The following is a 72,089-nucleotide window of genomic DNA, read 5'->3' as shown; positions in this document are numbered from 1 at the left end:
TTCAAGAACATATATTCCAGTGTTGAAATATTTCTGAATGCGGGTTGTGACCTGACCTCTGAACAACCTTTTTGATTCCATGAGCGCAGGTCAGCTTCTTAGATGCATGACTCTTGTATATTTCGATATGTATCCTTTTTGTCCCCTCCAGGTTGGCCTAGGTTGCGTGTGATAAAGTCACCAACCAGAATAACTTCGGGGCCTGGGTGGTAGCAAAGGAGCACCCATACCCAAACGCAGATGTCCAAAACTACCTTTTTTAACCTTACTTTTATGGATTGATATAAAAATACATGAGTATAATAGGTGTGGATTATCCCTTCATTTTTAGGCCTAATAGTTCAAGCACCTACAGATCATAGTTGAGAAATTGTACCTCCCTAATTTTTAATTGGAGATCAAGTTTTATAAAGATAGAGAGACTGCCGGTGGGCTCCCCAAAAAGATTCTTCTGCTGTGCAAGCATGTGAATTGCGAGATAGCCTGGAATTGATGTGGGTACGCTGGTCCAGGTTTATGCAGGCACAGAACATCCCCTGTGCTCAGATGGTCAAGGGCATCTTTTTTCTTCAGCAGAATGTTCAATCCTGCGACATTCCAGCTGATAACCTTCATGCTGTGTCTGGCCTTCTTTTTAGTTACTTCCATTGTATTAAGAACTCTGCTAATCTTTAGTTACCAAGGCAACCATTTACCATCCCCAGCTGGATTGGTTGTTGTGGGGGTGTTGACAGTTGTGGCACTGCTTAGTGTTTTCCCCATGCTTGCTTGGCAGTTTCACTGTAATTTTCTCCACCTATGCTTGAGCTGTTGATTGCTTAGTTACTCTCAGTATACTACCGGCCCCTTTAGGCACATAAGAGGTGCATTGCATTTAAATTAACACATGGGGATATTTTTCCATCACAGGCTCATTAATAAATATGCCCCATTCCTCGAATCACTTGGTTTCCTTTATGAGGTTTTTAATGTCAGCAGTGTCCATCTACTAAGTTTTTTTCTTAAAACAATTTTTATAACATTTTTCAGAAAGTCATACAACAATTACACTGTTCAGGCAGTGTGGATTACATGACCCAATCTTTGACAGATAGAGACAAAGAAAAAATTAGCCACATACAGCAGTAGTAGTTCCATAATCATTAACTGTGAAACAACAATACAGGCTCATGCAACAGAAACATTCTGATAATCCCGATCCACAGGACTGGCCGGTTAATCCAGTAATCACATCAGCATATGATATGGTCAGTAAGCTCCGGGTGCGATAATAAATAGGAACGGAGTGGCTGCCAAATGTTTTTGGGGCGGGACGCAAGCGGTATTAAGGATGCATAGACATCACTAGTTGTGTTGCAGTCCATCATGTCTTGGAGCTAGGCCCCCACCAGAGGCCGCGAGATCCCACCCCAGTTCAGGGAAACCTGCCTCTTAGCCAGCATTAACACAATTGCAGTGGAACGCCTGATCCCCCGACTCAACCAAAGCACATATCCCAACAGGGCCAACAAGGGTGTATGTGGGAGCTCAGTCTCAACCGTTTACTCAAGATGCACAAATACAGCCTCCCAATAGGCCAGCACAGCAGGACAAGACCATGCCAAATGAATGAAGTCAGCATGCACCATCGCACATCTCTGGCAGCAAACTGGCTTTGCACAGTCCATCCTTGCTAGCAGCACAGGCGTAACATAGAGTCTATGTAGGAACTTCAAGTGCAGGAGTTTATATCTATAATTATTTGACACTAGATGTGTCTGCTCGTAACAGTAGGACCACATCTTTTAAGTCATGGGCTGCGCTATGTCTCTCTCCCAGGCAGCGCGGGCTCCACCACCTATTATTGGCCAGAGTGCCTAAGCCTGCCTATACAATTTGAACATCAAGTGCGTGCCATCTGGTGCGGTAACAATTGTTGTTATTGGGGGAAATCTACAAGCTCCCCCTTCTCAGGACGTAATGCATTGATCAGTGCCATTCGCGTTCTATGCACTGAAAATCATGGTTACATCATGATTCCCCGTCAAATCCGCTATCGCGCGTACTTGTCCGTCCCTGAACATACCCCCCAAGTTGTGTATTTGACAGCGGCTAAGTGCCCATTGCGTCAGTGTTTTGGTTGTGGATACTATCCTGGGATTATTTAAAACTGGCAAATATGGAGAGTACAAGTGCTTAGCTCCCAAGTTCCTGCGCAGGTGCCCCAGGCCCAACTCGAGGTTTGCAGGGTATGGATCTCGGCCGGTGTTCTTTTGAGTCCGCGTGGGAGGATAGTAGAAAGTGGATAGGGGCGGGCCTGTGTGTGCCCAGGTTTCAGGAATTGCAAGGGTACATCAGGGTGGTACCAAAAGTAAGCATAATGTGCCTGCGCCACTAGATAGTATAAATAGAAATAGGGCACCCTGTACCCTCCTCTTTTGAAGGGCTGAATAAGTATTTTCCAGCCCACCCGTGCCTGACCTCCTGCCCAAATCAGCCATGTCAGCAGACTCCTGAGGGTATTAAAAAAGGAAACTGGGAGTGGGATGGGAATATTTAAAAACATATAAAAACCTGGGCAGCACAACCATCTTGTTAATCGCAATGCGACCCGCTATTGAGAGGGGCAACACAATCCAGTGATCTAACTGCCCAGTAAGACCTATGGCCTGGCCGTAGTTGAGTCGCACAACTTCCAAGGCCCTACAATGTATGGTCACTTCAAGGTATCTAGGGGGATCATCGCACCATCTAAGTGGGAATTCCAATGTAAAGGGAATGGTGGTGTCGGCACCACCTCTCTCATGAGAGGAGGAAGATTTTGGGCCGGTTCCCGGAGGAACAGAAGAATGCCGTCCGCATATAACGCTGCAAGTAAAGGACCCTGATGGAACCCTATTACCCGCTGAAGATGCCGTTTCTGCAGATTCCGCACCAAAGGGTCCATCGCAATGACAAAAAGTGAATGTGGGCAGCCCTAGCTGGTTCCCCGCAACAACGCAAACCTTGTGGATAATACCCCATTTATACATAATTGTGCGACTGGATTAGTATATAGAAGGCAGACCAAGGACCGGAGGTTTTGAGGGAAGCCAAGTTTGCTTAACGCTGCGTGCAGGAACTCCCACTCGAGGGAATGAAATGATTTCTCCGTGTCTAATAATATTGCTGCAGAAGGGAGCACAGGATTAATCTGATTGATGACTGTAAGCAGTGTCCGTAAATTTACCGAATGCGACTAGTTCGGCATGGATCCCGACTGAAAAAGGGATATAATATGCCCAATTATGAGCAAGATACGCATGGCTAATACTTTAGCAAGTATTTTCTAATCCTGATTTAACAGGGACAGTGGCCTGTAAGAGGCACAGTTGTCGGATAGTTTTCCCGGCTTCAAGAGTAAAGTTACTATCGCCTTGCTTATAGAAAGGGGAAGCTCACCAGACTCTAAAACTTCTGCATAAACTTCTAGTGATTGCGGGACAAGTTGCACCTTATAATCCTTGTAGAATGTGCCTGTGAGGCCATCAATACTGGGGGCCCGTGAGCCATCCTAGCTGTCTATGGCCTCAATAATCTCATCTGCGCCAATGGGCGAAACAAGGAACTCCTGGTGTCCCCTTTCCACCCACCCCATCGCTATTTCTTTTAGATAATCTGTCAGTGCTTCACCCGTCGGTGGTGAGCAAGTTGTGTAGATGTTAGTATAATAGGATAAGAAGCTCAACTGTATAGTGGCGCCATCCCTGACATGAGTGCCGTTCGCAGCCTGGAGCTGCGTGATGTACGCAGCTTGGCAACTGGGGGATGAGCAAAAGGGCCTGCATATGTCCCGGTCTTTCTCCCTCCCCATACACTCGGGCACGGGTGTATTTCCCCAGAAAGGCTGTTTCTCGCTGTGCCAGTTCCTGGAACTCTCCCAGCAGTTTAGCACTTAGATGCAATGGAGAGGGACCATTAATCGTCAATGTCTGCGCATCCAGCTCTCATAGTTCCTACTCAGCAGCATCAAGCTCTCGACATGTCGTGCGGAGCAACCCCACCTGCTTAGAGATACAATACCCCTGATGTATACTTTAAAAGCCTCCCATCAGGTGGCATAGTGAGGCACAGAGCCCGTGTTTGTCTGAAAGTATTCTACTATTGCGTCCTGCACCTCACTTCTGAAAACAGTGTCTAGCAACGCCTCAGTTGGGAAGTGCCAAAACGCAGATGGAGCATTACAGCAGGCAGGGTAAGCGACAACAACACAGGTGAGTAGTCCGACAGAGCGCGTGGTAAATGATCCACCTCCTGTATGTTGAGGAGCAAGTCAGGGGTAACATAACATTGTCTATTCGGGGGCAACTACCATGTGGTGCCGAATAGAAGGAATATCCCGAAGCGGAAGGGTGCCGTTGCCGCTAGGCATCTGCCAGGAGATGCGCACGCCGCAATGCCTGCAGTTCCTTTGTGGAGCATGATTTAGTGTTGAGTCCTGTGCCCGTGGTGTCTGACTCTGGTTGCAGTGTGAGGTTATAGTCCTCCCCCAATATGATCAAGTCCATTGGTATGCAAGCAATGTGAGTTTAGATATTAGCAAAGAAGCCACGAGCATTTACATTAGGAGCATAAACATTTATGAAAAGTAGGCGCTGCGCCACTATGGATCCCGCCACCAGTAGATAGCGACCCTCCGGGTCCTTTATCACAGTCTGTATTGTAGAAGGAAGTGATTTATGGATCAATATACAGACCCCCCTGGAGTAAGTGCTATACCCAGCAAAAAAATGATTACTTTACCAGTTTGCCGCAAATTCATTATCTAGTTTCCTGCAGCAGTGCCACTTGCATCTTTTGTCTAAACAAGTAAGCAAGTACTTGCCGTCCCTTACGTGGGTTTGATAGCCCTCTAACATTCCATGTTATACAGCGCAATTCGAGTCCCCCGGGCCGTCCTCCCACCAACACTACCACGCGATTCTATGCTGTTCAATGTGACACAATGATCGCATTTGGATAGCCAACTGTTGTTATTTTCCAAGGCCTGTAAACAGAAATACAAAACAACATTTTCAACCGGGACTCCCATCACCCCTCCCCCCACCCACATCGGATATCCACCCAACCTATATGGAGTGAATCCCTACACATTTGGACTTAACGAAACAAAGAACCAAAGAAAACAATCTCAAAACCCAATATGAGTAAAAGGAGATCTCCAAGGGGGCAACAGCGCCCTGAGCATACCAAGAGTATCGTAACAATACAACATCATTTCCATGTAGCTGCACTCTTAAAAATGACGATATGATCAGTGTGTCTCTGAAAAAAGGAGACCCCGAGTGTGCAAAAGGGGGGAGAATCTCATCATTAAGTTCTGCGATTGCACCTGAGTTTGTGTTGAGGCCAGCGGCCCACTGAGGGTACAATCCACACCCCAATAGTAAATCCATGATCTCAGCACACAATGCTCTACTTTCTAGGGGAAGCTGCTCTCTCCGATTTGTGGTGCTTCCAGAAGTCAGCTGCCTCCGCAGGTGTGTCGAAAACAATATTTTTACCAGTAAGCTGAACACGGAGGCGCATCGGATACAACATGGAGTAGCAAATGTTCTCGTTCCTTAAGGTCTGTTTGATATCTTGGAACTTACGCCGGTCCTCCCGCACCATTGGCCTTAAGTCTGGGTAGAGCAAAAGAGTCATTCCTTGGTACTGCAGGTTTTCCACCTCCCTAGCCTTTCTCAATGCAACATCCCTATCATGGTAATTCAATAATCGCGCAATGATAAGACGGGGGGTGCTGGGAACAGATCTGTGGACCAGGGATCGATGAGCCCGCTCCACCGCAAATGTATTGGAAAAACAGTCTCTGCCAAAGAGGTCCGACAATAATCACTCCACGTATACCTCCATGGGGCCGTTGTTGGTGGTTTCCGGCGACCACCGCAATTCATAAATTGTTACGGCATGATCGCGCTTCAAGATCCTCTGCCTTTGCCGCTTTTGTTTTCAGGTGGTGCTCTGTACGGTCTAGGCGCTTAACCATAGTGGCCTGCAAGTCCTCGGTGTCAGAGACGAGCTTCTCAGCAGCTTCTAAGTGGACCTCATGCTGCTCCAATCGGCCATGCATGCCATCCATCCGCACCCAGTTTGTCAAATCGAGCATCAATGGCCTTATAGCCAGCATGCAATTCGGCCATGATGGCGGCGGTTCCCTCCAATGCCACACCACCAGTTCCCGGAAGACCAAAGCAATCAGGGGGGTCGCCATGTGGTGCTTTGTCCCCCCTCCTTCCTAGGGGTCTTGGAGGCCTCAAAAGTGAGCTGACATTGCTTAGGGTCGCTCCGACCCATGTTGTACAATCAGGCCCGAGTGTGAAATTATAAAATGTCCCTAGTCAAACAATAGTAGGAAGCACAGTGCACGGGGGGAAGTCACGATCTCCACCACTCCGCCTTTCAAAAAGTCTGGGTGTGGGTCACAAGTACACCGGTCACTTTGCCGCACTGGCCCATCCAATCTTAAGCATGGCCCCTTTTTTACTGCACTGCCCTGCCTCCAGTCATTCTGCTCTTGCAGCAAGAGGGTCGCATGGGTGTACTGCTCACTGGGGGCTCTCCTCAAGTGTCCAACATCCCCTTTAGGAGCATGCAGGCAGCCGGCCCCGGCCGTGATCAATGTGCTACGATCTCCTCACCCAAAAGCGCATTTTCGGTCTATGTGGAAGGAGGGGGAGGCATCCATGCACTGAACTCATGCGCTGAACTCACCACCACAATTCGATGAGTGCTGTTCCCCGATGGCCACGATAGAGTAGGCCGCGGCTCCACAGGCTCGATTAACTCCTGCGGCCGCACACAGCAATAGCAGCCCCACCCTCAGGCTCGCCCGCGACCCCTGGATTTGCGGGCCTCCGAGGGCCGCGTCAGGGCGCCATTGCGGGGGAACGGCCACTTTGGATGTCACGGGGTGCTTTCACCATCCCTGCTGCTCCTCCCGCATTCCTACGAGTCCCAGATCACCGGCGCTGCTCACAGGGAGTGAAGTCGACACGCTAATGCGTCTCTAGGCAGCGTTGTCGGCTTGGTAGCTCGGGAGCTTCTCGGCCAGGCCACCATTTTGGTGCTCGACCAGGCCACTCCCCTTCTATCCACTAAGTTAATGTTGATTCCTCGTAACTGATCCAGGAGATAGTGTGAAATTGCATTGCTTTAAGGAACTCCGAGGTGAGGTATGCTAGCGATGGTATATTTTTTAGGAGAAATAGAATGTTCAACTTGTTTAGGGTGTCCCAAACTCTTCACAAGTTGAATTCTGGTGTGAAAACCAATGTTGCTGCTGCAGATGCAGGGCTGCGTCCTTCCTCCTCCCTGTGGATGGTCAAGCGACCACCTTTAGTACCTGGTTGAGACTCCACCTTCTGTACTATATGACTCACATATTTCTCAGGGACAATTTGGTGCTCTCTCGTTCCACTTCTCTGGCTCTTATAGTTAAGTCTTGTTAATTCCCCTTGATCTCCGCTGGCTGCCACTTTTGGCTATGGTGTTGAATATGGCATATTTTGCATATGGAGTTTTTATGGGTGGTTCTTTAAAAGTGCTTTGTTTGTTATTCTCCTTCGCAGTTGCCTTCAGATGGATGATGGAATAGATATCTATTTTTCCCCAGTTACTATTTTGACTTTGCTCCTCCTCAATTGTTTTTGCATGTGGTCCCAGCAATGTGCTTTTCTTTATTTCCTGAGCGCTGTATATTTGTTTTTTCATTTCTTTTGTTTCTTTTCATGGATTTTCACAAATTTGTATTTTTCTGACGTGATAAAGATTTTTGCGCGTTTTCTGACGCTTGAGGTCGTTCTGAGTATGTTATATCAAATGATTTCTCATTTGCATCAACATTTGTTTTCAATGTGTCTACTCAATTTGTTAAGGAAATTTCACTGTTCTGTTCAGTTCCACCATAACCCTTTGGCTAGTTCTCATTCATAGTATTTGTTATTTTTTTGCATATTTAATGGCCTTGTGGAAGGGATTACTCCATTCTGTTCTTTCTTGTTTTCTCCTTCTTTTAATGGAACCATCTCAGCCTTGACATTTGGGCTGCATTGCTTGCCCATTCTGTGTGTATGGAGCTCCTTGGGATGCCAGCAATAAGGTAATTACCTGCATGTTCCAGGACCTGTTCTTTTGTATGGAGATATCTGGTCCACATCCAGCACTGATCCCTTTGGCTTTTATGTTGCTCACTAAAGTTGATAGCAGTTCAGTTAGTGTAGATAGTTTGTCTGTTAAGGCCTCTTAGCCCACTATGTCATCGTCCTTTTGTTTTCTTACACAGAAATTTAGTTTCTGGTTGAGCATTTCCAATTTCTTGTCGAGCGTTTACACACTATGGACAAGCATTTAAATAAGTTCTACTTGAGCTTCTAACTTATGAGACTGCCATTTTAAAGCTTTGATAGCCGCTATTAAGAAGGAGTTGATGGAGTTGAGGATTGTATTGGGTGCAATTGTATCTTCCTTCTGTGATCCTAGAGTAGTCTGTAAGGGGCTAACTACTGTAGGTGTAGGCCCCAACTCTCCTCTAGCCAAGCAAGTCGCGGCACGCTCTGTATCTGTAGTATTACCCACTCTGGCTGGTTCAAATATAGATTTCTCAAAGATTCTTGGGCTAAGGGACTGAGAAGCCCCCTTAAGGGTTTGATGATTGGTGTTATAGAATGTACACCTCTTCTCCTCAGAGTTCACTATAGGAGTTGAACATTTCAATTTATTACATCCCATGTCCATGAACCATGATCGCCCATTATCAGGTTGATGGTTAATAGATTGATTAAACTGGGCAACTGATTTGTGTCTTTTCTCAGGCCCATTGGAGACTGTCCTAATTGATTCATCAATTTGATCTGTCTGAGAAAAGTCATATTTTGATGCCTTTAAGGTTGTTTCCCTATAGTTGTTGTTGAAGAGAGTTATATGATTTCAGTGATATTTTTGAGCTCCGACTAGTTTAGCGGTGGATCTGATGCAGTTTTTGTTGTTTGGGTCTTGTGGGTTGCCTGTTGCCTGGATTGATGAAGTCATCTTGGAGGCAAACCTAATTAAGGAAGGGGGTGATGCAAAATTTTCTGTTGCCTGGCAGATGTTACCCATTGGGGAGTTTGGATGGTGTTCTGTGTGCCAGTGGCTGTTTGGCGTGATTTTCCACTAGCTAGGCCGGAGTGAAGGCCCCTTCCCTCCACCTGGCCTGCCTCTTGGGATTTTAGTGACTGCTTTGTCATGGTCTTATTGGATTGGATATAGTACATTCACCAGAGTATGCAGGCAACTGTATCTGGTCACTTGTTCCTCTTTCCATGGTCATTGGTCTCTGCTTGCTCTGCTCTCTTCTGATCTTGGCATGAAATGTGTGTGTCTCAAACAATCTGTGGGAAACTTTTCAATTGGGGGCAAATACCAATGTCCGACCTTGCTGGCACAGCTCCCAATGCTAAGCTATCAACATTGTCGTTGCAATCCGGTCCATAGTTATTTGCGCTGATGATTTCACTACCATTGATGTGGTCTTTTCTGAGTGCTTTTCTGGCGATGGACTCCGTTTAAAATGGAGGGGAGTTGACTGTGGAGCCATACTTGATAGCGTAAAAAATGATCACTTTGAAATAATTAATTCCTGTTCATTATTTGACGGGAACTGTCATAGAATAATCACGGACTTTGGCAAATTGTGCTTGGCAATAAAAACCTCTTTGTCAGCTTCACTACCTAAAAAAGGGAAAGACCCAAGTTGGTTTGACTCTGCTTGTTCGATAGCAAATAGGGAACTACGTAGGGCACTAATTAGTAAGCCAAGGAACCCAGAAGAGGTTCAGTCAGCCAGGAAACATTATAAACTAAAAATAGCTGAGAGGAAGGCTGCACTATTGATGGAACAGTGGGAATTGTTGGTCGCAAGTGCCAACCAGAAGAGCAGTGGCCCATTTTGGTCTGCCGTTGGGAAAATGCGCAATTTGGGCAAACACTTATCTCCAACTAGCTGTAATATAATCAGCAGCACTTGGGAGGCCCACTTTTCCAAAATATATGCCGCCCCGACCGAGGACGTAATTATCCCAGATTTGGGACAGCTGCGTAATTTGCAGATCGACCTTCATGAGGTAGAAACAGCCATTAGAGAGAGCCTTGGCAACAAGGCCCCAGGCCCAGATTGACTTCCCATAGATGTCATAAAGCATAGTCCGGACTTATAGGCATCAATTCTTCTCAACGTTTTTAATAGCCTGTCAAAAGCGCCCATTCCTAAGACGTGGACCTCCAGTATCATTGTCCCAATTTACAAAAAGGGTGATAGATCAGACCCAGTTAACTACCGACCAATCTCGCTCTTGGACAATACTTTAAAAATACTTGGGCGAGTTACTTATAATAGGGTAGTAGAATGGACTGAAGATTCAGATTTACTGGACCCGTGTCAGATAGGATTCAGGAGCAGGGTGGGCACGGTCGAGCAATGTTTGAATTTAAAACTGACAATTGACAAGTATAACGTTGCTCGATCGTCTCCCATTTTCCTTGCTTTCATGGATCTTTCATCTGCTTTTGATTTAGTTAACAGAACCAAATTGTGGACTATGCTTCTTAATTATGGTCTGGATGAGGCCCTCGTACATTTCCTGGCTCACCTTCATACTGATCTTAAAGCACAAGTCAGGATTGGGATGGTCGGCGAGGTATCTGGAGCAATAAAGATTGATAGAGGGGTCAGACAGGGGTGCGTTTTAGCACCCCTGTTGTTTATCATCTATATTAATGGTATAGCAAAAGCCCTAAAACAAGTGACCAAAGATGTGCCAACTATCCAGGGGCATCCCTTGCCAGTCTTACTATACGCAGACGATGCGGTCCTTATGGGCCGCACCCCAAATGCCCTCCGCTTGCTTGTGGAAACTTTTATCCACCATATGGAGGGCTTAGATCTGCGCGTTAATTTTAAAAAATCTTTTATCATGTCATGTGGGCCAGGGAAACGGAAGCTCAATACCATACATATAGGGTCAGATAAACTAGACTCTGTAAATTCTTTTCCATATTTAGGGTTGGTTTTCGCTGCGAACGGCTCATGGAGTGGGCATCTTGCCCATGCCATGGGCAAGTTCTTCAAAGCCACCAATTCAATATTGAGCCTTTCACGCCCAAAGAAATTAGGCGCCACTAGAGCCATTTAAAAAATTTTTAGATTACAGTGCATTCCAGTTTCTACTTATGGGGCAGAGGTCTGGGGTCCAGGTAAAAGTCCCGGTATCCAGCGCGAAGAGAGTCGTTTTTGCAGGAAACTACTGGGCGCCCCAATCTCATCCTCTGAATTTATTTGCGATAAAGAGCTAAACCTCCCTTATGTCTGTGATTTTATTAGATCTAGACCAGCTCTATTCTGGTTGAAGATTTGGAGGAATAATTCAGCCACATTAACACAAGACATAATTAAAGATTGCCTCAAATGTGATCACGGCTTATTAATTCCTTGGCTCGCTGGAGTCCAAAAAACATTGTGTGCCGTGAATAGAGGTGATCTTTTCTCCGACCCACCCAGAATTGAACCTAAAGACAAGGCAGAGGTTAAACAAGCACTCTATGCACTTTTTGATACAGAGAGAATGGAAAGGGAAATTTCCAAACCTACCATTGCTAGATATATGGAGAATGATTTGTGTAAGCAATCATTTCCACTTTACCTTACTCTCCCCATGTCTAATTGGGAAAGGTCCTTGTTCTTCCGATTAAGGGCAGGTTCTGTAAAATTTTTATAGGGTTTTCCGCTGGGCTACCATCACTCAACAGAATATAATCCATGCCCGTGTGATGGTATTAGTACACAGAATGACTTGCACTTCCTATTCTTCTGTAAATTTTATTTTAAATATATTAACTGGTTTTTAACACCCTATTTTAGGAAACAAAGACCCCTTTCATTGGGGGAGTCTCGTTTAATGTTATTCTCCCTCGATACGGATGAACTAATTTTTCGCACTAGCACTTTCTTGAGACTTATAACACGTGAACGTAAAATGATGGAAAATCCCTGAACGACAGCTGTGTTGGTTTTAAATAATTATGAAATTGTATCCTGAAATATTGTGTTAATGAATTGTTCTTATGTGTGTACTTTTATGGATTTTATGAAATTCGAATAAAGGTCTTTTTGATTGATTGATTGATTGAGTGCTTAATGTTGCAAGGTTAATGATGTCTCATCCCTCCCTTCTATCCAAGAAGGTTTGTGAAATGTAGTGAATGGAAATGGGTGTTAATTAAAGTGTTCTTGCTCAGGTGCCTGTAATGCTTGTGTGTTGCGGTTGATAGAACAAACATGTTATAATTCATCTTTTTACAACAATTTTACACAGAAATGGATTGTGGGACTATTTTACATCATAATGACAAAGTGTGTGTTAGGTTCCACATGTCAAGAAACACACACATAAGTTCTTATTTAGATACTACATTGTAAAAACATGCAGAATGTAAGAAGTAGATTTCTGATAACACCTCACAGTCAATAAGTAGGTGTGAAATTTGGCATTTTAGTGGCGTGTTCATATGATTAGATAAAAGGGGCAAATAAACACTAACACAGAAATCTTATACGTGAGAATAAAATTGCTTCATGTGTTAGAAAAAGGGATAATAACACTAGATTGTGTAATGTGAGCACTGACATTGACCAGAAAAATTGATGTTACACAAAGTGATGTTATAATTTATGCTTCGTATAAGTTTATTTCAAATGTTCTTTAAAATCCTAAATGATGTATTAACCTAAAGTGTGCAAAGAAACATGCAGAATTATATGTAAAATAATTGTGAAGTGTAAAAATGTTTATAGGTACCTTATACTTACATAAATGTATTGCAATTCATATTGAGATAATACTAATCTTCCTAAATGAAGAACTAGTGTACTGTTTTGAACAATGTGAGATGCATATTTTAACCCAAGTTCATCCTGCACAAGCTGTGTTTCATGAAGGCCTCAAAATGTGCTTTCTTTCCTAGTATGAACTTAGGAACTGAATAATCTACAGCCTATGGGAACCTTTTGTCAAGTTTCCACATGTGCTCTGACTCTCAATTGATTTCTTTCATGCTTGTAGCTTATTTGACTAGACTAGAACATTATCTTGACTATTCCTAAATGTCACAACCAATCATATGACTAAAGTACAGAGGTCCTCAGGAAAATTCAAGTGATGGATTAGCTTGTTCTTCTGGATTTGTATACTTTTACCTACCACATCATCGCAGCCTATCGAAATTGACCAATGGAACAGAGTGGTTTGACAATTTAGTTATGTCAAGGGGTGTAAACCTGGAATCGATGGAGTATAATTGCCTAAATTTTGAACTAAAGGGGCGGTTCTCCCCTCTACCCATTTTGAGGTACAGAGACTGACGATTGGGATTTCCAGAAACAATGCAAACCGTGACGAAGTACTGCGTTTGCTGTCAGCTGGTATGCTTGCGTAGTGGAACCTTTTCAGCTGAAAGAGTTTGTGTCGGAGCAGCTGTGGCATTGACATTGCAGTACGAACAGGGACAGACAATCTTGTCCAAGAACTGCAACTGGTCATTCATAATTTACTGAAACTTTTATTAATAGGGTTGGTATGAGAGACAACTGATGTTTCTATAAATGTACTACTTTAGAATAAAATCTCCCTCAGCTGAGGAAAATAGCTCCTTTCATACCTGGAATTTCACAAGCTTGCCAATGCCTATTAAATCTTATCTAATTTAAATTTAGGTTGTATGCTCATTCATTTGAAACAATATAAAAAATACAGTTCAAGAGAAAATACTCTCCTGATTCTGCTTCATTATTTGTTGTGGCTAAGAATTGATTTCTTTTAGGATCAACTAACCAAGAGGTAGAAATTACCTGGGAGGTTACATCAACTTACTGAATGTTAACAATTATCTTATTCCAGGTCCTTATATGATAATTGTTCATTCCCTAAGTATTCTTTTTCCTTTCAGCACAGAACAAGATCAATTGGGGGACCTAAGAGATTTGGTATGGTAGCTGAGGTTATTCTCAGATAAGAAAAACTAGATTGAATAAAATAATGTACGAGGTCCAACACATTTAAGCTATAACACGGTTGAGCCCCACAGACAATGGGCAGCGAGTGGGAGATTACTGGGATTTCCCCGCAAGCAGCACCCAGCCATAGCTAGGCCACCTCGGTGGGCCCCCCAGGTTCACACTTGTGGGGACTCACTACAGTCAAACAAGAAATCAAAGCTGTTCCTTAAAGCTGATGAGACGGACCAGGAGAGTATGCAGGTGGCCGATGTGTGTAGCACTTAGTCGGATATAGGAGCCCTCATACAACCGTCTTGGTGCCGTGAATCACGCACCCTTTGGGATGTGAAGCGTCATCATCGGGCTGCTCCTGCGTTGGGCCGGCTGGTGCAATGCTCAACGGGCTCTTTTGAGGAGCGCTTTTATGGAGATCTTTTATCCGGTCAGCCGTTAGGTGATTGAGGGTAGGGGGCTCTATTGTAATGTAGATGAAAGGGTAAGTGAGAACGTTAAAATAGGTAGGGGAGTGCCAACTTAATCAGTTTATTCTGGGGCCTTCTTACCTAATTAAAAACTGTGTGAGGTGAAGTGTGGGTGCCTAGAGTTATGTGCTAGGTAGTCAACACTGCCTCATCTAGGGTCAACATGTTTCTCGCCCTGTCTGAGAACTACTCTGGCGATTCATCAGGACCTATAGGATTCTATCTACATGTGAGCTGTATAACAAATATTAAACCAGCATTTTGTTAAGGAGATTACCTGCAACTCGGTCTACCTGTGGAAAAGAAGACCAATATGATTAAAGAGAGCCAATCATAAATTGTTACGGTTCTAAGGTGCGTCTCATAAGCCAAGAGTGTGCAACTATAGTGGTGGTGCACGCTAAGCGTGGTGATAAAAACACAATAAAACCATGTGATGTGAACACTCCACAGTGTGTCATTGGGTTCCAAATAGCCTTGTATAGTATCATAAGAACGTGCTGTGTGCACTTACCCTATCAAATTCATAGGTTAGCGTGCTGCAGTTCCTGGTAGAAGACGCAAGGAGTTCCTTGCGTTCTGTAATTGTATATAGACATGGTTGCTAACAGAATGGTATATTGAAAGTTAAAAACTCCAGGGTAATATAAACCCCTTCTCTTGATTTAGAAATTATTATAATTACAACATATCTCAGGCTCCCCGCATTTGGCTGTTGTAAATCGGGCATTCAAAACAAGGATTAGTTAAAGTATGAAACCTAATCTTAGTGGAACATAGAACACTCTATCTGGTAAAGGAACTAGTCAGCGAAGCTTATAACTCAGAGAAGTCCCCATGAAACCTAATCTTAGTGGAACATAGAACACTCTATCTGGTAAAGGAACTTGTCAGCGAAGCTTATATCTCAGAGAAGTCCCCATGGACTAAATAAAGTTAGAAACCTCATCTTAATGGAAAGGCGAACTCGCTATCTGGTAAAGAGTCTAGTCAGCGAGGCTATTGACTCAAAACAGTCCCCATTCAAAGTCTTTATGCCTCAGTCTATCCATGTAGTACGTGTCACAGTGACAGCCCGCTAAAGATATAACTAAATCGAAGGCATGCGAGTACTTACTGACGCGCCGAGTCCGCGTCTCCAGGCGACCTACCCCGCTCTACCAGGACTGGGAGGTGCAGTATCGTGTATCGCGGGGACTCAAATAGGAAGTGCTCCTATGTTGGAAGGCGGGAATGGGCGTGACCGTGTGGCGTTGTTTTGGTGAACGCTACGGTACATCTTGGGCGCCATCTTGAGTGAGTATTAATGTACCGGCGCATTCAGACCAGAGCAAGGACAAGAACCGATGTTATATCGTTGATGCACTCGCTGTTGTGTGTGTTGCTATGTCAGTAAGTACTCGCATGCCTTCGATTTAGTTATATCTTTAGCGGGCTGTCACTGTGATACGTACTACATGGATAGACTGAGGCATAAAGACTTTGAATGGGGACTGTTTTGAGTCAATAGCCTCGCTGACTAGACTCTTTACCAGATAGCGAGTTCGCCTTTCCATTAAGATGAGGTTTCTAACTTTATTTAGTCCATGGGGACTTCTCTGAGATATAAGCTTCGCTGACAAGTTCCTTTACCAGATAGAGTGTTCTATGTTCCACTAAGATTAGGTTTCATGGGGACTTCTCTGAGTTATAAGCTTCGCTGACTAGTTCCTTTACCAGATAGAGTGTTCTATGTTCCACTAAGATTAGGTTTCATACTTTAACTAATCCTTGTTTTGAATGCCCGATTTACAACAGCCAAATGCGGGGAGCCTGAGATATGTTGTAATTATAATAATTTCTAAATCAAGAGAAGGGGTTTATATTACCCTGGAGTTTTTAACTTTCAATATACCATTCTGTTAGCAACCATGTCTATATACAATTACAGAACGCAAGGAACTCCTTGCGTCTTCTACCAGGAACTGCAGCACGCTAACCTATGAATTTGATAGGGTAAGTGCACACAGCACGTTCTTATGATACTATACAAGGCTATTTGGAACCCAATGACACACTGTGGAGTGTTCACATCACATGGTTTTATTGTGTTTTTATCACCACGCTTAGCGTGCACCACCACTATAGTTGCACACTCTTGGCTTATGAGACGCACCTTATAACCGTAACAATTTATGATTGGCTCTCTTTAATCATATTGGTCTTCTTTTCCACAGGTAGACCGAGTTGCAGGTAATCTCCTTAACAAAATGCTGGTTTAATATTTGTTATACAGCTCACATGTAGATAGAATCCAATAGGTCCTGATGAATCGCCAGAGTAGTTCTCAGACAGGGCGAGAAACATGTTGACCCTAGATGAGGCAGTGTTGACTACCTAGCACATAACTCTAGGCACCCACACTTCACCTCACACAGTTTTTAATTAGGTAAGAAGGCCCCAGAATAAACTGATTAAGTTGGCACTCCCCTACCTATTTTAACGTTCTCACTTACCCTTTCATCTACATTACAATAGAGCCCCCTACCCTCAATCACCTAACGGCTGACCGGATAAAAGATCTCCATAAAAGCGCTCCTCAAAAGAGCCCGTTGAGCATTGCACCAGCCGGCCCAACGCAGGAGCAGCCCGATGATGACGCTTCACATCCCAAAGGGTGCGTGATTCACGGCACCAAGACGGTTGTATGAGGGCTCCTATATCCGACTAAGTGCTACACACATCGGCCACCTGCATACTCTCCTGGTCCGTCTCATCAGCTTTAAGGAACAGCTTTGATTTCTTGTTTGACATTATTGGGCACACCTAGCTGGACCTTCTTTCCAAAAGCCCTTTTCGCCCCCCCTTTTTTCTTGTTGGACTCACTACAGTCCCCATGCTCAAGCCCCCAGACTCCCAGAAATCCCTTGATTGCTTGATGACTGGGAGTTGCTGATGCTGTGCTGTGGCTAAGGCTCAGGCTTTAGGATTATAGCTGAGCAGCAGGCAACAAGTTCCAGGTCCCAAGTCACAGGGGGGCTCTTTTCGTAGGAGTTCGAGGTCTCAGTCTCTGGTTGTAGGTCTCGGGTCCCAGAGTAAGCAGTTGTTTGTCTCCCCTCAACCCGCTTATCACCACCTCCACTCCACATACCTCCTCACCTCTTCACCTGCAAACGCCCCGCACCATGTGTCTTGCCGCAGCCCTCCACATACATCTCCATGGGAGTCATGTTGTCCTGGTCACGTAACCCACCTTCCTGGCCCCAGCTTGCCCACTTCAAGACTAGAGAAACAACTGGTCCGTGAGAGTTGCCGGATGCCGCGCATTCAACCTCTGGGGGGCAAGCTGACACACAGCGTGTGGCAAACAGGCCACATGCTCACATAGTGGGCTTCTCCTCCTACTAACTTACCATTAGTTGTATCCCACCACATGCCTGTTTCCTTGCTTCCCCATGGGTCTTCGCCTGTGTTACTGCTGTGGAAGATAGACCAAGTAAAGCTTCCTAGTTGCAGTCAGTCTCCTTCTACTGGGTGCAAGCTCCTGGAGGTACACTTTTGTTGCTTTTCGACATGCACTCTTATTGAGTGCATTTCTCTGCATTCCTTCTCCTTCACCACCACCCTCACTTGTGTTTCCCTCATTCCCCCTGCCGTCCATTGTTTTTCACACACGCTACCCTGCTTCCAATTGCTGATGTTTGTCAACCACCCACCCTGCCCATCTTCTGCTCGTTATTGCTTGTCACCAACCAGCAGCCTCTTCCTGCTTGCCGTTATTACAACCAATCCCCCCACACCCCTTCCACGATGATTTTTACAAGTTGCATGCATAGTAGCGGGCAGTGGCGGCTCGCTGAAGGAGTGCTGCGGGGTGGTGGGCGTGGAATGGGCAGGGTAGGAGGGTAGTGGAGTCCGACATGCGACAGACAGGAGTAAGGTAAGTAATTAAATTTACCTTGCGTGCACTGCATCGCCAATTCGGCGATGTAGCGTGCGCAAGGTTAATTGTTTTATTTATTTAATTACTTACCTTACTCCTGTCTGTCGTGTGTCGGACTCCACTACCCCCACCACCCTGCCACTCCCCTGCCGTGCCTCACCGCCCCGCAGTACTCCCTCTGCGAGCCGCCACTGGTAGCGAGTGCTTCTGTGCAACATGGATAAAAGGAAGAAAAAAAGCGCTATGATGTAGTCAGTGCTAGCCCCGTTATAGCGCTCTTTAAAAAAAAAAAAAATTCTACTAACACCCATGTTGCAGAGCAGCTCCCGCTGTTGTACAACATGTAAATAAATACTGACAAAGCCAATAGATTTTGCATAGGCGAAACCTATTGGCTTTGACAATGCTTGTTTTTCTTCCGTTTGAAATCGTTACCACTCTACATGGTTCATTGCTGCTTTGTCATCCTTTATCTGTGCGGGACATTCTTGTTTAAGAACATCCTCCAATGCCTGACAGCGTCCTCAGTCTTTAACAGCGCTGGGATGCCCTAGGGTAGCCATGCGCTTTATAAATAGGTATTCATTCATTCATTCACATTATCTCCTTCCGATACGAATAACTCACTATTTGAGTCAAAAAATTATTTCTGCATATCGCACTGCTTATTTCAACGGAGTCGAAATACCATTCGCATGCATACATCTTTCACCGTGCTTTATGTGTAGGCAGGACACAAGGAACAGTTTAAAAGGAACTAGGGAGGAAATGGACCGCACTAACACAAGACTGCATAAAATATAGGTGCGTTTTAAGAGAAAACAGACATACTTAAAAATAATAATACTTTTACAGTCATCGTTGTCGGTACAAAACACTACTGCAATCGTAAATAAATATTTAAATGTTGTGAAAGCAACCATCGCGCACTCGCTCAATGCTCAGGTTCGTGAGATAGGTTTCACCTCCTTCATCGTCCATTCGCAACAGACTTTCATATCCGGGTTATTCGGGAATGATTATGCGCCATTAGAGAGAAACACATTTTTCGGATCGAAGACATTTTAATCAATAACATATGTATTTGTCAAATGCGGTTTCTTCCAGAAGAAAGAGTGGTTATCGTGAGCAAGATTAATTACTTCGCTTACACAAACGTGAAATGAAAGCAAAATGTTCCTTTAATTGTAACTAATCAATATTTTTTAAAATCTGACTAACAAGCAGGAAAACTCTATACAGATCGACACAAAGCAGAAAAAATACAAAATACATCTCTGATTCAATTTCCTATTTGAGCTCATAGAAATCACTGCCAGTGCATCAATTACTCTCTATTGCCATGGATACAAGCAATGTTTTATTATCTAACTCTACAGCTGGGCTCATATTTAACATGGAAAAACAGATTTTTCATCTAATTCTCTTTCATAGTTACTGAACTGAGATAATAACATCTTCTTTTTGAGCAGAATGAATTCAGTTCCTTTGCCATTCTCTAAAGTAATATTGATTGAAATTTCATTTGGAAGCATTCAGCAGCAGAACTAGATGTAACTGTTTTGTCAGAAGGACACAGCGGTTGAAGGTCATGTTTTCATTATAAGCATCCACCGAGTCAATGTAATGCAGATTAAAACATTGAGCATATTCCATTTCAAGAAAGCATGTTATTATTTATTTAGAAACTGCATAATATTTGGTTCAAGGAAATATTAAGGTTGAAAATAATTGAATGTTTTTGCCGATGAAAAGGGCACGCTGCCGATGCTTGTCATCATCAAAGCCTTCTTTAGAAAAGTCAACTAAGTTAATTAGAATTTAAACAGTTTTGTAAAAGAAACATAATTTTTGTGATAGAACAGTTGTACCTGAGGCTACACTAACCAAAATGTCTTCCTTATCACCGTCCTTACCGGGAAACAAGCATTTGACTTACACACTGCAAAGAAAGAAAATATTTCTCACGAAAAATCCTTGAATTTTAGGTATCACACAGTCCATTTAAATGTACATTTCCCTTTGGGGGCTTATAAGAACTGCGGGGAATCCCCAGAGGCAGGTCTTATTCACCTCCACCAAGCACATTTACAGGTAAGGGGGCGATTACGATGTTGAGTGGAAGAAGTCGGTGGCCCCGCGCGCGTCATTAGGATGCGACCAAACACCGTTCAGTCGTATTCCAACACTTCCTTATGGGAGCATGCATTAGGGTCCTAAATGTGCCGTAATACATGCTCCCATTGGGAAATGAGAGGTGTTGTTCATCCCTGCACCCCGTGGCAGGCACCTCAGGGTGCAGGGATCAACAGGGTGGTACCATAAGCGCCCCCTTGGCCCCTAAACGGAGGCCGTACAAAAGAGGTGGCCCTGCTGGGGGCCCCCAACCATGCTTTCTGACATGGTTTCCATGTCTGACAGGCCGGCATGGAAACCATTCCACACTCGGAAATGCCCGCCCTTTGGGATTACTAGGCGGTTCCGACGGAAGCCAGCCGCAATGACCGGCTGATTTAAATTCCGACGGGCTGATACATAAACCAAGTTTATGCTTTTTCGGCCCTTTTTCTTTGGATATTGCTCCCGTGTTCAGAATTCAAACATTCAAAGAGAGGGAGTGCAATATGTGTTTTATACCTGAAAGAAGAACCTTTGCTTCTACGTAATTACTTTCCCAACTCTTAATTTGCAGACAAAATAAGTGCCAGGGTGGAAGGTATTTCACACCCCACCACTTCACCTATGCAACCTGTAAAAGCTGCCAAATGCCATTGCCCCTGTTACCCTATAACCAAAACATTCCAATAAATGTCCCCAGTTGGAGTGTTCCTTGTCACCGAAGCTGTTCGAACAGACTGGACAAGGTAGTTTTATTTTAATTTACATATATGTTGACATTTTAAACTATATATGGGTGCGCTCTCCTCAAGAAAAGGCAAACAGCACCACCATGTGGTAGATTGTCAGGAATATGTGCCGGTGTTGATAAATAAATGCCGGCACCCAGCAAAAAACACCGGAACAAATTAAGCACTGTCTTCCCCATAAGGAGTATAATCCCAGGTCAGATTCTGCTCAGTAATCGCAAAAGGTTGCTATCTTTGCAAACTGCATCTAAGCACTTTTTTCGAAAGACTTTCGTGGGTGGGGTTTTTAAAAATGTTGCTATGGTTGTAAATAGCACAACTCGGTGCAAGGGCAGTAGAGTGCTTTACGTGAGCTCAAGGTTAAACTGCATAATTTTGTTTTAGGGAGGGGGATATTAACTGATCTGCCCGGAATCACAACGTGTTGAGCCAATGCGGGATTTAAACCTGGTTACCTAATTACAAAGAAAGCTACTCTGGCCATTAGTCCACATTTGGCCATATTCCCTCCCTGTAAAACAACCATTAAAACATGATCCTAAATAATGAGACACAAGTTAGACCAGAAAATGTGCCAGGTTTCTCCAAACTTTGTACAGCCAAAGAATACATTTTCAAAAATTTAAACAGACAAAGAAAGATCTTGGCAAAAAAGAAATAGATCTTAGCAGGAGTAATTGTTTGGGCCAGGAGCAATCCCAAAGAGACATAAGGCTCCTTTGACAAAGAGAAACGCACACACAGACATTTCTGCACAAGCCGATTTCTATCAATGCATTGTGGTAAATCTTTTCCAAGAAGCAATTCAGCAAATCCTGGCAGAAATGTGTGTCTGTTAATAGGAGTATATGTCCCCATCTGCTTAGCTGATTGGGTGGGAAAATGTTCAACTCAAATTGTCAGTGTAAAGTTACAACTAATGACTTTTTAAGTGGAGTTTAGGTATATGCCAGGGAAACCTAGTTATGAGCAATGTAAGCATAGATGTATGCTGTTGCTATGTGGAACTATTAAGTTATGAGACTAGGAAAAAAGATATTACCTGAAAAAAGAACACACACATCTAACAGGTATTACTAATTCAAGCACATAAATACAGCTCACCCCCAAGCTTTAACCTCTTCTTTTTGTGCTGTGAAAAGGCATAGAGTCAAACATCACCTGCAGCCACAATGGTCCAAACCATCCCAATCTAGAGGAGGAAGACATTCATTGAGGTGGATCCGGAACTTGTAGTTAATTGTGTAATGAATCTATGAACTGCATTGTCTGTCTTCATACACCTGCTGTGGATTGGACAAGGATGCCATGTGGCAGCAGGACGCTTACTGTAAATGCATTAATGGTGGAGGTACACACTACAGGAGATATAAAAAAATGGCCAGATGAGAGGAGGCAGGTAAAGGACAGGTTTGCTAGGAAAGAAGTGGCAATCCCACCTCCCTCTCCCTACCTTCGATGAGCATATCCTCTCCATCATGCATTATTACCTCCAAGTAAGGCCTCACTTTTTTAGGGAATCACTGTCACAACAACTTTCCTGTAAATTGTTAATCTTGGATTGTTTTATCTCAGCTTAATTTATCTTGTCTAAATATTTTGAGTGAATGTCATCATCAAGTAGAGAAAATGGTAGTGAAGAGGCCTCAAATATGTCTACCAGCATCAGCTAATTTTCTTCTTTGCAGATCCTGCCTTGCCAGGCACTCGGCCGCTTCCCGTGGCCTCTAGGGATGCTACACTGCCTGTGTTGCCATGTGGAGTGGCCTCTGACACAAACGGTTGAAAGCGCATTGTATGTCCACATGCATGTCAATCAGTAATAGTCTGCATCAGGGGCCATGCAATGGAAGGAATGACCAGCTTCTAGAAGGGCTTCGCATGAGGTACCTTTGAGTTGATGGACTAACTGAGCACAGATCCACTAGACACAAACAATGTTACAAAAATCATTTGAAGAACCTAATGATCAGTGAAATTGATCCTTCGATTAAGGGAATATAGGTGGAACAAACTTAGCTGCCGTCCAGGGCATAAGGGGTGGAGGCCCAGCATTGATCACAATATTGCAGCCTGACAAGAAGAGGAACTGCCGCTGTGATAAAAACACACCCAAGTGGAGGAAACACACACCTCAAAGGGTCAGGAGCAGTTTAGGACACAAAGAGGTAGATGCATATGCTAACTGGTGTTATCCCCAAAAGTTATCTCCTGCTTTAAAGATGACATGAGCACGGGAGAGAGAAAAATCAATAACTGAGGTGCCAATGAGAAAGGGAAAAGAAACACAGAGCTGTGTTGGTGAGTTGAAGACTTCAGTGAAGTGGATTGGCTTCATCTGATGTGTAGTCTGGTGGAAGACAACCCCCTCCACCTCAATAAACAATAACATCTTTGATCGGGAAGGCACCAGCTGCTCACGTACACTCTTTATATGGAGTCAGTCATATTTCTGAATATGAGAGCATAAATACGACAACAATGCCAACTACAGTCAGAAATAGTCAATCGCAGCACAAAACAAAGATGGGACGATAAAATAAAAAATAAATCCGAAATGAAAATAAAACATGCACTTAGGTCTAAATTCATCAAAAAACTCCAGTAATGCATCTAATTTAATATATTAGGTAAAGCACAAAAATTGCTGATCATGATAGATCTGGGATAAAATTGTTCAGTGGTAAATGTCAGGAACCAACATTTCCAGTAAGTTCCTCTTCTCACTGGCTCTAAGTAACAAGAAACAAACTCTTTGATACATGGATCCTAACGTGACTGCTATAACATTGGAATCTGTTTTATTTGAGCTAAAGAGCACAACATATCAATCTTAACAGTAGATCTCTCTATGATGGAAACCAAAATGGCGCTGAAATCAATTTGTAGTGACATTCCCATTTCTAGGACCCAGTTGGAAGTCTGACAAATGACTTGAAAACCCAGAAAATAACATTATGGAAACCCCAGACTGGGGTAACAAATTGTGGAACAAAAAATTGCGTCCTCAAGAAATGAAGTTGAAGAAGCTATGTCAGGATTTTTGAGTCCCAGAGATAGGGAAAAGAGATGACATGATAAAATCCCTCTCAATATACATAACTAAACCACTGGAATTGGAAGTAACCCATTTAATAGATTTTCAAAGGCCACAGACATACAAACAGATGCTAAAGAACATACCTAGACTGATCATAAGTGTGTCTATTGTTGACAGTAGCACACATGACTCTTACTGCTAACATCTAAAAAACACAGCCCACATTTTTATAAGAACCACATGGTAACCTTTTTGCACAAAACAAATATCCTGTGTAAAACATTATTGCATTGAGATACACACTTTAGAAAAATATATTAGATATGGCCTATTAGAACCATCTATAATGTTGGGACCATCAATGGCAAAACAAAAGAATTCCAGAACTCAAAGATATTGGCAAGAATACTGGAACACGTGGACTCGAGATCTATATCCATGGAAAAAGCATTGCAAGTCATTGATGCCCATGCAATAATGCCAGAATTACCCCACAAGACTCGGGGATGATGAACGAGATTGCAATAGAGAAGGAGTTTCTGCACAAGCCAAGCTGACAACACCCCTTTAACAACATAACTGCTTTTATATCTAAACAAATGACTGAACTTTGGGAAAGTGCCTGCTGGAAAAAGGCTCAACCCAATTCCCATCTAGAAACCTTGCATTATAGATGGGCTAGGGTCCCAGCTCCGATCCTGGAAGCTTGGCACAGTGACATGCTATACTGCAATACAAAATCAGAGGCATATAACGAATGACTTCCCAAACGGAATAGACCCAGCAATATATGGGGTACTTACCAAATACATCTGGTGGGTAAGGAAACGTAATAGCCAGAGGGAGAAGAAATCTCAGCCCCATGAACTATGCCTAATATTGCATGGAGATGTAGAGGACCATGCACCCACATAGTGAAGGAACTCTGGATACCAGAATACTGAGGCAATAATGGTTTATCAAATAGAATGAACAGGAGGGAAGCGATGGGAAAGAAAAGCACATAATCCATGTATGTTGTGTATTGGTGGCCGACGATGCAGAGAGATGATGCAATGTTAAGAAAAAGACTGTAACTAGGCAAATTGGCAAAGCTGTTCACATATTATAAAAATGTTGCATGTATTTCTTATGGCACATACATGATCTTTGTGTCATCTATATTTCACTAATGAAAACAATTAAAAAAAAAAACCTGCATTATGAGGAACTGAACTATTGGAATGTACACTCAGAATGTAAATGTCATGGAGAGCTAAACTAAAACGTTTCTTGCAGCCTCTCTAAAATGTGTTGATACCAACTACTGTGGCAACATTGATTTTTGTTTTTTGCACACTTAAGGAATTGAAAGATAAAATACATTCACAGTGGCCTAACACAATACTTAGCATCTTAACTAATACCCAAATATGGATTAACATTATTCTAGACATCAAATGAATGCTTAAACCTTCTCCCTGTCTACGAAACTCAATATAAACATATATTGAACATTATCAAGGTCATCTCTCAAACCAGGAAGACCACCAGGCTGTTTTCGAAAAATTATCAGACATCAATGTGGAGAACTTGCCACATGGTTCCTGAATGTGAAAGGTTTACTGAACTACTAGAAGAGGAAAAAAGTTCTGCCCCACTCATCAACCAAAAAAACCTGATGTAGTTCCCCTTCTTTCGCATAGAGGTAAACAAACGTGTATATGGGAAGATAAGGACAACCGGCTTTGAGCAGAGAGCAGTGTGTCTTCACAAGGCCTGTCCCCAGAGGAACTGATGGACAGGAAGGCAGAGAGAGAGTATAGGCTGCAGATGGCCAAGCTCAAGTTTGATGCAAAGGAGAAGAAAATGGTTCATGAAAAGAGCCTCAAATAGCTGGGAATACAGGCTAGGCAAGCAACATCCTACAACAATGGTGGCAGCATTCCCACAGTGTCTGTAGGGGACAAGAGGGTTCGCATACTTGAAGATCTGGTGCCCAGCAAAGTGGTAGAATATGACATTGGCACGTGGTTTTCTCCCTATGAGGTGGCCCTTAAGATGGATTGCATCTCAGAAGTGTTTTGGGGGACATCACTCTGGAAACACAGTGTGAAGGGATATTCTTGTCACAAAGTTTGGACTCACCCCTGAGAAGCACAGCATTGAATTTAGAGATAACCAAAAGAAGCAGAACCAATCTTGGGTGGATTTTCTTGATTATGCCAGCAAGGAACTGAAAGGTTAAGTGTGGCGCAGCAAAGTTGACGATTACACTGGGTTGTTTAATCTGATACTGAGAAAGCACATGCTCAGTACATGGTTTGTGAAGATGTGCAGACACCTGGTTGACAGCAAGCTCACTGAACCCAAAGAGCTTGCAAAGGCTGCAAAACTCTGGATCAGTACCAGAATATCCAAGAAGGTACCTGGGAGTGACACCAAGAAGGGTAGTTCAGGCTCCCCCCAGCAGAGTGAGGGGGAGGATAAGCAAGGCATAGACAAGTCTCAGAATCAGGTGGGGGGAATGGGATCCCATGCCCCTTCTGAGAAACAGGGAGGAGGATCTGTTGGGCAGTGGTCCAGGGCATCCCATTTTCAGCCTGTTGCTTTGATTGTTCTGAATTAGTGTATAAGTGGTGGTGGGGGTACTCTGTATGTCCAAAGAAACCATCCACTGGTGGGACCTCTACAGGGGTAGCCAATGTGTAGTCCCCAGGGGTGGTTCATAGACTATGACATGACCTCCCTGAGCTGGGAGGTTGTCTCAGAGCATGAGCTTGTGATTCCTGAGGGTGGATGTCATCACTTTAAACAGGCAGTGGTGACTGGGTTGGGGACAGAAGCCTGATCCGAAGGGGTGAAATCAGCAACATCAAGTTGTTGGCCACGGTGGTAATGTTTGCCTAATGCATACATCTGTAAGCAAGTTAACGTTACGTGCTTCACAGAAGGAGTCCACAGAGGAGAAGTGTTACCCATTGACAAGTCTGGTGGCTCAGGACATTGTAGACAGATAGAGGCCACTAAGTTCAGAGAGGTGCAAACATTATAAGTGCCCCTGCATAACAGGGCCTTCATCCATGTTCTAACACCTCAGCAGGGAAGCCCATCAAGGTATTGATTAGTCTAACACAGGATTTTGACTGTTGGGTGTCATTTTGGACTTTGTCCTTTCTGCAGGGTCATCCCCAAAACTTTTGCAATCACCCTCCTCTTTCATGAACCCATTTTTGTTGGCTTTTGGGACTGTGTATACTTTACCATTGTAACCAGTGCAAAATTGCTGAGCTCTCTCCTTTAAACATGGTAACATTGGCTTACACCCGATCTGCATATTAAGTTTACTTGTAAGTTCCTACTAAAGTCTCCCTGTACCAGGGCCTGTAAATTAAATGCTACTAGTGGGTCAACAGCACGTATTATACAACCATTTAAAATTGCCTTTAAAACATGTCATTGCAGCCTACATAGGCAGTTTAAACTGCTATTTCGACCTAGGTAAATGAACCTGGTGCCAGGCTTTAGCCTTCCTTATTAATACATGTAAGCCACCCCTAGGGTGGGCCCTAAACAGCCCATAGGGCAGGGTGCAGTGTATATAAAACATTGAACATGTACTTTTGACATTTGCGTGTCCTGATAGTGAAAAACTCTTTTCACTACTACAAGACCTACCTCTCCCACAGGATAACATTGGGTTACCTTATTTCATTTAATAAGTGCTAACCTTCAATTGGGAGCAAATTCAAATATTGAGTTTGGAATCTAAAGGATTGTAATTTAAAATCCTCTTTAATGGCAAAGTTAGATTTTTTTCACAATTTTGAAAATGGTAAGTTAGCATTTTTTTGGCCTAATCATTTAATGCCTGCAGCCTGTATCCTGGGTCACATGACTAGGTGAAGCTGTCTGTTGGTCTCTGCATGTTGCTCCCAGACAGTGAGACAAAGAGGGAATATCTGTTGCAAGGGGGGGCCATCTCTGAATTGATGAGGGGGAGAAGCTGCCACTTTTACATCAGAAAGGCTCTGCTTGAGCATATTAACCAAAGATTTGCCACTAGTCTTTTGTGACCCCAGACAAGCTGGAGCCAAGGAAGGGAGGCAGTACAAGCACCTCTGGTGGTGGAAACATCTGGAACCTTCTCCTACTTTAACATGGGTAGGAGGTATAAATATTTACAGCTGACCTGGTGCCAGTGTAAAACGGAATGGACCTGCATCTTGAACCCAGTGCCACCAAAATTACTCCAAGGGCTAGTTGGATGGCCTTCTGATCAGAGCTTCAGGGACTAAAAAAGGCTCCAACCACTTTGAAGCCAGCAGCTGGACTCAGACTCCTGTGACTCCTATCCACCAAGTGGTGCCACTGCAGTCCTGGACTCTTGGCTGTGGGCCTGAATGTGCTCTGCCAGCCACAGCTGTGGTCCTATGAGCAGAACCAACACAGCGTGAAGCATCTCTTTGTAGCTCAGCTTCAGAAGTGCCTCAGAACGACACATCTCTGACACTGGACATTGCATAGCAGCCTGCAGTGTCCTCTGTACTTCTACTGTGCAACACACCCTTAATGCACGATCTCACAACACTCCTGCAAACCAGGATTTAAGGTAATTTGTTCAGTGGTCCTAGCTTGGCCCCTGTATCCTGCATATATTCCATTACAGTCAGCCAAATCTTGTGACTTTGTCCTGGTCTGGCTTCACTATATGTGTAGTAATAGTTAGGACCTAAGTTACCATGGAAAAAGTGTTTTTTTGTTTTGCCAATAACTTTAGTGCAGCACGACAAAGCTTGCCAAAATGTTTTTAAAAGTCCCCATTTTGGTTTACCGGCTGTGGTGGAAGTTTCAAGGTGATTCATCAAGCGGGGGCCAAGAAAAAAGGGAGGTCCTAAAACGCGATTTCCCCATGTTATGTCTATTAAGATTTTTCAAATTTGGCATAAAACTAGATGTTGCTCCAGAAAGCATACTTTTTATGATTTGGTGTGTAAATCCATTCTGCAGGTTCAGAGATATTCAAGTTTAAAACTTATAGATATCTGGAGATGCAAGTCCTTGCAGTAGACTCACAGATCCAACTAAAATTTGATTGGCTTTCAACACTTCAACCAGGAAGTGTTGGCACCCATCTTGGGACTCGACTTGAAACTAGGCCTGGGCAAAAATTTCGTTCCGTTCGCGGAAATTGCGATATTTTGACATTTTTGCGTTCCGCGGAGAGCGCGAAAATGTCAAAAATTCCGGTTTCCGCAGCTTGGCGATAATTTGTTTCTTGCTCGCGCTGTAAAATGATACATTCTCGCGCGCGCGCGATCGCCTTACCTGAATCCCTGCGTTCGCCGACAAGTTTTCTTGATCCGGTCGCGTTCTCCATGAGATGTTGTATTGTTTTTAGCCATTTGCGCTGTCTCGCGACAGTTCGCGCCCGCAGTGACGTCATGCGTCGCGCGATCACGTCTTTCTTCTCGCGATCATGCACCGCGAGAACAACTCAAAACAAGATGGCCGCGCCCGCAAGCAGCCACATGGGTAAGTTGGCGACCCGCAACCATGCAGAAAATCGCGCGAACATGCCGGAAAAAAACTTCCGCATCTTCGCGATATTTCTGCTTGTTTGCGATAATTTTAAACATTCTCGCGATAATTTGCGAAGGTTAATTCCGCAAATTCCGCCCACCCCTACTTGAAACTGAGTAGCACAAAAAGGGGGCAGGGTAGGAAAACCCTGATGCCCCAGACATGGTGGGGGAGTCTCACAGGGACCGCACCGGGGGTTAAATGCTTTTTTTAAATGTAATTTTCCTGCCAAATCATGGGTTGACCCAGGGCAAATTAAAAAAAGATGCATGGGCTCACCCACCTCTTTTTTATGAAGCTCCCGGGTGGACCAAATGCCAGTAGAAGTGTTTAATAACTATGCAGAGGGTACCCGTGCAGCACCCCTGTGCCCCAGGGACCACCACCTTCTCGAGGCAAACAATTAAATTATTCCAGTGGAGGCCATAAGTGGCCTTGCCTGCAGCCCTGAGGACCGCCACCTCCCTGGGGCTAATGTACTAAGCAGAGGGGCTGTGCATACCCCCCGCATCCCAGGGACCGCCACCTCCCCAGGGCCCTAGCTAAAATAAATGTTGGGCTTTCACTTTAATTAATGTGGGGGCCATGTTAACCTTCCCAGTCCCGGGGACCACCACTTCCCCGTGGCAATTACCTAAGTAATGTGGGGGCTCGCAAGGCCTGCCCTCAGCTCCTGGGACCACCAACTCCCGGGGCTCAAATAATATAATGAAGGGGGTCCGTTGTGGACCCCCATTCTAGGGGACCACTACCCCCCCTTGGCTAAATGAAACAAAAGAGGGGTGTCATGCAGCCCCCCTCCTGGAGCCATAGATTGCCCTGGGGACCCCCACCCCCCAGGGCTGGCTCCTGATATGTCCTGGGGTACCCACCCATGGGACACAGCTGTTTGCTATGGCTTGGTGGGAGCTTTCCTGCACCCACCAAGCCATGCCAAATGGTGCTCCACTTTGGGCATGTAAGATCATTTTACTCTTGCTTGTTCAAAGCGGAGCACACTTGCTTTGACACCGAGGGTCATGCATGTTAGCAGCTCCCTCTTTGTCAAAGCAATGCCAGGGTGCATGAATGGTTCAGTGAATTATGTCATCAGTGATGTAATTTGAGATGTCATCAGTGATTTTACTGACCATATCATGAGAGAGATAATATGTGAGGTCATAAGCAGTACATTGCAGGGGCATTAGTTATATTTAGCTCAGGTTTCTAAAACTGCTGAATTTCACTGGTTTTTCACAAGTGAAATCTGAGGCCAACTATAATGTCCCTGTAACCTTTGGTTTTTTGCAGTGAATGAATGAAATGAGTTTTGTCATGCGCAAACTTTGCCCAATGGGCGTCAAGGCGCCTAATTCAAATAATACAGCTCGCGAATCAAACCAGCATTCTCTCATTAGTAGGCTTTGGTAAAGTACCACGTCTTAAGGGCCTTTTTGAACAGATCAATTGAGGGAATGGTTTTGACCTCAATTGGAAGAGAGTTCCAGAGCTTAGGAGCGGCAACAGAAAAACCTCTCGCTCCCCATCTGGCTAGCCTTGTGCGCGGCACTACCAATTGAAATAACCCAGCAGATCGAAGAGATCTGGTTGGGATATAGCGGGTAAGCAGAGACCCAAGTGCATCGTCCGTGCCAGCCGCAAGAGCTCTGTATGTAAGACATAGAATCTTAAAAAAGACTCTATGCTGAACAGGGAGCCAATGAAGATCTCTCCTAGCAGTCGTGGCTGAAGATGCCAAGGGAAGGGCCAGAACAAAACGTGCTGCAGCATTCTGCACGATTTGCAGTCGATGGATAAGGCCCTTGTTGGACTCCACATACAGGGAGTTGCAATAATCGAGCCTGGAGCCAACAAGAGCGACTGCAATCTGCTTACGAGCCTGGAGAGAAAGATAGTTACGGATCCTATTTAGAATCCTGATAACACCCCAGCATGTGGCCACGGTCCTATTTACTTGGAGCATCATAGAGAGTGAGGTGTCAAAGACCACGCCGAGATTTCTGGCTCATTGGGAGGGAGTGGGGCTGGTGCCAAGAGATGAAGGCCACCACTCGCTCGACCAAACATCTTGGTCTTTCCCAAAGACCAAGACCTCTGTCTTGTCGCCATTTAGCTTTAGGGAATTGATGATCATCCAATCTGCCACATGCTGCATGCATGACCTAAAGCTAATGGCGGATGTATGGACAGAGGAATGAGCCAGTGACACCATGATCTGGGTGTCGTCGGCGTAGGACACCACCTCCATCCCCTGCGATCTTACTAGTCTAGCAAGGGGGGGCCACATAGATGTTAAACAGGGTCGGACTAAGGGCCGACCCCTGTGGCACCCCACATTGCAATGACTTGGCAGGGGAGAGGAAATTTCCAAGCTTTACTCTCTGTTCTTTACCAAGGAGAAAGGAGTTAAGAAGATTCAAGGCCGGCCCAGTAACCCCTGCCTCCCTAAGCCGAGATGTTAAAATGGCGGGAGACAGGGTATCGAACGCGGCTGTGAGATCTAATAGGACCAGTATTGTAGTTTGGCCACTATCCACTTTACGTCGGATGTTGTCTACTACAACAGTAAGTGCGGATTCGGTACTGTGGTACTTTCTGAATCCGTGCTGTGTGTTATCAAGATACTCACTGGTCTCAAGAAAAGTGGAGAGGTGGGAGTTGAGGTGTGCCTCCAATATTTTTGCAGGGGCCGGGAGCAGAGAGATTGGCCTGAAGTTTTTAAGAAGGCCAGGATCCAAAGACGATTTCTTAAGGAGAGGCTTTACAATAGCCTTCTTCCACACTGGTGGAAAGGAACCCTGGACAATAGCCCTATTCATGACTTCCAACATGGGCAGAAGAATGCTTTTTCTGCACTCCTTCAGTGTTTTTAGCGGTAAAGGATCCATTGGGAGGAAGATTTAGTCCTATCGAGTAGGAGGTTCAGTCCTTCCAAAGACAATAAGGGAAATTGCCTGAATAGTTTGGAAGGGCCTTCACCCAAAGTGTCCAGATTGGCTATGGCAGAAGGAATATCCTTATCCAAGGAGTGGCATTGGGCTTCTAAGGCGATGTGAATGTCCGAGATTTTGCTATGAAAGAAGTCAGAGATGTTATTACAAAGATCCTGAGAGCTAACTACAGGATCAGGGAGTTGGAGAGAGCATAGTGAATCAGCAATTTTAAAAAGTTCCCTGGATGAGGTTAGGGAACCTGTAAGATTGGAAAAGTACTCCTGCTTTTCCACTACAACTCTCTGTTTGTAGTCCCGTAAAGCGGACTTATGAACCTCTCGATCTTTCGGATCCCAGGATTTCCTCAAGCTTCTCTCGCTGCTCCTACACCCCTGCCTTAGGAGTCTCAGATGTTCAGAGAACCAGGGTGCAGTGGGTTTCTGCCGAGCTACATATCGAAGGGAGGCGGGGGCAAGCTTTTCCACTGCATTGGTAATAGAGTCCATAAGTTCTTGAGCTGCCTCATCCGCATCCTTCAAGGAGAAAGATTCCGAGATCCGAATGTGAGAAACAATAGTGTCATCGGTAATATTTCTAAAGTTTCTCCTAAGAGTAAATGAAGTAGCGACATGATTAGCTAAGGGCAGGGCAGGAAGAGCAAGATCAAGCGGTACTGCAAAATGATCTGTCCAGACCAACGGCAGAGGCGGGCCAGTAGATAGCCTAGAATCACTAGAAAATACCCCATCAAGAATATGGCCAGCTTTGTGTGTTGGGCTGCTCACCAACTGAACGAGGTCACAAGCTCCGAGTGACTCAATTAATGTTAGGGTATCCTTTGAGTTGATTTCATCAAGATGGAAATTGAAATCACCCAAGATGGAAAGATAGGATTTTCCAAAATAAGGTTCTAGGATTCTGAGGAGATCTGAAGAAAAACTAGCCCTAGGGCCGGGTGGCCTGTATATAAGTATCCCAGTGAAAGAGACAGATGGAGCACACAAAATGTAAAAATAGAATGCCTCAAAGCGATCTCCAGGCATTGATAGAGATTTAAAAGTGCAAGAAAAAGAAGATTTAAAAAGAACTGCAATTCCTCCACCTCTACGCAGTGGTCTATCCTGCCTATGGAGAGAATAGCCATCAGGAATGGCCAAGAGTAGATCGTGACCGGAGGAATCCGAAGCCCAGGTCTCCGTGATAAAGACCCAGTCCGGCTGTCTTTCTTCCACAAATTCGTGGTAGGCAACATTGTGCTTGATCAGCGATCGCGCATTAATTAGGAAACCGGTTTTAGGCAGCGAAACAGAAAGGCATCCCGAGCGCGAATGGGATCTAATATTACTGGGAGCGGGGCAGCGAAAGGAAACCTTACATGTCATGCATCGCTGGGAATGTAAGATGCCTTCAGGAGAGAAGCGGTGAGAGCATCGCTGCACTGATGGTCTACAAGCCATGAGTTCCGACATAGAGTATTGCCTCGGCACCTCATAGAGTGGAGGGGGGGTGCCAGCCGAGTCCAGCCCGCCCTGCAGCACGTCCTCAGCGCGGACGGGCGCAGACGGGCTGAACTCAGGCGTAACTCCGGCGGAAGTCCGGCGATCCCGCTGCGCGATGACGCTGCGCGTAGGCATGGCTGCTATTTATGTTGGTCGAGCCTCCTAAATGAGGACTAGACCGCGATGTGGCTAACCCCTCACCTAATATGGCTGCCAACGAGACAATGGCGAGGGACCCGCGAAATGCGGTGCTTTTTCCAAATTACCGTGCAAGTAAGGATGACAGCATGCAGGTAAGCGTGGCCGGCAGTGTTAAAAACAGGGGAAAAATAGTGCTAACCAAAAATAACCTAGACGACAAAACGGGAGTTTTAAAATAAGCAAGAGCTACACAATGACAAAGCGCTGCAAGGAAATGCGCCGAGGCTGAATGAGAGCTCGCCTAAGATTTGCCTGCTATTTATGCTGGTCGAGCCTCCTAAATGAGGACTAGACCGCGATGTGGCTCACCCCTCACCTAATATGGCCGCCAACGAGACAATGGCGAGGGACCCCCGAAATGGGGTGCTTTTTCCAAATTACCGTGCAAGTAAGGATGACAGCATGCAGGTAAGCGTGGCCGGCAGTGTTAAAAACAGGGGAAAAATAGTGCTAACTAAAAATAACCTAGACGACAAAACGGGAGTTTTAAAATAAGCAAGAGCTACACAATGACAAAGCGCTGCAAGGAAATGCGCCGAGGCTGAATGGTCCATCGTCACCAACCACTAATCACTTAACACATGCTAATACAAGAAGGAGCGTATAAGTACTGAAACAATTTGACAATAAAATATATTGAATAATCATATGTACTGTCCAAAGGAAAAATCTTCAAGTAGAATAAAATGTGATTCTTTGTCTTTTATTCGGTTATTTCATCAATTTCAGTCAACTTGACCACTGATTATTACAATAAACAGCCGACGCGTTTCGTTCCCATCTGGGACATCATCAGGGCTTCACCTAAAACGACTCTGTAGATCATGAATGGATAGTAACGTTGTCCATGATCGATCTCAAAGACAAGAAATATCGTAAATGCTGCTGATTATCCTTTTCAATATCTAAAAAATGATCACTGCGCCAACAATCTTAATGTGTTTCACATCATCCACATATATCCAATGCACGATATCTATTCAAGTATCATGAATTCAAAGTCAAGTTCTGATCCAATATTCCTGCAGACCAAACTCCTAACCGATCTTCTTGTAAGCAAATTGAGGCATCTTAAACTTCCTTGGTGCTCATATCATAATCAGTGATTACCATATTTCATCAAGGTGAACCGCCCGTGTCAGTTACCAACTGCAGCCCTGACACAAGATCCGGGAGATACTCTGGTTTTGATAAAAAGTTTTTAAAAAATATATTTCCTAACTGTAACAACCCTGCAATCTTTGTTTGTTTAATTTAATTTCTAAGCTGTTTCATAGTCTATTTTCTAACTATATCATTTCTGTAACCTTTGGTTTTTTAAGTTAATTTCTATTGTGGGACTGTAAACCACCAACTGGGGTGTGGCCTCTGAATACCTCTCAGCAAATCAGCCGTCCTATGGGAATTAAAATGGGAAAATACACTTGTTTTACACCCCTTTTTCTCGGCCCACGTTTAACGAATCTCCTTAAAAGGTGAAAGGTAAAGGAAACTTCCTGTGCATAGCAAGACTTACTATGACCCTTTTTTGGGAAAATGTTGTGAATATTTGTCAAATGACGCCAAAGATATAGGCAAGTCAAAAAAGCATTCCCTATGAAAACTAAGCCCTACCTATAACTACTCTACTGTATGTGATGTTTGTATACTATCACTTTACATCTTTGCGTTATATGCCAACTACATCATCAGGCAGATAATCAGCAGACTGGAGACTCTGGAGAGGAGCAGACTGTGTTGAGCATCCCTCATTGTCTTGATGTCTTTTCCTCACCACATTAAAGTGCATAGTGTGACAAGCTTTGACATGCTTGATCATCCTTGAAAGCTCCAATGATACTTTTCTAATACTTATGGAAAACTCCAAGTGGTACAATTTGCAAGTAACTTTCGCTGAGACTGTCTTTTAACCTTCAGATTGGAAAAGTTGTCTCAAACAATGGATTGTAGGGTAGTCCTCATCTCTGTCTGTTCTGCCTACGATTCTTCAAGACCTCTGTTGTCATCTCCAGATTTACCTTCTTTTGTAGTTGAATCCCCAAAAATTAAGAAAAAAGTGAACAGAGAGAGCACAGGATGTCAGTATACCTAGGTGCCACTATCTAATAGCTGTAATTGGGTGGCAACGCCTTCAGCATACAGCAGTACAATCATTTTGGCCAAGAGATGTAGTTTCACTGTGAGTCACAGATATAGCGGTACAATGTTCAAGAATTGCAGTTAAGTGACATCTAAATACACATTTTCATGAAAACTGCAACAGATCTTGGTTATTTGTACCTTTGAGTAAACCAAAGGCTCAAACATAAAATAAAATGATCATTCATAGTAAATAAAACTTTGTTTAAAAACTTCTAGGTCCAGCAGTACTGCCACAAAGAAGTAAATGCCTCGCAGGAGTGATGTTGCACTCTCCTATTTGTCCTATCGGAGCTGCATGAAAGCAGTCAAGGGATTGGTCACTCTGAGAAAATAGCCCAAAAATATGCACAGAATTTAAAGCAAGTCTCAAATGCTTTTTCTCTCTCATCTTTAGCATATTGCTATATTATATATCCAGTTTGGTATGAACATAATCACTCTCATTATGGCCCCAGAAAGTACACACCAGGAGGCATCAAACACACCATCTTCTGGAGATAGGACAGGTGTATCATAGCGTGATGATGACTTTATTACCGTTGCATCAACATCTGCACAAGCACAACAACCAAGGCCTGAGAAAGAATCACTAGTTTTTTACAACTTTCAGATGGGCAAGAAAAATGCTCAGGAGGATGCACTCAATTTGTGAAAACACGTGCTCCATAGGGGAAAATGTAACATTAATCTATGCGAACAAGAGGGATGTGGAAGCATCGGAGGTCTATTGGGTAAGACATCTGGTCAGAGATCTGGCCTCTTGCCAAATGCTCAACGTTACATGACTGTGCATCATCTGCAGTGGGGCTCCCCATCTGAAGAAAGAGTTACACATCCTACATGTAGAATCTGATAAGAACAAAAATTCACAATAATGCTTTAGTTAGGTATGGAAATAAGACCTTTATTTGTGTAAACAAAAACAATATAAAAAAACAGAAATTCACTGAAAAAAACAAAGGTTAAGTGATGTTATAGTTTGGTGACAAAGTCACACAAGAAGTGATGTTTAACAAATGAAAATACACTTAGATTCACCAGTTAGAGTTCAGTGATCTAGTTATTAATTTTACCCCATCAAACACTGTGACAAGTTATATTCCATCATTGATATATATATATATATATATATATATATATATATTACCTACTGGCAGTCGCCAGTAGGTAGTTATAGTTAGGACCACGTTTCCATGGCAAATCCGCAACATTCTATTTTGAATAACTTTGGCGCCGGTCGACGAATCCTCGCGAATTTTTCAAAATAGGTGGGGCGCTACGCTCCGCTCCTACCCTGAAAGTCTCGGGGGGATTCGTCAAGCGGGGGCTGAGATAAAAGGGGGGTCCCAAAACGCGTTTTTCCCATGCATTTTTCCATAGGACCTTTAGACAGGGCTACAGCCCGAACGGCTGAACAGAATTACTTGAAATTTGGCAGAGAGGTAGTCCTCAGGTCAAGGAAGTGCCTTTTGTAGGTTTGGTGTAAATCTGTTCAGTAGATTCTGAGAAAATAGCCTTTAAATCAATATATATATCTGAGCCAGCTTACGGTGCGCTTACGGTACGCTTACCGTACGCGTACGGTGGCGTGCGTGAGCGCGATTCTGATTGGCTCTTAGATCTTAGTAAACATTCGAATCGGCCGAAACCAGGAAGCGGCGGCCGCCATTTTGTCTCTCGCACTGAGAGTGATGATGAAAATACAAAGCACAAAAACATGTAAAGGGGCTGTTTAGACAGCTCCCACACACATAGCCATGTTGAGGGAGTCCCCAAAGATCCCCCAAGGCCAAAAACGGATTTTTTTTTTTTTCGCTAATTTCGCCGATTACGCATACCGTACGCGTACGGTAAAAAATTATATAAAAAAAAAAATTATCCACACTCTCCCCACCCCGTGTGCAATTGGTGGTCGAAGGCCACCAATTGAGCATGGCTTATAACTCTTGAGATAAACTATAATATTTAAAAAAAAAAAAAAAAAAAAAAAAATTATCCACACTCTGTCCACCCCGTGTGCAAATGGTGCCCGAAGGGCACCATTTGTGCATGGCTTATAAAAATTACGAAAAATTAAAATATTACCTTTCAAAACGAAGTGCATCATAAGTCCTCCATGTGCGCACGGTGCGCGAAGCGCATCTTGCGTACATGGCCCATCTAGCGTAACGTGGGCACGGCATGCGTGCACGGCACTAACTGCGCAAAGTGGGCGCGCGGTGCGCGAAGCGCACCGCGTGCTTACTGTGCGCGCACGGTGCGCGAAGCGCACCGTGCGCACACGGAACGAACTGCGTTAAGTGGGCGCGCACGCCACGAATGGCGTAAAGTAACTTAGCATTTAAAAAACCGTACAAATTCACTGAAAAAACCATAGGTTTCACACACGTTATAGTTAGGAATTAGCATTTAAAAAACCTTGCAAATTCACTGAAAAAACCATAGGTTTCACACATGTTATAGTTAGCGGAAATTTTACTGATAAAAAACCAATGAAATTCCCCCGTTATAGTTAGTGCAGGCAACTATAACTCACGCGACCGCAATCTTCTGCTGATGACATATGTGTCTTTATGAAAAAAAAATATTTGTAATATATGTATAGCTAAAAATGTATGGAAGAAGACATGGGCAAATAAGTGTCTAAATACAGTATTAGCATCAGCAGAGGATTGCAGTCGCGTGAGTTATAGTTGCCTGCACTAACTATAACGGGGGAATTTCATTGGTTTTTTATCAGTAAAATTTCCGCTAACTATAACATGTGTGAAACCTATGGTTTTTTCAGTGAATATATATATATATATATATACATATATATATATATATATATATATATATATATATATATATATATATATATATATATATATATATGTTTCCAAGCGTTCGCTGTGAATCCCCGCTCTCCTCCCTCGCGACGCCGGTCCTACTAGACCACCTGGGAGACCTATTGTGTCTTCCAACGGTGGACTCCTAGAAAACACATCGATATTCTTAGACCTGTTTCTAGCACCTTTTGTCTTTAAACTAAGATCATTCTGCAAGGATAGCACTGACTTCTTGCGACGAATCCATGATATCACATGGGAAAGTAATTACCACATGATATCACTAGACGTCTGTTCCCTATACACCTGTATAGAACAACAAAAAGGTGTGGAGGCTTGCATGCACTTCCTGAAAGAAAGACACGTGTCACTATGGGAACATACTCTGATGCTTAAAAAGATGATGCTTTATTGCCTAGAGGAAAACATATTTGTTTTTGATAAAACATTGTATCGCCAAAAGTCCGGTACGGCAATGGGAACTTCCTTTGCACCTAGCCTAGCCAACCTGTTCCTAGGATGGTGGGAAGAATGTGTGGTGTGGGTGGAGGAGAATGAAAGATTTGTACAACACATCCCAATCTGGATCAGGTATATTGATGACCTGTTCCTGATTTGGGATGGACCCCTGGATCTAGCACAGGAATTCATTAATATTCTGGGACAAAATGATCTCAACCTCACCTTCACACACTCTATCAGCAACTCCCACTGTGAATTCCTGGATATCTCCATTGATGATATAGTAAACAATCAAATAGTGACCACCCTCTTTCGAAAGGAGACCGCGGGGAATACGTTGCTACATGCAACTAGCAATCACCCTACACCCTTACTGAACAGCATTCCGTATGGGGAATTCCTACGAGCTCGTAGGAATTGCAACACCAAAGAAGGTTTCCTAAATGAAAAACGGGTCATGGAAAGGAGATTTGAACAAAGGGGCTATGCATCCAAGGTGATTGCCACTGCCAGTCAAAAAGTGGAAAACATGCCAAGAGCCGAGGCAATTTTTTCTTCTAACAAAAAAGAAGGGAAAAACAAAGGGATACCCAGATTAATTACAACATATAATCGTAGATCCAATACCCTAAGGTACCTGATGAACAAACATTGGGGTTTGCTGGAATCGGACCCCATAATAGGCTCTGAAATAGGCGCAACACCAGCGATAACATACAGAAAATCCAAATCGTTGAGAGACCAATTGGTACATAGTTATCAAAATGTATCTAACAGCACAAGCTGGTTGGGAAAAGCCAAGGGTTTTAAAAAATGTGGTTCCTGCAAGGCATGTAAACACAGCAATAATCGGGATAGCTACACTGTGGGGAAGAACATAGTATTGAAAAAGCCTATCAAAAAATTCATCACCTGCACCAGTGACTATACAATCTATGTCCTGGAGTGCCCTTGTGGGTTAAACTACGTGGGCAGCACAAAATTGCAGCTAAAAACCCGTATATTACAGCATATGAGGGCTGTAACTAATAAGGATCTGAACTATCCCGTAGCGAGGCACTATCAGGAAAAACATCAAAGCAATGCTGACTTGATCAAATTTTTGGGCATTGACAGAGTCCTCCCCCTTCCCAGAGGAGGGGATCGTGAAAAACTCTTAAGGATTACCGAATCAAAGTATATCATCGAACTTAACGCCAAAATTCCCAACGGGATGAATTATGGGGAGGAGTTGGCAACACATATAGGCTAATCGACTTAGTATAGTGCTATTCTGTTCCTCTCTGCACTACCATACTGAGTGTTCTTTTTAACATCACTATCATTTTAATTTGACATTATAGAGTGAACAGATTTAGGATGGCACGAGAATAGTGTCTTGATCAATGGAATATTGGTAGTCTCTCTTAACTATTTGCTAGGCTTAGCATAGTAGCAGAGACCGTCTGTAATAATCTCTATTTTATTTTAGTTTATCTTATTTTTACTATTATTATTAATTTTCTCACTTAGTTTTTTTTTTCATTAGTTATTGGGTTTATTAGGGTCGTCCCTCACACTTTACGAACAACAACTGACCCATCTGCCCACCTACACATTCCCCCGATATAACTTGGGAAGTGATATAAGCATGATTGGCACCTGAATTTCATGTACGTGTCCTCACGTCCTATTGATTGGAGTTTAGACCCTTATTTGAACTTGCCAACAGCTCAATGCATAATGATTGCTTTTGATTGTATGTACACTATATGGGTACATTACCCTCAGGATTCTTAGGGGCTATGACTTAATACGGACAGTATCTATTGTGGTACATTACCATTATCTATAATAACAACTATTAATTGTCTGTAGTTCTGCACTTTACATGAATTCTATGGTGCCTTACATCTAGGTTCTTTTCGAATTATTCCCTATAATCAAATGGATCACGAAATGGCTCTGTGTCTTTCAAAATATGTGCAATAATGAACGGCTCAGGCACTTGCCTATAATTATAATTCAAATTTGGTTTATTGCATTAATCTGTATAAAAATTGCACAGTATTATTACAAAGTGGCAATTCCTATCGTATATATATGAAACGTCATGATTTATGAATGTATTTGACAATTATTTTCCAACAGAGCGCCCGTAAAGTTTCTTTCTTCCATGTTTATGAACCATGACCTGTATTTCTAGGGGAATTTGGGCACAGGTCAGTAACTTGACAAAGGCTTCGCCGAAACGCGTAGTTCTGTTTGTGTGACACAATAAAGGTATATTGTGTTGTCCTTGGCGTGCCGCTGGATTTATTTCGGAGTAACACCCGGATTTTGTCCTGTGTGTAATAATATATATATATATATATATATATATATATATATATATATATATATATATATATACATATATATATGACTCTAACCCCTAATATATGTAGTAGACCTTTGTCGTTACTACCACTCCTATGTGATCTTAGAGTTTATCTGTTTGTATCGCTTCCTTGAGTGATTTGTACATTTGCAATTTTTTCTGTTTGTATCTCTTATGTAAGTCATGTAATCCAAAGTCCTTATGTAACGCAACTGGTTCTTTTGTAAAGCGCTCTGACACATTTGGGTAATGTTTGTGCTATATAAAATCGCATTAATAAATAAATAAAATACATTGATGATATTATTAATGATATCTCAAATAACATGACCGATGTCATCACTAATTATATCATCCATTAAATGTAACTTTACTCTATGCTTTTTAGACTGAAAGGAAGTCAACAAGCTACACCTGGGACCAATTTTCAATCATCATATAGAATCACAACTCAAGTGGACATAACCTTTTATTGCATGCAGGACATGATGCCTATTTGCTGCAGACATTTACATTTAGAAGGTGCAATCCTTTTTTTTGACTGGTATCCAGTTGCCTAAGAAACAAAATGGTTCTGCACAAATTAATGGGATAAGCCTTGACTACCCTCTGAAAAGTGTTTGTTCTTTATTTACCACAATGGGATGTGTGTGTTGTATAGCTCATCTGACATATCGAATTTAGTCAATGGGTTTAAATGTATGTGTTCATCACAGATAATGCATATGGAGCCAGGCTCTATTGACGGCCCTGGATAGTTTGTAGATATACACTGTATGCATTCCTGAAATGAGCAGAATGGCGTAGAATCTTAAAATCATTTTTGTAATCATACTTTGAGTTAAACCACCTCAAAGTGGGTCATCCGTACATTATACATTCTTCAATACATTATCTCAAAGAATTCAGAGAACATCTTTAAATAAATATCCACACCATATAAACTGCCAACTTATATGGAAAGTTTCTATAGCACTGTATGACAACCATGTGACATGGGCATTAGTGCAGGTGGTTAAGCTATTGTAAACAGAAGCATTAGAATTTTACATATTTTTATGCACAAGGCATTGGATTCAAGTGACAACCTATTTGAAACATGTCGTTGCTATTAATAAAACTTTTGGGCACTCTACATTGTTTGACATGAAGTAGTGCTAGCATTTAAAACTTTACTAATTGATAAAGTGTTCAAAATAAAACTTTTGGTATAGTGAAGCAAACCTGTCTTCGCAGCTTCTTTATTCTATTCATACACACATGTGCAATGAATAACTGTTATGCTGTATATGATTGTAGGTCCTTTAATAATTCTTATTTTAAACATGTAAGGGTTTATGAAGTAATTAAATAGCTGTAATATGGATGATGCCACCAGTGATGTTATCATGCGTCAATTATGTCATTTGAGATGTCATGAGTGATGTAATAAGTAAGACCATAAGCTGCAGGTTATAATTAGATCACTGAACTATAACTAGGGAATTGCAATGTTTTTTAAACATTAGTTCTTGTATGACTATGTCACCTAACTAGATTTTCATTTTAAAAAACTATACTAAGGTCTTACTTCTATACCTAACTATAATGCCACAATCACTTTGTTTATGAAAACTTTAACAAGATTTACTTCACCTTACATGTTATTATTGTCAAACTATTTTGAAGTATTTCATTAGATTATTAACGAAAATATTTTTCAATTAATCAAGACCAAGACCCTGTCATTTGTAATATGAATGGATTAAGCCATTTATAGCAATACATTGCAGAAAATGTTTTAATATATCTTAGACAAATGAATATAGATATACAATTTTTACAGTAAACAAATAAATGGGAAGGTGCATAAAATAAAAGAAACTGACTTGAAAGAGAGTTTCACAGTAGACTTTAAAGTAAATTCAGTATTCTATTTAATACAACTTTAGATTCCAGTCCTTAGAATGTAAAAACTATAATTTGGGACTTGACATTTTATTTAACGTTTCAAAAGATAAAGTTACAGGAGAACAAGTCTCCATCTATGAATCAGGAAATTGTGGAATTTACTCTATGTACATATATATTTTTAGATAAGCATTTGTCTTTAGAAATTGTCCTCATTCTTTTTTGTAACAGCTCTGATCAATTACTTTCCTGTTGGATACCCAAACAAACTTGCAGAGATTATACATTTTACTCTGTTTCACGTTATTCTACTTGATAATAGATTTGTTGTTAATAGATATAGATATGACCCAAAACCAATAGCAAAGGGATATCAGATCATGCTGCTGTTGAAGTGAACAGACCATTTATTTGGTGACTGATATTATCAACATTAAATGAAACTAAATTTAAAGACTTTGGTGGGACAAATCTAGGGTTTGGTTAATGGGCCGTTGCTTCTCCTTTATTGCCAGACTGATCCCTCAGGTTGGTGGTTTACAGTCCCCCATATTTAAGGTTTGGTCTGATCGGCTGCCATGTGTCAGGACAGATGAAGGACCTCCAGCTTTAGTTTAGTCCATATCATTCATCGATGGACAACCCTCTGAGTTCATGCTGGACTGTTCCCATGAGGAGCAGGATTAAGACTGATTTGTATATGGCTGAGTCCAAACTGGCGTGGCATGGTGAGCTAAAAAAGATGGAGCTAATACAGATCAGTGACTGGGGGTGAATGTTTGACAATGTTCAGCATCCTCTCCCTCATCTTTTTGTGTTGCTTTAAGAACAACATCCAGGACCTGGGTGAGAATAGACGAAAATGTTGTCTGAGATATTCTATTTGAGTCACCAACTGTATTCCAGAATGGATCATTTGCACATAAAATCATCACAATGGTCAGGATGACAGTCTGAATTCTGATGCCTGTCATAAAATCAGATTATAAATGCTGTTACAATGCTTCTATGGTGTTGAGGTTAAGCCTGTACATCTTAATGAGTTGTCTTTCCTGCATGGCCTTTATGTCTGGATGTGATCACACAATCAATATATTGACATATACTTCCCCGTCGTGCCTGAGGTGGATGATGGACATCTCTGCAGTATAGAAATGCAAAGGGTAAATGATAGCGGTACACACATGTTAGACTGACACATTTGTTGCATTTTAAAGTTAACAAAATGTATTCACATTAGCACATTTAATTTGACTACAATTTGAGTAATGTTGGTGAGGTTAACCAGATACAAAAATAAAACATGGAACAGACAAAATTATACACTTGCTCTAATTTCCCCCAAAAATCCATAATCCATTTGTCATAATCCAGCAACTAATTTACCTGCACACTCGAACACTTTTTAAACATTTTTTTTAAATAACAGTAATCAATCTATAAGCAATTTATTTTTAACCTAAATTTGTTAGTCAGAAAACAATTACTCTTTTATTGACACATATAAAAATATATATATATGTTTTAAAATCTGTCAAACTTGATAAAAATGACTAGAGGATTGCATAACTCACGTAATTTGCCTTAGTACAATTTCACAAAATGACAGCAACATTACGTGAGATTACTCAGAATTACGCGATGATCTCAACTCCACATATAGGGCTATTTTCTTAGCACAAATTGCACCCTCTTGTTTAAAATGGACCCAAGGATTCATTTAGCTCTAAATGTAGCAGAACACAAACAGTAGCAGCCAGCAGCCCCTCGCGTGTGGCTAAATTTGTTGTTCATGTGCTTCTGGCAAATCACTCGAATGAGCATAATCGCCTAATTTTCTGTAATTTCACGTCAGTAATGCAAAATTACTGGAATTACTTCAGAGTAATAACATTTCACCCAGGCCTAAAAATTATGCAGCTGATGATGTAAATCTAATGATTTTACTTTGGAATTTCTAGTTGTTATTGATGGAAGAAACAAAGGATGACAAATACTTCTTCTAATAACGCCCTCTCGGTCCGCTATATTGTCTGCTCTAACCTATGGTGACAATGATGGTTTTTGAAGGAGAACCATTACTGGCAAATGACTGACATATCCGTCATAGATTACAGACTAGTAAACCAAAGGTGTACTCTGCTCCTCTGGTGGATTTGATCTCTCATTAGTTAAACAGGGACTGTGATTGAAGGAATCTGTTGTCAACTTTGACAGAGGCAAACTGGGTGGGTATTCAGGGCAGGGACACCTTGAGGTACATTCATGGTGTTCAAACATCATATTTTTTATAGAATGGGTAAGGAGTGGCATAATTGATTAAGGACACCGCATTATCTGGGCCAGTAGTGACACTGGCCTTAGGTGTAAGCTTTACAACAGCCAATCAATCAGGAGTGCTGCTGGTGGAAAGCTTACAGTCTACTCAACTTTAGACCAATAATGCATACCACCAATTAGATGAATAAGATAATCCATTAGATTTGTGATAAACAACCCTCTCCATAAAAAAAAAAGGCCTGATTTTGAGTTTGGCAGATGGGATACCCTGTCACAAACTAATATCATGTCCGCCATAGTACATGTGTATTATATTCAAAAACACAATATGGCAAGCACAATATATGCCACATTTGTGATGGAGTATTGAATTCAACAAAAATATAAAGAAGGAACAGAATCAAATATATATTCATTATGCAGCATAAAAATCTTACTATTATGCTACTATCCCACCTCATTTTAAACCATATTTGAAGATCTTGCAAACAGAAAAAACAGGGGCTCTAGTCAGTGCTCTCCATAATGCAGTCATTCTTGCATTGGCCTACCCGTATGTGAAATGGGAGCTGAAGGCTATGAGGCATTGACAAGTGGCTAAGTTCATCACCTTTGAAAACATTTGTGCTGCTTATGACCCTTCTTTACAGTTCAATGGATGACATACTGCATCTCAAACGTTAGAGTTGTACTGCCCCTCAGCATTACAAATGCCATAGGATATAATGTACTTGTTAGTCAGTAAAAGTTATATCCATCACATTTGACATGTATTACTGATCCACTAAACTGTAAATCAGGCTGTATGTATTTAGACAATGGTATCAGTGTCAATAGTAACCTTGCTTTACTGAGTTTGTGCTCATAGGTTAGCACATTAACTTGTTTGAAAAGTAATGTATGTACTAATATAAATATGCCTAGGCTAGCTACAAGCATGAATTTAAAAGATAATGATTTGATTAATATGTTTAAGGATGCCAGACTCCATCACAAAAATTATGGAAATCCCATCAGATGTATTATAAGTGTTATAGGTAAAAGTGCATTTGTAATATGGTGGATAGGATATCTCACAAGTTAGTAATAGAGTATCTGATCCATCCAAACAAAAAACACCAGGGCCTTCATTAAGTGGTTCAGTGGGGTTATACTCTTGTGGTGGAGGTAACACGTGTTGAGCATATGCAGATCGCTACAAAACATGATGCATTTTCTTTACTGTGTAAAAGGCAGAACTCTGAGACATGTACAAGATTTCTTGATTACTACTTGAGTACATTCTAGCTGTGGACATTCAGGTCCTGGGTAAGTGCATGACAGACTACTGACACAAAGCAGGCCTATGGATATACACACATTTTTTTTGATGGTTGCTCCATATAATCCATAATGTGTGATAGCAGATACTTACAATTGTGAGTGCAGGGCATGGGCTAGAAGTGTACACCATGCTGGAGCATCCCTGTCACAAAACAAAAAAGTATTAATGCAAAATTTTTCATTATGGCACAGAATTTGTGTTGGACAGATCGGATATTCCTTCACAAATGTGGCTAATCTCCCATCCACCATGTTACAAATCCTTAATAGCCCATGGCAGTTCTAATAGGGAAGACAGCAATTAAGGTACATTGTGACACTGTATCCCATTGGCAAATCTCTAAAGATGCGCCACTGTGTTTTGTGTACAAAAAAAGTGCTAAAATTGTAAATTTTAGTTTGAGTTCAAATCTACAACTTTAAAGAATTCATGATGTCACATTAAGTTTAGATCCTTCCGAATTAGGTGAAAGGATTCAGGACATCTTAGTTACATATACATTTTTGATATTTCACTCTGTACTGTGAAACTGATGTGTGCATATATCTGATTTCAGCTTCCGGAGGAAGTGAAGTAGACACTAGCCACACTTGGGGAAACAACAGGAGGGCCACTGTGAGTCCGAAAGTCGAGAAACTGATGCTGAAAATCTGAGGAGGAGGATGCTGGCATGGAAGCAACATCCCCATCTGGCTCGGAGGCCTCCAACTCTGCCCAGCCCCTCATGGTGGCGGTAGAAACATTTGAGCCAATGACATCTGCTCCTGTGGCCAAGATCACCATTACCACCAGCATCACCCTCACTCTTGCCCCTGAAACCAAGCTAGCGCTTTGAAAACTGACTGGGGTGTTCCTCATCCTGGGTACCTTCACTCCTGCTCTCATCCCACTAGCACTGCTGTCAGAAGATGCACAGGAGGCTCTTAGGAAACTTTATGTGGGTCAAACAGCATTGTTGGATAATATACAGGTTACCAACCACCCACTAACAAAAGTGATAGACATTCTGAAGGACATGCACTCTGTTATTTCTGCCCCACAGGTAGAGACTGTATATACTTGTGGCTGCTTGCAGAAATAGTCCTTCTGGGAGATCTGATCATTGTTCTATCCCTGCCCAAATTCCACCTCCTGTCCCAGTTCCAATACCTGCCTAAATATCCACCACACACCCCAATTTTACCAGCAAACCCAGTTCCTTCACCTTCCTTCATTATCACACCTGCAATAAAAGCTCACCGTACCCGATTACTGCACGATACCATTAAACCTAAACCATGCCCCAAAAACTCACCAGGCCCCATGATCTTCAGTCCCAGGACACCCAGACCCTGTCCCCTGAAAGAAATCGTGAATACCACACCCCATCAAAAAAATACATTCACTGAATACCACCTGCTCCCTAAAGATGAAGAGCAAGAGGGATCTATGTGCAAAAGGGTTATCAGGGGGAAGCAGACCATCCCGCCAGAGACCTGTTGCTGAAACCTCCCATCTTTCAGAAGAAGAAAACGTATGACAGAGCATTCTCCGGAACTGCCCCCAGAATCTGGAATTCACTCCCTCCAAACATTAGAAAAATTCCAAACATGGCAACATTCAAGAGGGAGGCGAAGAGCTTCCTAATGAGCAAGTTCCTATCCTAGACAATGACTGCTCATCATCTGCTTCGTGGTTAATAGCCGGACATCGCATAGCCCTGTCAGATACGGATTCATCCTGCACAAAAAGACCACAAAGACACCAAAACTAACCAAATACTGATGCCAACTAGATCTGTTGTAGGTGGTACTTCAACAGGTCAACAACGAATGCTAAGATAAACTCACCAGTTAGCTGCGAAGACTTCTTAGACTGTACATTACTACAATTAATGGATCTTTGTAGTATTGATGTAAAAGATATGAAAGGTACACATCGGAACCATTGGTATAATACTAATGTTATACCTTGTGTACACCATACCAATCCTATCAATACACAAAAAAGCAACAAAGCAGAAATACCATTTTACACATGCACATCCACCCCTTTCGTCCGTCGGGAAGTAATTCCTCTAGCTGTGAGTAAGCTGTAGTACTCTCCAAGCATATAGCCTCTCTCTGCTCATAGGAGGCTGAATCAACACCCAAGATGGAACATCCCTCTTGAGATGTAACAATGAGTTACACAAATTCCGAGGCACAAAAAGAAGTCCAATACAGTGAAGCTGGCAATTAGCCACTCAAGTAGACAAGAAGTCCATAAAACAGTCTTGATTTTTCTTTAAATACCCTTTATTCCAAATCTAGTGCGATTTTCATATCATCTGAAACAGGCAGCCAACACGTGTTTCGTCGGAAAGGACTTTCTCAAGGCTAAACACGAAAATAGACCATAATATAATTAAGAGTTCTCTGTCCATGTAAAGCGTGTACCACCTGTGTTGAAGGTGTGACACCTGTAGTATAGAGAGTCAAAGGTATCCTCTCTCACTACACTTCTGTACACGGTTGGAGGTCTTGATAAACCTGCAAGATTTGGCAGTCTCGTTGCGCGTGGTCCTGAAGTAAAACCATACTTATCTTAACCTTGTTATTGTTGAAACTGATAAGAAAGGCACGTACCGGAACCTATCTATATTACTTGTGCTATACCCGTTGTATTATATACCATCTACCTCATGTAACTGTGAATCGTTCTGATACCCCTGGGTCATGTTCGCGCTATATAAAATTCTCCACATAAATAAAATAATTATATGAAATAAAATGAAAGGCAAAGACAGATGCTGGAGTGTATTTGAAAATTATGAACTGTGATGGGACGCTATTACCTCCTCCATACATCTCTTCATTTTTAACATCTACATTTACTTTATACTTTGTTACCCAGAGAATGAATATTTGAGTTGCCATGCATTTAGTTAATGTAAAAAACTGAAATCATAACTTTTTGTGTGTCTGTGTTGATTGAGGATTTGGCTCCTAATGAAAACTTTTTTTCATATGCTAACCATTTTATTTAATGTCCAGGTTTTGTGAGTGAGAGGTGATGCCTTGTGGCTGACTTAGTTCATTCTCTTTCCATGAGTGTTAATGGGGCTGGCAATGGTGTAGTAGGGGATAGTGTGTGTGACATGCAGAGTAGGGTCATGTAGTTCTATATGTTATGTTGCTACTAGGCCTGGGCAAAATGTTTATTACATCAAAAAGCACCCCCAATGATTTGGGGTGTGTTTTGATGTTTACATTTACACTCCACCTCGGAGAGCGATACCCCGTGAGCACGGTACACCCTTAAAGAACCTCTGACATTTTCAGGGAGTGCGCGTACTACTTTCTTTTTCTTTTTCTTTTTCTGCAAAATGTTTATTACACCAGAGTAATCAGAGGAATTTCAGTAATTCCGCATTGCTCTTTAATTAATTATGCATTACTCTTCAATAATTGCTGCAATTACATGATTAAGTCAGCTTAAATAATTAGGAGTAGTTTGGAACACAAATCCTAGTACAGGGGTACAGCAACAACAAACTAAGAGAGTGCAAGTGGATGTTGGCTACTGCTGTTCGTATTCTAGAGCATTTAGTGCTATTATAGAAAATAGCACTAAATGTAGGATAACCGTTCTCACTTAATTCCACATAATTAAGAGAACTTTCGGGGTAATAATAAGTAATTAGGCTAGAGAGAATTACTCCAGTTATGTCCATCCCCTGTTGTACTTGAGTGACAAAATGTCAGAGTTCCTTCAGGCGTTGAGGTTCGCATAGAGGTAATGCTATATATTAATTGTGTATGCACCTATGTAGCCTATAGAACTGCAATGTATAATATGTGGATGTGTAGTCTTCCTTGATAAGGTGTGTAAAAATAAACAATGTAACATAGCATTGAGTGACTGGTACCTACAAAATCTAGAGATTTCTGAAAACTAGACAGCCAGGGGAGTCCGAGGTGGTGTGGCTTGTGTGAATCCTCCAATGTATTCTTACTCCGAATCTCCTGCAAACCTTAAATTATCTAAAACAAATGATATTTTCCTAACATTTCTGCATCGGGACAAACTTCCTACCGCCCACTGTTACCCCAGGTCTCCTGATAAAAATGCTCCCTCACTTGTATGGATTGGCCAAGTGCCCATTACAGGGAAGGGCCCAAAACGTATTGTGGAGGCATCAAACTTTTCTATTACATAACAACCTTGTTTTGCAAGGGGGTCACCTGCGCATTGGTCCCGGGTTCGGTGGCCATCTAGGGAAACCTACCATCTGGGTAACAAAACATTGGGAGATCCATGCAAGCCACATCCACCTGGTCTCCCCCGGGTGTCTATATTTCTGAAATGCATGGGTTTGGTATGTTTCCCTAGCTGACCGCCAAGACCAATACTCAAAACGTATATGACCCCTTGTCAAAACTGGTCATTTTGTGATTGATAATCTTGATGTCTCCACAATACGTTTTGGGCCGTTCCCTGTCATGGGCTCTTGTCCCACCCATACAAGTGAGGTAGAATTTTTATCGGGAGACATGAGGGGACACTGGGTGATAAGACATTTGTGCCAGCCCTGTGATCTCACAGCTTTACCACACAGAAATGTGAGGAAATGTGATTTTCTTTAGCTAAATTTGAGATTTGCAGGGGATTCTGGGAAAGAAAATGGACTCCTCCAGGTGTCTGATTTTTTTAAATGTCAGGGTTTGGTAGGTTTTCCTAGTTGGCAACTGAGAGTGGGACCAGAAATGCAGGTGTCCCCCTTGCAAAATTAATTTGTTTTGATATCGATAATGTTGATGTCTCCCCAATATGTTGTGTCCCTTCCCTGTCATTGGCACTTGGCCCACCAACATAAGTGAGGTAGCATTTTTATCAGGAGGCCTGGGGAAATGCTGGGTAGTAGGAAATTTGTGCTGGCTCATTGATCAAACAACTTTCCCACACAGAAATGTGAGGAAAATTAGATTTTTTTAGCTAACTTGGAGGTTTGCAGGGGATTCTGGGTAAGAAAACATTGGGAGATTCACACAAGCCACACCTCCTTGGACTCCATTGGCTGTATGGTTTTCAGAAATGTCTGTGTTTGTTTGTTTGGTTTCTCTTGATGGTCCCCAAGCCCGTGACCAGAAAAGCTGGTGACCCCCTTGCAAAACCGTGTTGTTTTGTGATAGATAATTTTGATGCCTCCACAATATGATTTTGGCCCTTCCCTGTCGTGGTAACTTGGCCAACCCACACAAGTGAGGTAGCACTATTATTGGAAACCTGAGGGAATGCTGTTTAGTAGGAAATTTGTGCCAACCTAGTGACCCCACAATTTCTCTACACGGAAATGTGAAGAAATGTGATTTTTTTAGCAAAACTTGTGGTTTGCAGGAGATTCTGGGTAAGAAAACTTTGAGGGAACCACGCAAGCCACACCTCCTTGGACTTCCCCCCAGGTGTCTCATTTTCAGAACTGTCTGGGTTTGGTAGGTTACCTAGATGCCCGCAGGGCCAGGGACCAAAAAAACAGGTCGTTTTGTGATAGATTATGCTGAGGTCTCCACAAAATCCTTTTGGCCCTTCCCTGTCGCAGGCACTAGGCCTACCCACACAAATGAGGTAGAATTTTTTTCAGAAGATTTGGGGGAATGCTGGGTGGAAGGAAGTTTCTGGCTCCCCACAGATTCCAGAACTTTCTTCCACACAATTGTGAGGAAAAAATGTTTTTTAGTCAAAGTGTGAGGTTTGCAAGGGATTCTGGATAACAGAACCTGGTGAGAGCCACAAAGGTCACCCCATACTGGATTCCCCTAGGTGTCTAGGTTTCCTAGGTTTCCCTAGATTCTAGCTGAGCTAGGCCCCAAAATCGACAGCTAGGCACACTGCAAAAATAGGGTCAGTTTTTAGGGGAAAAATGTGATGTGTCCAAGTTGAGTTTTGGGTAATTTCCAGTGGTGGGCACTAGGCCTACCCACACAAGTGAAGTGCCATTTTTATGGGGAGACTTAGAGGAACACAGAATAGTAGAAGAAGTCTTATTACTAATTGCCTTTCTCTGCATTAGCACCTTCCAAATGCAAGACAGTGTGTAAGAAATAAGTCATTTTCATGAAATTCTCTCTAATTCATATGCTAATATGGGTACCCACAAATTCTGAGATGTGCAAATAATCACAGCTTCTAAACTTTATATTGTGTACTCATTTCAGAAGTACATAGGTTTCCTTGATACCTATTGTTTACTCTTTATAGCTTACCAAATGAATTGCTGTATACCCTGTCCACAATAAAAAACCATTCCAAAGTGCAGCTCAGTTATTGGCTCTGGGTTCCCAAGGTTCTTGGTGAACCCACAAGTCCTATATATCCACACAACCAGAAAGGTCAAGCGGATGCAATGGTATACTGCTTTTGAACAACATCTATAGTTAGAAAAAGTTACAGATGGAAAAATAGATCCAAATGGCTGTTTTTATCACCTCAATTTCAATATTTTGTTTTTACAACTTTTTATATGAAAACCTTCAGGGATTTGCACAAATGATTCCTTGCTGAGTTAGAATTTTGCCCACTTTTAGGAAACATATAAATTTCCAGGATCCAGCATGGGTTAAATACCGGTTTCCACCACTAACTGGAAGGAGGTTGAAGACATAAAAAATAGGAAAAATGGTCTACCGTCCAATAAAATACAAAAACTGTGTTGAACGATTTGGATTTCTTATTCAAGTCTGCCTGTTCCTGACAAATGGGAAGGTGGTGATTGTAGCACTACAAACCCTTCATTATTGCCTTTTGCAGGAAAATCATGCAGAAGCTTTATTCTGAGGTACTTTTTTGCCATTTTTCTCTAGGCCCATGAGGTAGATATCATCCCATACAGAAGTGTTGCCCAGTAGAAGGATGTGATGTGGTGTCTTTGGTTCACTTGTCAATATTTCATTATTAGGATAAAGATTAAAAAAAATTCTGACTCAATGGCAAATTGAACAAGGCTGCTTTTGACTTTGTCACATGGGACACCCTCTATGGAAAAGGAGGCACGATAGTCTGAGGTCTGGGTTTATGGTTCTTTATTGTTCCACGATAGAAGGCACAAGGTAAACAGAGGAGATCGTGTCTTCCTTCTTGGCTCGTCTCCTCTTGGGGCGCTGTCCACGGAGCTTAGGTGTTCGTCCGACTCTCCCGGGAGATAGACCGAGGGAAACAAAAAGAACATGGGAACACACAAGGGTGAGATGGAGGAGCTTTGTATGGATCTGAGGCAGGGTAAGGGGAGTGAAGGGTCACCGGGGCTGCCACCACGTAGAATTCACACCACAAAAACAATAGAGGTCTCGTAGGTGGAGGTGCAGGGAACAGGGTGAAAAAAAAACGTACTCTGTGTCCCACACGTGCCCACCCCTCTGTGACCTCCCCAACTCAATCCTACCCCGTCCCTCCCCGTGAAAAAGTAAAACCCAGGACTCGGTCCCGTACCTTTCCCAGCCACGCTCCTCCGGGAACGTGGCGGGGCGAGTCGCGTTTACGTTGGCCTCCTGGCTGCTTCGGATCCTTGACCACGTCCTCTCCGAATCCTCCGCTCGTCTTCTCGCCGTCTCCACCGCTTCGCTGTTCTCGCTTTCCGTCTCTCTCTCCACTCCTGCTTCCTCCGCCGGCTTTCGCGCCGTGGTCCTCTTCCGGGTTCTCTTTACAGGCAAATACGTCCCGTGATTGGAGGGTTGCCGCTGACGTCGGTCTCACAGACTCCTCCTCCAGGGAAGTCCAATCTGGATTAAAGGGGCCGCTCTCATCCTGCGACCGAGGTGGAAATGAATAGGCGTTATCATCTCCCGTTTGCTCCGCCTCCAGAGTGACCCCCTGACAATTCCCTCCCCCAAGTGTACCCCGCTCGGGGGAACAAGGGAAACGGGAGAGAAAGTCAGCATTACCCTGTTGAACCCCTTTTCGATGTCTGACGTCAATTTGGAAAGGCTGTAAGGCCAGGAACCAGCGGAGAATACGTTCATTATGGCCACGGTTCCTTTGTAGCCATGTGAGGGGAGCGTGGTCGGTATATAGTATGAAGGGCCTACCCTCTAAATAGTATCTCAGCTTTTCAACCCCCCACTTAACCGCGAGACACTCCTTCTCTATGGTGGAATATGCTTGTTCTCTGTGGAATAACTTTCGGCTGAGATAAAGAAGGGGCCGTTCATGGCCATTCTTGTCCGGCTGTGACAAGACCGCCCCTATCCCGATACCAGAGGCGTCGGTCTGTAAAATGAAGGTGTTGTTAAAGTCAGGGGTCACGAGTACAGGGGAGGTTGTCAGTGCGTCTTTTAGTGCTTAAAAGGCTTGGGATTCCCTATCGGTGGGGGCTTGCAGTCTAGGGGACGTGTGAGTCTTGCGGAGGAGGTCTGTGAGTGGCCCGGCTAAGGTAGCGAAGTGGGCAATAAATCTGCGGTAGTAACCGACTAGGCCCAAAAACGCTCTTAAGTCCCTCCTGGTTTTAGGATAGGGAACGGCCTGGATGGCGGTTATTTTCTCAGTCTGGGGAGCGATGTGTCCCTCCCCCAAGAGATACCCCAAATAGCGGACCTTCTGAAAAGCCACCCTTGATTTCTTGGCATTCACGTGCAACCCTGAACGTCTTAAGCTACCAAGGATGTTCCCTAAATGGAGCAAGTGTTCCTCCCAGGTCTTACTGAACACCACGATGTCATCAAGATAAGCCCCCGAATACTGCAGGTGAGGGGCCAGGAGGGTGTCCATGGCCCTTTGAAAGGTAGCCGGGGCTCCATGCAACCCAAAGGGAAGGACGGTAAAGTGGTAGTGACCTGATGGGGTGGAAAAAGCATTTTTTTCTTGGTCGGCTGGGGCCAGAGGTATCTGCCAATACCCCTTGGTGAGGTCGATGGTGGTTATATATCTGGCCTCACCAAGGCGTTCAATGAGTTCATCCACCCGGGGAAGGGGATAAGCATCTTGTTGGGACACCCGATTCACTGCCCTGAAATCAATACAAAACCGGATGCTTCCGTCCGGTTTGGGTACTAGGACAACCGGAGAACACCAATTGCTGTGAGAGGGGACTATGACACCCGAGGCCAACATCCTCTCGACTTCTTCCTGGAACGCGGCTCGTCGTGCTTCCGGTATCCGATACGGTTTTTGCTTAACCACTACTCCGGGTGGAGTGGGTATGCAGTGTTCTGCTAGAGAAGTCTTCCCTGGCTGGTCAGAAAATACGTCGGAATAGGTTGAGAGGAGGGAACGTATCTCTTCTGCCTGTATCGAGGGGAGGTCAGGATTGATGGGGGTCTCGGTGACTGTATGTGTAAGGGGGCAAACTGTGGACACCGTATGGTCTACTGTCGGAGGGGGTCCTAACCATTTTTTTAATAAATTGATATGATACATTTGGGTCCTATTCCGGGCCATCTGTAGGATGTAGGTGGTTTTCCCTACCTTGCGAACTACCTGGAAAGGACCTTGCCACTCCTTTTTCAATTTGTGGGTGGACGTGGGTAGAAGTACCAACGTCCAGTCACCTACGTTCAGTTCTCTCCACTTAGTACCCCGGTCATAAAAGGTTTTCTGTTTTGTCTGTGCTGCTATTAACTGGGTATGGGCCAGTGTTCTCAATTTATGGAGTCTAGTTTGCAATTGTCGTGTGTAATCAAGGAGAGCTTCGGCCTCGTGGAGACCTTCTCGCTCCCAACTGTCCTTGGTGATCTCAAGCAGGGTTCGTGGTTTGCGTCCAAAGAGCAGTTCGAAAGAGGAGGTACCCAAACTAGATTGTTTCTGACTGCGGAGAACAAAGAGCGCTAGGGGTAGTAGTTGATCCCAGTTCTTCCCATCCCCAGACAGAAGTTTTTTTCAAGGTAAGTTTTAAACTACCATTATAGCGTTCAACTAATCCGTCGGTCTGGGGATGGTAGACAGAGGTGGTTATGTGTTTGATCTGTAGCTGGTTACAAACTTGTTTTAGGAGACGTGACACAAAGGGGGTGCCCTGATCGGTGACGATCTCACGGGGAAACCCCATCCTAGAAAAGACCTCTACGAGTCTTTGCGCTATGGCCGCAGAGGTGGCGGTTCGCATGGGGAAGGCCTCAGGATATCTGGTGGCATAGTCGACCAACACCAGAGCATACTGATGTCCGCATGCTGACTTAGGCAAAGGACCGATGAGGTCCATACCCACTCTGTCAAAGGGGGAACCTATAATGGGTAAGGGGTGTAAGGGCACTGGCGGGGGTATATAGGGATTACGGCGTTGGCAGATTTGGCACTCCTGGCAATACTTTTGGATTTGTGCGTGTACCCCCGGCCAAAAGAAATGTTGTAATATAGCCTGTCCTGTTTTTTCTGCCCCTGAGTGGCCCGCCAACAGGTGGGCGTGTGCAAAAAACAAGATTTGGTCCCGGAACTCTAAGGGGACCACAAGTTGGGGAACGGCGTCTTGTTTGGAGAGACGATACAGCAGGCCGTTTTTCTCAATGAAAGTGGGAAATGTCTGATTCAAGGGGTTTTGTGGGTCTCTGGCTTTTTGCCAGTCTTGGGTGAGGGTGGCATCGTTTAATTGGGCCAAGCTGAAGTGGTTATCTCTTGCCCAGGGTTCAGGCGTAAGTAAGACATCATGTTTTGCAGGAGCCAGGGCAGCATGCATTAAGGGAGTAAAACATGGGGTATATATCCCGATGATTAGGGACTCGGGGAGATTTTCCAATACCCCTACCACGGCCTCCACCTGTACATCTCCCTCAGTGATTAACACCAACTTAGCAAAAGGGTATTCCTTCACATCCCCATGAATGCAGCGGATGTGGACGGTTTTTCCCAGTAGAAGCCTTGAGGAAGGTACCAGTTCTCTCTTCACGACCGAATGCCTGCACCCAGAATCGAGGAGAGCCCTTACCACCCTCCCCTCAAGAGTCACACTCACATAGAATATCGGCCCCGTTTCTTGGGCAAAGAAGACGGAGCGGGGAGCATAGCTCACGTCCATCGGTTCCTCCTCCTTCTCTCTTTTCTTGCGGCAGTACCGGGCAATATGTCCCCACTCCCCACAGTCATAACATTGGGGGCCTGAGTAGGTCGGGTTCTCCGGGCGGTTTATGCGCGGACGGCTGCTCTCTGGGAGGGGTCGTGAGGGTCTTTTGTCTGGCTTCCCGGGACCTAATGGTCGGGTGTGTCTCTCGGTCTCTTTTACTGGAGGCCGGCCCTGAGCCCTCGCATAGGAGGTCGCCATTTCCATGGCCTGTTCCAAGGTGAGGCCAGCGTGTTGCTTTAACCAGCGTTGAGTAGAATACGGAAGGGCCTCTAGGAATTGTTCTAAATAAATTTTATTCATGACCTCTTCCATATTGCCTTCATGTGGTTTAAGCCAGAGGTCCGCAGCTTCCTTCAATTTGAAAAATAGAGTCTTGGGTACACCACGTTCTTGGCGGAATTTCAGCCTATGGGTCTCATCATCCACCCCGAGTCTATCAAGTACATACTGTTTCACAACAGTATAGGTGGCGGTTCCATCTCGGTTTACCATTTGATATGCCGCTTGGGCTTCACCGGTTAGGAGTGGGGCGAGGTAAAACGGCCATCTATCTCCTGGCCAGGCACTAGCCCTCGCTGCCCTCTCAAAGTTAAAAAAAAATGCCAAGGGGTCGTCTCCCGGCACAAACTTCTGTAGGGGGACCACTGTCCCCGGTGGATGGCTGGCCCTGCTCTGTCCCAGGTTGACCAGGAGCTGGGCATGTCCTTCAGCAAGTTTAAGTAGACTATCGGCTTGATTCTGGATGGCCGAAGTGAATACAGCGCGATCCGCTTCGGCCTGACTGGAGGATTTCTTCACCGCCCACTCGAGTTTGGCTTGGCCCTCCTTCATCTGGTGTATAAGGGCCTCCATCCTGTTTCGGATGCAAAGGGATGTCCTCCTATCTGGCTCGCCACTTGTCACATGGGACACCCTCTATGGAAAAGGAGGCACGATAGTCTGAGGTCTGGGTTTATGGTTCTTTATTGTTCCACGATAGAAGGCACAAGGTAAACAGAGGAGATCGCGTCTTCCTTCTTGGCTCGTCTTCTCTTGGGGCGCTGTCCACGGAGCTTAGGTGTTCGTCCGACTCTCCCGGGAGATAGACCGAGGGAAACAAAAAGAACACAGGAACACACAAGGGTGAGATGGAGGAGCTTTGTATGGATCTGAGGCAGGGTAAGGGGAGTGAAGGGTCACCGGGGCTGCCACCACGTAGAATTCACACCACAAAAACAATAGAGGTCTCGAAGGTGGAGGTGCAGGGAACAGGGTGAAAAAAAAACGTACTCTGTGTCCCACACGTGCCCACCCCTCTGTGACCTCCCCAACTCAATCCTACCCCGTCCCTCCCCGTGAAAAAGTAAAACCCAGGACTCGGTCCCGTACCTTTCCCAGCCACGCTCCTCCGGGAACGTGGCGGGGCGAGTCGCGTTTACGTTGGCCTCCTGGCTGCTTCGGATCCTTGACCACGTCCTCTCCGAATCCTCCGCTCGTCTTCTCGCCGTCTCCACCGCTTCGCTGTTCTCGCTTTCCGTCTCTCTCTCCACTCCTGCTTCCTCCGCCGGCTTTCGCGCCGTGGTCCTCTTCCGGGTTCTCTTTACAGGCAAATACGTCCCGTGATTGGAGGGTTGCCGCTGACGTCGGTCTCACAGACTCCTCCTCCAGGGAAGTCCAATCTGGATTAAAGGGGCCGCTCTCATCCTGCGACCGAGGTGGAAATGAATAGCCGTTATCATCTCCCGTTTGCTCCGCCTCCAGAGTGACCCCCTGACAGACCTTCTCCCTAAGGCCAACCTGTGGAAGGTGTTGGGGAGCTCTGAAATTCCAGACAACCTACTTAGAATTCTAATTATTTTTCACATGCTCAATGCACACTTGAAGTAAGATAGTGGCTTGACGGAGATCTCACCACTAAAATGATGATCAGGTGTAGAGTAGGGCAATGCTGTGTTTTGGCCCCTACCCTCTCCAGCTTGTACATCAATGGAGCTGTGGAATGGGCCGCTAACTGTACCGATGATGCACCTAAATCTGCAGGCTCTAGTACCCAATTCTGATGTTTGTCGATGGTACTGTGTTACTCTTTAGGACTACCATGGGACTTCTAGCCCTCCTGGATCAGTTTGCTTCTTTCTGTGCATCTAGAAACTTAGAGATTTCTCCGTCAAAATCTAAATTGAAGGCAATACGCCCCCACCATTCTTTCAGATGCTCGATGAAGTAGGAAGATGTTCCCATCAAACAAGTCAAAAGCTTTGACTACCTGGGTGTTAGACTGCTGACAATCTGATGTGGACACTGCAGATAGAAAAGATCGGGGTGACATTGCAACATAGGGTGGCTGCTGTCTTCAGGAAATTTAAAGCCACCTCTAGTAGGACTGTTTTCCCAGTCCTAGAAGTCTATAAGGCAACAGTTCTTGCCGGGGCACTAAAGGGAGAAGAGGGATGGAATGGCGCAAACACCACTCCTTTGCTTAAAAAAGAAAATAAATTTGTTAGGTCCGTGTTTAATTTATCATCAAGCACTTCTTTATTACATGTAGGTTTTGACCTAGTACAGAACAGGGTGGATTTAGTAGTACATCTAAAAGCATTAAAGTGCTGGATACATCTGTGGCCAATAGAGGAGTTGACCCCCTATTGTGAAGCTTTGATTAATTGCCTTAGACAAAACGGTAGTTACCCCCTGGCTAAGTATGATTAGAAATCTTTGCACTTTGATTAATGTGGCAGTCGCCTCAATTTTTACCTGGGTGGACAGCATATACTGAAAGCACATGTTGCAAAAGATGTGGAACGATCAGAGGTACACAAGCTTAACTGCAAACTTCCTCCAACATAAATGTACACCTAGCTTTGAGGCCAATAAGGACAGGATTAGAACTAGTTATGCTAATCATCTGTATATAAGATTCAGAATTGGGACCTTACCCCCAATACATTTACTGATAGACGGTCTAAGGATGCCTCTCTGTCCACTTGCTTCCCCTTTTGTTCTCAGATACCAGAGACAGAGGAACATTTCTTATTATTTTGTCCTGATTCTCAAATCTTGGGAAAAAGGTGGATAGCTCCTTTGTGCAGACATCTAGGCATCAATCACTTTTGGGAGGCCCAGCGATTATTTTATTTTTATTTATTTTATAATTTTATATAGCGCTGAATCACCGCAAGGGGTATCTCTGCGCTTGTAACAGATATGCTACCCTATCAAACAACTAGAAGAGGTAAGTTTTCATCAACTTTCTAAACTGGAGAAGGGTCATTTCAGCGCGAAGGTATTGAGTGAGGCTGTTCCAAAAACTCGGAGCGAGGTAAGAAAAAGCCTTACCCCCAGTTCGTGCCTTCTTGATTCTGGGAATCTAAAGAAGTCTTTTAGATCCAGATCTAAGTGAGCATCCAGGAATATAGATATTAAGTTTCCTGGCAAGATAAGAGGGACTAAGCTTATTTAAGGCCTTAAAGATCATACATCCTATCTTAAATTCCACTCTTTTTTTTTACTGGGAGCCAGTGAAGCTTAGATAACAGAGGCCGAGAAGGGGTCCTAGACAGTGACCCCGTCACCAGGCGGGCTGCCAAGTTTTGTATAACCTGCAATTTTCCCAATGAAGCTACATGCGTAGAAAAGAGCAGAGCATTACAATAATCAATTCTGCTCATAATCAGGGCCTGAATCAGTCTTCCTGGTGGAAATAGTGAGCAAAGGAAAAATTCTCCTGAGGAGACTCAGAATATGATAACAAGAGCCAACTGTAGTATTGACGTGGGCATCTAGGGAAAGTTTTTGATCCAGGTTAATGCCTAGATTTTTTACCTCCTCCTTAGGAATAGGAGCTTTACCCAACTCCTCAGGCCACCAATTCGGCGACCAACTGATGGCAGCACCTCCAAACACCATAATCTCAGATTTTTCATAGTTTAATTGGAGGAAATTACTTTGCATCCAAGAGGCAATAGCCATCATACCCTGGGAGAGAATATGTTGTGTGTCTGATCTTTTTTTGTCAAAAGTGAGGAGGAGTTGGGTATCATCCGCATAAGAAATAGGGCTGAACCCCAAATTTCTCATAAGTTTCGCCAGGGGGGTCACGTAGATGTTAAAAAGAGTAGGGCTCAAACATGAGCCCTGAGGGACACCCCTGGTAACTTGGGAGGGAGCAGATTTAAAAGAGCCGATCGTGACTGCCTGAGTTCTGTTAGTCAGAAAATCTGCCAACCACTTCAGTGCAAGTCCATTAATCCGGAGCCCCTGTAGTCTGGACATCAGGATTTGATGGGAGATGGTATCGAACGCTGCTGAAAGGTCAAGCAGCACCAAAAGTGCTGCTTGACCATTATCCAGAGCCATCCTAATATTGTCCGTTACTTCCACTAAGGCAGTCTCCATGCTATGCTTAGCTCGAAAGCCTGATTGGGAAAGATCAAGTGCATGAGTGGACTCAATAAACGCCGATAGGTGCCTATTGATGTCTTTTTCTATGAGCTTGCTCTGTAGAGGAAGCAGAGAAATCGGGCGATAATTGGTCAACGTAGAAGGATGGATTTTTAAGTTTTTGTGAATAGGGATAATTTGGGCATGTTTCCAATATTGCGGAAGACTACCAGATTTTAAAGAGCTAATAATAATGGAACATATAGGTGAAGCAAGTTGAGCCGAGAGTTTAGATGCAATTTTAGCTGGAATAATATCAAGAGGGGAGCCAGATTTAGTGCATTCCAACAAAGATGATACTTCTGTGATGGTAACATTAGGAAAAGCATGTAATTGAGAGTTTTCACTAATGTAATTTGATAAATCTACGATGGAGACAGGAAAGGGGGTGTTAGATGAAATAATTTTTTGATAAATATCTTCCACTTTCTGAATAAAGAAGGAAGAAATATTGTCACATAAAATTTGTGAAGAAATATCCCTAGTCTCACAAGATTTAGGATTAGTAAAATCTCTCACAATTTGAAAAAGCATTCTAGAATTATTTCCCGCTTGATCTAATGCAGAAGCAATATGCATTTTGCAAGCCTTTTTAATCTTATTGTGGTAGTTAGATATTGCAGCCTTATAGTTAGATTTAGCTTGCTCGTTGTGCGAAAGTCGCCATACGCGTTCTGGCTTCTTACAGGAGCTTTTTTCCTCTCGTAAAGCAGATGAATACCAATCAGTAGGGGTATTTTTAGGAGGATGAGTGAGAAGCTTCAAAGGGACTGCCTTATCAAGCAAATTAGAAATAAGAGAATTAAAAAGGTCAAGTTGTTGATTGACATTGTAGAACATAGTTTCCCTGTCCCAAGTAGAGAATGGCGAGGAAAGATGATCCGGGGTCAATTTGTGCCATGGTCTATACTTACGAGTGGCAGGAATTGTAGTTGCAGCAGGAATATAATTAATAGGACTAAGAATTTGAAAATGTATTAGTGAATGATCGGTCCAGGTGAGTGGGTAGGTATCACCACATTTGATGTCCTGGGAGTTGGTTAAAATGAGATCCAAAGTGTGACCCGCCACATGAGTAGGAGCAGAATTAATTTTAACCAATCCAGAGGCGGCCAGGTCTTGCAGGCATAGTCTTGCGTCCTGATCTTTGCTATGGATATTAAAATCTCCAAGCAGAAGAAATTTACGAGTAGCAATTATGTAAGGAGAAATAAAGTCTTGCAGTTGGCTGGTAAAATCCAGTATTGGGCCAGGTGGTCTATAGACCAAGCGTTACAACAAACAAATGATGGACGGAATGCTGACAATGCAGACATTCTCCCCCAGTCAAGAGATCTAGGTTAAATCCATCGTTCTTTTGCCCACTACGCCACCCCAGTTCAGACATGGCCATATGCAAATCAGTCTTGACCCTGTGCCTCATGGGAACAGTCCAGCCCGAACTGCCAAGCCATGTCTTCCCTGGACCGGAATCAAGCATCCTAGGACCGGTTTCTGGCTATCAGCCGTCATCAGCCAGGATAGCTTGACTCCAGTGGCAGAGTGAGCACGGGTCCCACGTCTGGGAATACCCATCCCACTTAGGGCGAAAAGCGTTACAACAAACAAATGATGGACGGAATGCTGACAATGCAGACATTCTCCCCCAGTCAAGAGATCTGGGTTAAATCCATCGTTCTTTTGCCCACTACGCCACCCCAGTTTAGACCAAAGCACCTTTCCAGCTACAACGTGCAGAGAGATCTAGTCTAAATACAAGGCATTCAAATGCCTCTGTGCCCATTTGATCTAATATGGTAATTGCTAGAGCTTCTTTATAGATTATGGCTATACCCCCACCCACTCTGCCAGTTCTATCCAATCTCAAATCCGATAGCCCTCCAGAATAGCTAAGGCACTGGCAGGAGTGGAGGATGGTTTAATCCAGGTCTCAGTAATGAAGCCCATATCAGGTTTTATATCAGTCAGGAAATCCCATATATCTGTGGCGTGCTTAGGGAGAGACCTAACATTAGCCAAAAAGCAGTTCCACTCGATATTTTTCCCTGAGGGAAGAGGAAGATTAGAAGAAACGTTCTTTAGAGAGTAAGATGGGTCATTAAAATCAAACTGTGGAGTAGTAATCGAAGAGAGACAAAGACGTTCAGTGCACTGGAACCTACAAGCTCGGCATGAGAAGGGGCCCTCCAGTACACGATAAAGGTGAAAAGGTGATTTGCCGGGGGCAGGTTTCAGATCCACTAAAGAATCACGAGAATATCTGCGAGATATATTAAAGGTAGGTAATGTAGATGGTAACAACCTACCAGGGATCCTGGCTGCTGGCGGCGAATTGGCGATGACGGGTGCAGACGGGCTTGCCTCTGGCGTGCCTCCGGCGCACCATCGGCGCGCCCGCTGCGCGCACGCGCTGCACGCTTGCATCGTCCTGTCTAAAATAGCCCCAACTACAAAATCGCTAGAGCGCTAACCAAAATGGCGGCCGAATACTGGCACGACCACCTCGAAGATCTAATGAGACTCGCTAAGTAGCGAGAAGTATAACCAATTTTATGTGCAGGTAAGTGGGCAAGGAAATATCTTTTAAAAACAACTGAGAGACATTAAAAAAATGTTACAGTGCGAAAACGAGTAGTGCGCGCAAATACCTTCCCTCGTTATAAGGAGAGGGGAGGGTGCCGCAATATTAATTAAAACAAACAAAGCGAAACAGCTTCAGTGAGCAGCCTTCAACACACAGCATTCGCGCTAAAGGTATCATCTGTTGCGCTGCGCGCTTGCATCCTCCTGTCTAAAATAGCCCCAACTACAAAATCGCTAGAGCGCTAACCAAAATGGCGGCCGAATACTGGCACGACCACCTCGAAGATCTAATGAGACTCGCTAAGTAGCGAGAAGTGTAACCAATTTTATGTGCAGGTAAGTGGGCAAGGAAATATCTTTTAAAAACAACTGAGAGACATTAAAAAATGTTACAGTGCGAAAACGAGTAGTGCGCGCAATAACTTCCCTCGTTATAAGGAGAGGGGAGGGTGCCGCAATATTAATTAAAACAAACAAAGCGAAACAGCTTCAGTGAGCAGCCTTCAACACACAGCATTCGCGCTAAAGGTATCATCTGTTGCCAGATTACTGAAATTATTGGTTTTGCCATCTCTAGATACTTAAAGTGGGCCAAGCGTGCTATATCTAGTGAAGCTGCTAAGAGTGCTAAATAGCTGGGAGCCTGGACCAAGCACACATATAGATGATTGACTTATGTAGCCAGACCCTAGTGTCGTATAGATGGCCGCAGTCATTTGCTGATACCACCTTTATAAGTTGTTGAATTTTGCTGTCCTGTAATGGATATTCCCTAGCTGGAAAAACTCCTAACTATTATTAATGTATCAAATGTCTTGTATGAATGACTGTGCACATTAGGAAATCCTTGTTATTTGTCTCCAAAATCAATATCTTCTATATTCATAAATATGTTATCGATTGCTCTTTCTTAACTGATGGATTTTAGTGTCCATTTTAATCATGCTTTATGCTGTACTTTTATGGATTTTTATAAACCGAAATGCAATAAATATTTTATATTTGATTTGAAAATACCACTTAATTAGTAAAGTCAGTAATGTCACACAGGAATCATATTACAACTGAAAAGGGCACATTTTGAAGTTGCATTATAAGATGTGGACCAGATTTCAAGATTTTATAGAACATCTTGAATACACCTAATATCGTTCAGGGGATTTTAAATACATTCAACTACATAAATGTTTGAAGAACTATAAAATAAAAGAGTACATTTAAAAGCAACAAGTGAAATAAGCGCTATTAATTGGTTTAAAATTATGCATTGGTTATTTGTTTATGTTATATATTTCGACCAAAAATCATAAAGAAGGAAAGACGATTGTAAGCAATAAATAAATGCAAACAGCAAAAAAGAAAGTAAGGAATGATGGAAGAAAGGCCGTAAAGAAGGAAGGAGGAAGGTAAGAACTGGAACAATGAAGGCTGAATGAAAGAAGGCTGGAAGGAAAGAAAGAAAGAAAGAAAGAAAGTAAGATAAATGGAAGGCGAGGGAGGGCAACATGATTTATAGAAAGAGGCTGTAGCTGCTCCTTCATAGGAAAAGGTTAAGGAAGGTTAAGCATTATTTGTAAAGAATGGGTTGATTGGGTTTCACAATGATTTCCATTCTGGGACATTAAAAACAGGATACAATCAGTAAAATGCCAATATTTTCGTAAAATCTGAGAACAAATATAATGGCGCATGAACAGAAGCAACCTGTTGATGCTCAGAGCAATGAACAGGCTGCCTCTGTCTATGAACAAACTGAAGAGCTTTTATGACTGAAGGAATCTAGCCAGATTGAGAGCCAAGCGATGGGAGAGGTGCAGATATACTTCATTTGAAAATTGACACATTTGACTAGATAAGTGATTCAGACAGCAACATTTTCTACTTCTTGAGCAGTAAAGAAAGTGGTTGATATTATGTTTCATGCAGTAGCTGCACAGAAACATGGATGGGGGGCAGCAAAAAAAGGACATTATCGTAAATGTTCTTGTCATTAAAGACACAGGGGCATATCAGCAACAACCGGCGATAATTATCGCTAAGCGCACTTAGCGCTAGGATAATTGTCGCCGGCTAGCGTGGATTTTTATCGCTGAGATAGCGTGCTATTAGCAACGCTTATCTCAAAAGCGATAAAAATCCTAGCGCTAACTGCCAAACGTGAGATTATCGCTGGAAACCCAGCGATAATCCCACAAAGTTTGGCGATAGCTTGCTGATAGGGCCTCACATACTTAGCAATGATATCCACCTTACATAGGATATCATGGCTAAGTCAGTTTCGAAGCAGGCGTAAGGAAAGTAGCGATAACAGAGGTTATCGCTACGCTGCTTTGCGTGAGGCTTGATAATAGGAGAAATGTCGCTTAGTGACATTTCTCCCGTTATCCTGGGGAGGAACGCCCACTTTGCATCTCATTAGAGATGCAAAGGTGGGCGTTAGGAATTCAGGAGCTAAGGCAAGGTTTCACGCGATAGCGTGATCTTGCCAATATAGCGTTAAATTATCGCCGCTTTTCGGCCGAAAACGGCTGCAAAAGCGGCAATAATTTTATATCGATGCCTTATAAATATGCCCCATAGATGGTTTCAGGATACAAACAAAAAATACATAACATATTGAAGCGCTAAAACAGAGGCTTTCTGTATGTGTATAGCCCAAGTCCCTCTGGGTCCTTTTCAGCCAAAGTGAGCTAAGACAGTCAAGAAAGATGAAACCTGGCTTCCCTTGTTTATTAAGAGGACAGAGTCCTCTCATTATATAATAAACATGGATGCAATGTTCTCAGTTAACGAAGGGCACTTCAAGACATATGCATCGAAGTGCAGGTATAATTGTGTGCATAATGGACACACCTGTGTCTAACGTGAAGGTGTTTTTTTATATTACCTTTTTGGGGTTTTCCAAGAGTGTCCCAGAGGTTTGGACTGGCATAGTTATTTCAAATGTTGCGAACAGGCACCCAATCTTAACCCAGTTGGTATTCAAATGTATTTGTAAATATGTTTATCATACTTTTTAGTGCATGCATGTTAAATCTTAAGAATGCAGGTGTATGCTTTTCTGATCATGTTTGAAAGAGTATCAATTTCCTGGTTTTAATAGGCTGGGTGCAGGAACGGTTTAAAAATAAAAGCATTTAAAAAAAGTACAAAGAAATGAATAACTGCTTTTCTAAGCAAGAGTGGTTAGCTATTATATCTATGATTGAGAGTCTAATTTAGAGATTGTTGAACAGTAGGATTGCCACAAAGGGCCGTCCTCCGAACCTGTCAGACTTGCAGTTCCCCAACTCAATTTCAAGGCGGTAAGCATCAGATATACGGCCACAAACATCTACTGATTTCACTGGTGTAAACCCTTCTATCAAAGGCCACCAGATCACAGTGACGTTTACCCCATCCTTTTGAAGGTTTTAAGAGCTAAGTATAAAATTCCCCCCCTTCGCACTTAAAACTCACTGTGTGTTCAACCGGTTTGTTTTTTGTTTTGAGAAAACAAACTCTTGTTTATATTTAACCCCTCCCCTACTCATGACGGACCCACTCCGTCATGAGCCACGGTCGCCGTGTGCTCATGACGGAGTGGTTTCGTCATGCTGCGGCCGTTGGCGGCCGCGCCGCCCACGTGGCGCTAATTCCCCGCCTGTGCGGGCGATTAGCGCAGTGGGCGGAATCATGACGGAACCACTCCGTCATGAGCACAGCTCAACCGTGGCTCATGACGGAGTGGTTCCGTCATGAGCACCACGCCACCGCGCTGCCCCCAAACCCCCCCCCCCCAGCGCTGCGGCGGAATTCCCGCCGCAGCGAAAGGGTTAATATTCACTGCAATGCAGGGAACAACTGCAGTAGCAGCTCTCTTCAGATCACAGAGATGTCCCAGCAGGCAGACAGGGTTCCCTCAGAAGGGCTGAGGTTCCTCCGCCAGGGTGGAGAAGGCCAGGGACACTGCCACCTAGGCAAATTCCTTCCCCCCATTTGTAGTGTCAGGTGAATATGTTATGCCAGCAAACGTTTGAAAGGTCTCTGATTACTGTTAACAAGTGTACCACATGTCAATGAGAAGGCCCAGCCAATATATGGATTAGGAGTCATGCTGTTGTGAACGAGGCTCTCTGACTATAGCAGACACATAATGAATACATGCTTCCCTACAGAGTGGTGGCCTGTCCTTGCCACCTGGGATTTTAATAAAAATTAAAAAGAATGTAGCACTGGCTTGCTGAGGGCTCTTTTCTTCTCAAGTCTTTACTATTGATATTTGTTGCTTCAATAATTCCTTTTATGTCATAATAGGATGGTATGTGTAGTCATTTAGCTTTAATTTCGGGTAATGCAATTTTGAATTTGATTTTACAGCCTTCCTCATACGTTTTGCTCTACTGTCGTTTTAACTAGCGTAATTTAAGTTTGGCTTCCTTCAATTCCTGTGTGAACCATGGTGCTGGTTATGCGCAGTTGATAATTCATTTTCTGCACAGGAACACGTCAGTCGCACGCCAGATTTAACCACCTCGTGAACTCTTGTTCTACCTCGACTACAGAGTCAAAATCAAATCAAATCACATCAAGCTTTATTCGGTTGTTGAGAAAACATCCATAAAAGCATAGTATAATACAATTATAAAAATAAACAGCCGATTAAAATTTTCCTCAATAAACCGAACCTCCAATAGGGAAGTAGTCTAAACTCCAATTTTGCAAGCTACGACAATAGGAGGATAGTATACTTTTAAAAACAAGAAATATCAGAGGCCTATTACAGGGGCAGCAGATTCTAAAACCTCGACAGTCGAAAGGCCATCGTTCATCTCGGAAAAAATGGATTCCATTCTTACTCCAAGTTCGGCCTATGCTTGACAATCAATTTCAAGAAAATTGCTATCGATTTAGCATAAGGTTCAGCATCTAAACACAGAAGGGCGAGAAATGCTGGGCGACACCTACGTAGACCCATAACTTTCAAGATTGGAACGAGCCACTGTTTCCTCATATCTTGGTAAAATTTGCAAAATAGAGTTATGTGGATCGTTGATTGGGGGGAACTGTCGTCGCAAGGACAAGGCTGAGGAAATATTTCCCAGGTATTCATCTTGGGGAAAGTAACCAAGTGTTGGAAAATATTTAATCTAAGCCTAGTTAACAGAAAACTTTCATAGCCCGAGAAATTAAAAGTTAAATAGGGCTGAACCATCATTGATATTTGAATTTGTAGGGAGTGTTGAACAATGGGTTTAGAGACCTCGCTGGATATTCGAAGAGATTCTAAGTGAGCCAGGCATGCCTTTTTAAAGCGCTTCCTCTGTATTATTGCAATTGAAGGAGGGGAGGAGTAGTATTGTGACATGCCGAGGTCACTAAAGAATTTACTTACATACGCTATCCAGCTGAGCTTTCGGGCTTTGTCAAGAGATATACAATCCTTGATGAACCCGTTTCCAAGTGGCATGCATAGGTCGAGGTCCCCTGCGGGACTGTAAGGAGGAATCCTAAAAAACTATTCTCCACCCTTTGTAGTTGCTTAACCTTGGAAAAACCCCATACCCCAGCCCCGTATATTGCACTAGAGACGCATTTTGCTCTATAAATATTAAGGAGTTCAGCGGTGTGACGTCTACCTAACTTGGTTGCGAAATTGACCACAGCAGCTGTTGTCCTCTTAAAAATAAGTTGCCTAGATTCGATAGCAGGCTTCCAGGAGGATTTGTGGTCAAAAACTACGCCCAAGTAGGGATAGGTGGATGTGCACTCTAATTTCTGAGTTTCAATGTACATGGATTTCATATTCTTCGCCCTTAACCCTGCAGACATGACAAACGTCTTTTTGATGTTTATCTTTAGGCCAAGGTTGGCCATGAAAGTATGATATCTTGCAAGGGCACGCTGCAACTTCATAGGGGTACGAGCTAGGATTACAGAGTCGTCCGCGTAGAGTAGAATCGGTATTGGGCGCTTATTTATGGTAGGGAGGGCCTGGGACCCCGACACCATGGCTTTTTCCAGGCCATTGGTATACAGATTGAAGAAAAAAGGTGCCAGGACACAACCCTGCCTTACCCCTCGTTCCACTATAAAGGACTTTGTTAGCTCGCCCCCACACCAAATCTGACTCTAGCTGTGGCGTCTGAGTATAATTCACGCAAGAATAGTAGAAGGGAGGTATCAATACCCATATCTACTAGTATATCCCACAGCTTAGTATGATTGACACAGTCAAATGCCGCTGAAAGGTCAACGTATG

The sequence above is a fragment of the Triturus cristatus genome, chromosome 12 (genome assembly GCF_964204655.1).
Source record: "Triturus cristatus chromosome 12, aTriCri1.1, whole genome shotgun sequence".
Taxonomy (NCBI): Eukaryota; Metazoa; Chordata; class Amphibia; order Caudata; family Salamandridae; genus Triturus; species Triturus cristatus.
Note: the sequence above shows the minus strand (reverse complement) of the source record.